Below are 72,089 nucleotides of genomic sequence, written 5' to 3'. Positions count from 1 at the left end.
CTTCCATACAGTACTCTCATTCAGAAGGTGCAAGACTCTAGTGGAACTAGCATCACCTGGCAAAACATCTAACATTTTTTATAGTACAGAAACCCCACTTTGAAAACAGCTGCAGTTGGGTTTGATTTTCTTTTGTCTAGGGAGGCTAATGATTTTTCATTGTAACTGACAAGTGCATATACAGATCTCTCCCATTGTTGTTGTAGCTATGTTGGTTCTAGGATATGAGAGAGAAGAAGGGTGAGGTGATATTTATTATTGGACCAACTTCTGTTGGTGGAGAGGATGAGCTTGTATGCTTCACAGAGCTCTTCCTCAGCCTATGCTCTGTGCAGCTCGAAAGCTTGTCCTCTCCACCCATAAAAGATCCAGTAAAATGTATTACTTCACCCACCTTGTCTCTCTCATATACAGATCTCAGCTAATTTAGATCAGAATTGTTGTTAATGAAGCAAAATACAACTAATTATTTTTGCTGCTCAAAGTGATTCCAATATGCTACAGCCTGTTGGTTAATTCAGACTTGGAAATTCCATCATGTTGTGACAGATGCAGGAATTTCCTGCAACATTCTTGAAAAAACGTAAGTTTAGGTAGCTTTGGAGGCCATTGTATTACAAATGCTAAGTTTATGTATTATTGTGGGATTGTATGTAACTTCTATGGGGGGAGATGGGACCAATGTAAACCTTGGGAAATGTTATACGTTTTAGAGGACTATTTGAAATAGTGTGCCAGACACAAATAAACTGATAGACCAACCATAGTTAGGGGGAGGAGTGTCAAATGTACCGCTGCTGGTTTTGCAAGAACTCAGCCTTTGAAGCTTTGCCGGGGGGGGGGACCTTTGTCTGCTGTGAGGTTTCTAATATAATCTGCATTTCTGAGGTTAATTTGGCTAACCAACTGCCAGCCACTGTACTACACTGTCTGGCTTCAAATTCGGTTAGATATTTTGGGATTAATTTACTCTTTCAGTGAATGATTTTGAGACTAACCCCAGACTTTTACTTTGCATGGGCCTGGTTCATACCTTCCTGTGTATTTGGAGTTTAGCACAACACATCCCCAATCCTGATTTGAACCCTCTGGGTGCTGCTATAATTAAATAATTATCATGTGTATATGTTCCATTTCTCTTTGGGTTGGATTGTACTTTGTGCACAGCCTGGTGTCAGGGAAGGTGCAGCACTGCACTGTTCCAACAACAGCTCCTGGAGGCATCACATTTCAACAATGAGGCACAAAGCCACTAGGGTTCTCTGGTGCACTGGGAGAGTTGCTTCCACCTTTCAGGAATTTCTTCACTAGAAAATTAGACCATGTTAGAAAAGGGCCTGGAGGAGTTGTGTTACACATGACTGAGCAGTCTGTGTAGACAAGAACCATCATGTCAACTGTTGTTCATGGACGAACCTTACTGGAACAATACGCTTAACCACAACCAGCTGACATGGTGTTAAACACATGTGTACACTGGCTGCTAAATCATGTTTGATGTTGTGTTAATTAACACAACTCTCCAAGGCTATGTTTTAACATGACTTAAATTTCTAGTGAAGACAGTACCTATGAGGATACAATGTGTATTTCTCCCTGTGGTCATGAGCCCACTCTCTTGCTGCCCATTTTGGTTAGGTGAGGTTAGTACGAGTCTCACACAGTTCTTGCACTCAGGTCAGCACACAGCCTGTGACTGTGGGAAGGTACAAGAGAGAGGCTACTGCATCTGTAATAGCTAAATGAATTAACCCATCTGTTGCACAAATATAGTCCAAACATCCTGAGATCCTTGGAAAGCCTCCTTTCTCCACAGAGTTATACAAATATTTGCTTGCTACTATAAACCTTGGTTATGCTTTAGCTGGTACTAAAGAACATCTGTCAGTCCCCACCCCATCTGGGCCTTGTGCTTGGCAAAGAAATTGGCCTGTACTACTCAGTTGAAGATCATAGCTGTTAGCAATAGAAAAGCTAAACTCTATTACTTAGATTGTAAGTTTTCTCTTTACTGTGTTTGTACAGCATCTGGCACAATGGGGCTATTGTCCATGACTGGGACTCCTAGGCACTATGCTAATACAAATAAATTAATAATACATTATAGCATTCAGACCCCTACTGGAGCAGGATCTAGTCTCCTTTGTGGAGGCTGTCTTTAATCCTTTCTTTTTATAAAGCTTCAGCACACTTGTTGGCATCTTTTCCATCCTCACGGCCCCTTTAGTGGCTGCTGCCACAGTTGAGGTAACTTGAGGAATTTCTTGTTTATTTTATGTAGTTTAACACATTCAAGTCTGAAGTTAAATCAGTTTCTCTTCTTACCACTTTGCATGCTTCTTTCCAACTTCTAAAGTGGGTATCAAGAAATAGTTTTGCATATTAAATATAGTACAAGAGACATAAATCAGTGGAGCAAAACTTCATCATCCATGATATTCCATAAAATTAAAAAGTATATAACCCATGCATCAAACAGGAAGTCAGGGGAGAAGACAAGTTTCTCTAATGTAATTTGAAAGAGATCTCCTTAAGATGGTGATATAAAATACATGACCATAAGTGAGATGTCAGTCATCCAGTGAGAATAATTTTGTATGTCAGGATTACCTGGTTTAAACAATGTTTCTTTCTAGTAAGCCAAAACCTGAAGGCCAGACCGTTCAAAGCCTACATCATAATTCTAGGGCCTGAGGAGGCTCTCTGGAGTCAGAAGGTCTGGAAAAGAATTGGCTCCTGTTTGGCTTGGTAGTGGGTTTTTGTCTTTCCAAAGAAGTATAATTGCATTAGAGCTGGTCAGACAATGTTCACTGAATAATTTATTACACAAATTTATTAGAAAAATTTGTCTACAATTGAGTGAATATTTCCCCATATTTACCTAACTTTACAGAACACTTTTTGCATCAGCAAAGTTGACAGTAAAACCTTTGTGTAAACCTATAGCATATGTCAAGGCAAAGTGGGATTATGTTGGGATCAAGGAGACGCGGAGTCAAGAGGTTTGTCAAGCAGGCGTCCCAAGCTCTCTTGAGCTGGGGTTTTTATTAGTAATTAGAGCAAAAGGCATGAGATCATAGTTACTTGTAACATATTGATTGGTTCACCCATAGCCATCTCCCCTTGTGCAATAAATCATGATTGGTGAAGGGGCTACGTGAACTATTCAAGGGGACTACGTGAGCTATTGCCTAGTCTATGCTTAATCAATAACCTGAGCATAGTTTTACCTTGCATTGCTTACCTTGAGAATAAGCCAGGAGTAAATGTAATAAACACGTGTGTGGTTTGCCAGCACAGCATGTTTCACTACACCTCCCCCTTTTTGTTTTTAAGCAATTTGCAGGCATAATGAATGCTCTGTTTAGTATTAAGTCGTTGCCAAGGGCAGCCTTGGACAAATAGGCTAATAAGGGAAGGAATACACTGTAATATACAACAACAAACTATTAATCCTATAACTATAACAATAACATATGCAAACATTTGCTTTAGCCAGTATAGGTCTGGCAGCCACCCAGTAAGCCAGTCCCAGAATCCTGAAAAACCAACATCCATTGTAACTTCTTTTGTTAAAGTATGTAGTTTTACAATTTGGTTGTCCACTGCTTTTTCATTATTGCTTAGGTTAAAGCAACACATACCATCCACTTGTTCACACCCATAATGATGTTGCATTAAAAGATAATCTATGGCCGCTCTGTTTTGCAAAAGTCCATGTCTTAATTCGCTCTGTTCCTTATTTAACAAGGCTAGAGCTCTAGACGTTGTATTTAAGGCTTTTACTGCTGAGCAGGTTTGTCCAACAGTTGTTCAGCCTGATTAGCTAGGTTCTTCACTTGGCCCCATGTGGCAGGTGCATTTCGTTGGCCCCCTCGTTTTCGGCCCGTTGTCACTTTTCCTTGTTCATCATATAAGTGTATGTTGAAGTCAGGGATGGGGTTGCTCAGTCCCTGATGCCACGCCATCCTTGTATGGTCGAACGTATCGTGCAGGTACCCAGAGCGGGCCGCTTGGTGTTGATACAGCTGCGTAACCGCGCCCCCAGGTGATTAGTGGCACAGGTTCGCTCCACTCCGGGCCAGGTAGCTGACGATAGGTTACCTTTGGAGCAGGAAGAACTTCGGTCGTCCGATAATGCCGTTGTGCCCTGGTGAAAAATTGAGAATTGAAAGGTAATAGATTTAAATGATTGAGTGTAAACAGTACTTGAGCCAGCCATTCTTCCTTTTCTGTCAGGCTGCCGGGGACAATTCCCCCTTTCTGTTTTTGCCGCAGGAGAGCATTTTTTAATGTGCGATTAGCTCGTTCTACAATGGCTTGTCCTTGGGAATTGTATGGGATGCCAAAGGTATGCTTGATTTCCCATCGCGTGCAGAACGCTGCCATTGCTGAAGAGCAATAGGCTGGGCCGTTGTCAGTTTTTAAAGCTGATGGCTTTCCCATCACTGCAAAGGAACGAATGAGGTGATTACAGACGTGTTTTGCCTTTTCCCCTTTTTGTGGCGTTGCCCATATATATCCAGAATAAGTGTCTATGACTACATGCAAATAGGACCAGGGAGCTAATGGTGGGAACCGAGTGACATCCATTTGCCACAATTGGTTTGCACCTAGCCCCCGAGGATTTACCCCGATAGCGGGTCCTGCGAGGTTTCCAGTACACTCAGGGCACTGCTGAATAACAGCTTTTGCATCAGATAGTGGTATGGAAAATTGCTTGGCCAACGCCCTAGCATTTTGGTGATGTAAGGAGTGACTTTCCATAGGAGAGCAGGGGAAAGCCTTTAAGGCGTTATCAGCATAGGCATTGCCTTGCGAGATTTCTCCGGGGAAAGGCTGATGACTTCTAACATGTGCGATAAAAAATAGATGTCGTCGGTGACGTAATATCAGTTGTAGGGAAAGAAATAAACCAAGCAAATTATTATCCAAAGATGCAGTAACACAACTAGAAGCAATATTACTAACAACATTTGCAGCATACAAACTGTCTGTTATGAGGTTAACTGGTTGATCAGAAAATGTGTTAAAGGCAAGAATTAACGCAGCTAGCTCCGCACGCTGAGGAGAGCGTTGCGGTAAGGTAAACTGGGATTGCCACTGGTCATTTTTTTTCCAAGCGACCACCCCTCTGGAGGGGCCACCATCGGTGAAAATGGTAAGAGCTTCTTTTATGGGAACGGGAGATACCAAGTAGAATACTTTCAGTGGAATATGTTGAGCAACTTGGAGACGAGGATCCTTTGGAGTATGGTAAGTTATGCACCCAACATAATTGGCTAGTGCTATTTGCACCTCCTCCGAGTGCATGCATGCAACTTCCCAGGTGGCGATGGGGATGGGTATAATAATGTTTACTAAATCCATGGCAAACAAGTTTAATGCTCGATTGCGTCCTTTAGTGATTAATTGAGCAATCATTCCAGACAATGGGACGAGTGTGTTTTTGTGTGTGTGTGGTAAATACATCCACTCGAGGATAAATTCTTTCATTTGTATGTTGAAGTAATGCCCCCACGAATTGCTTAATGTCCCCAAGAATGATTAAGGACGGGGGCACATTAGGTACTGCTCTATCTACCCACCTTTCTGCCATGGCTTCGTTGACCTTATGCACTACCTCCTGTTGTTCGTTTGTCAGTGATATTATGTCTCCCGGTTGCTTTCCTAATTTTAGGGCATTAAACAGTGGAGTCAGCATAGATGTGGGAATCTTGTAATACGGTCTTATCCAATTTATGGATCCCAGAATTTGCTGTAGCACTACATATGTTAATTTTTTTGGCAAGGTAAGTTTTGGAAGTATGGGCATGGAGTATGCTGCAAGCATTTTATGACCTAAATATTGAAAAGGTTCGGCTTCCTGTATTTTTTCCGGGGCTACTACCAGACCCGATTGACTTAAGATATCCGTTAACTCACTTTTCCATGTGGTGGGTAGGGGCCTACCGGCTATTAAGATATCATCCATATAATGGTATACAAGTAGCTTTTTGAACTTATTTCTGAAAGGTTGAAGAGCAGTGTTTACAAAATACTGACACATGGTAGGGCTATTTAACATGCCCTGGGGTAACACTTTCCAATGATAACGTGTTGTGGGTTGGGCATTGTTTAGGACTGGCACTGTGAATGCAAAATATTTTTTATCCTTTTCCTGTAATGGTATCGTAAAGAAACAATCCTTTAAATCAATTATTGCTACCTGGTAGTCATATGGGATTAAATTTGGATTGGGGAGGCCACACTGCAGGGGGCCCATTGGTTCTAGTATTTTATTAATTTCACGCAAATCATGAAGGAGCCTCCATTTTCCTGATTTTTTCTTAATTACAAAAACAGGAGTATTGTACGGGCTTGTAGTATGCTCAATGTGTTCATCTTTTAATTGTTGCTCAACTAATTGCTGCAAAGCTTCTAATTTTTCTTTAGGTAATGGCCATTGTTCTACCCAGACTGGCTTATCAGTTTTCCACTGTAACGGAAGAGCCTGAGGCTTACTCATCTTCCAAAACCAGTTTTGCCCCTATCTGTTCTAACAAATCTCTTCCCCAAATGTTAAACTGTAAAGGCAATATGCAGGGTTGAATATATGCTATTATGGGGCCTTGTTCCTGGGATTTTACTGGTAACCATTGAGAGCTCTTTTGAGATGCTTGGCTTCCTCCTACCCCGAATACCGCAGGGGCTAGCTCAGAAGGCCATGTAGGCTCCCAATCCTTTTCAGCTATGACAGAAACATCCGCCCCTGTGTCCAACAAACCGGTCAGCCACTTACCTTGGAGTATATACTTACGTTGAGGTTTTTGCAGGGATATTCGGTGTACCAATGCTGCCACCTGTGGGTGAAAGGAAGAATCGCTGTCGCCTTCAGTACGGGTGGATCCGAATCCTCCTGTGCGTGTTACCTGTGATTTTTCTCCAGGGAGCTCATATGGCAACAGTATCATCTGTGCCCAGGAGTCCCCTTGTCTTAAAGTAAAAGGCAGGTGACTCCAATACTGAACATATATTTTTCCCTGATAATCAGCATCAATCACTCCTGGAACTACCATAATTCCTTGTTTACTTGCTGATGACCGAGGGAGTATAATGCCCACCGTCCCTTCAGGAAGGGGCCCTTTCAGTTGAGTAGGCATTAAAAGAACTTCCCCCGGTAAGAATGAGGATTTTTCTTCTTGATTATACAAGTCTATTCCAGCACTGCCGGTCGTTGCCGGTTGTGCCCTAGTCAATTCTTCCGCCCCCGTTGTTTTTCCGGGGCCCGGGGAGGGCCCGATTACTGGTTTCCCTGCCCTAGTCCTGATCGACATTGATTTGCCCAATGATACCCCTTGTTGCATTTAGGACATTTTTTGGAGGGCCTACCCCCTTCCTGGGGTCTTCCTTTATGTGCTCCTCCCCCGGGTGCCCTACACTGGCTTTTAAAGTGTCCCGGTTTTTTGCAATTAAAACAATTTCCTGCTGGTTTATTACCTTGTCTTATAGCCCCCGCCAAAAGAGCCATAGCATGGGTTTGACTACCGACATCAGCGCAAGCCTGAATCATGTCCGCTAAAGTGTACGAGGGGCGATGTATTATAGATTGCAGTACCTTTTTGCAATCAGCATTAGCCTGCTCATAAGCCAGTCGCCGTAAAAGCTCTGTCTGTGCCTCCTCGTTATCGATCTGCCGCTGTACTGCTTCCTTGAGCCTATCTATGAACTGCGGATACGGCTCTGTAGGCTGCTGCCGGGTGGCTGTGAAAGACCTAGTCGGTTTCCCACTTACAGGAACCCTTCTGAAAGCTCTCATAACACTAAGTTTAGTACGAATATATGTGTCTGGGTCTAACTCCAACTGTCTCTCTATAGTGCTAAATTGGCCTGCTCCATAAATCTGGTCGGGTATGGCAGCTGGGGTTGAGTAACCTACAGCAGCTAACCTGAACTCACTATCCCACACCATATACTGGGCGGGGGTCAGCACCATACGAAATAAGTCTTTCCAATCTTGTGGAGCCATTGTGTAGCCATTTCCAATTCCTTCTAAGATGCCTGTCACGAAATTAGACCTGATGCCTGTCTCCGTGATAGCTTTTCTCACCTCCCTCAGTACTGTATACGGTAGCGCCGTCCACTGTCTGGCGGCATTGCCCTGTGCATCGACTTCTGCCGTTATAGGCATTAGCATGGGCAACTCCCCCTCCCACTGATGTTCTTCCTCCAAACTCAATTCCCCTGTCTCACGCGCCAACGCAACCGCCGCCCGGACGCAGCCCCCACGATTCCCCCGGAAACAAGGCTGATCAGTTCCTTTATCAATGGGGGGATCCGAGGGCCGCTGCCCCGTATCCGACACCGCAGGCGCTGGTGGTAGCACCCGCGGGTACGGAGGCGGTGTCGTCAGCGTGAGAAGCGGGGCGGCAGTGAGAGACGCCTGTAGCCCCAGTTTTCCCACTGCCTCAGTACAGCGCTGCCACATGAGCAGGTGCTGCACTGCTGCTCTCGGTTTCTCAAAGAGCTGTGTTCCTATTTTTTGCCAATCTTCTTGCTGCAGGGACCCCTCTTCGGGGTACCAGGGGCATTGACATTCTATTTCCTTAACAAAATCCTCTACATGCCGCAGCGTAACCGCTGGGCAACCGCTCCCCTCAATGAGCTTAAATAATTCCTTAGCATGAGCCTTTTGTGGCACTGATAAATCACCCCCCATACTCACGAGTGGCTGTTTCCAGCGGGTGCACCTAGACTATTCCAGTCGGATGAGCAGGGGTCCTCGGGATCCGGTGAATCACGTCGGGGTCACCAGATGTTGGGATCAAGGAGACGCGGAGTCAAGAGGTTTGTCAAGCAGGCGTCCCAAGCTCTCTTGAGCTGGGGTTTTTATTAGTAATTAGAGCAAAAGGCATGAGATCATAGTTACTTGTAACATATTGATTGGTTCACCCATAGCCATCTCCCCTTGTGCAATAAATCATGATTGGTGAAGGGGCTACGTGAACTATTCAAGGGGACTACGTGAGCTATTGCCTAGTCTATGCTTAATCAATAACCTGAGCATAGTTTTACCTTGCATTGCTTACCTTGAGAATAAGCCAGGAGTAAATGTAATAAACACGTGTGTGGTTTGCCAGCACAGCATGTTTCACTACAGGATTATGACTTTACTTGTGGATTTCTACACATCTTGCTAATTGCTGACTTTAGGATACTATTGAGTCCACTTGCTGCTTGTCCAATTAAAAATCCTCCCCCTTTATAGGGATTCTACTGTATGGATCTGAGTAATTAATACGATCTGATTGAGTTTCACTTTCCTATGCTCCAGCAGTTGTGGTTCTCTCTGCCTGGTGCCTTCTTTGTGTATGCAGTTACATAGATATTTACATGCCTCAGTCTGACTTGGTTGGTTTAGAACTCTATTAACTTTCCAAGTTTGGATCCCACTGCAGGTTGATTCTCTCGCTTTCCTTCATCATAAAGCTGGAAACCTGGTTCCAAAGTACTGTTATTGCCTATGTAAAGAAAGAAACTATCTTTCACTTTTGCACTGTGAGACCTGAATGCTTTAGGTCTAAAAGCAATCAGCTTGAACTCTTGGAAATGTTTTTGGAAACAACAATTTCAAAAGCTGTAAAACTCTGCCATTTGAGGCCCTGATCTGGAATCTGATCCATATTGGTGCACCGCTGTGCCCACATAGAGTTCCATTATCTTCAGTGAGACTCTGCATGTATGCAAAATTAAGACTGCAGAACCTAACATGATACATGCCCTAATTAGCAAACATTGTAGTTTTAGGCCCCAGTCCTGCAAAGAGAATCCTTGGGCCTATGTGGAAGTAAGTGGGGCTCTGGAAGTGAAGAGGTCAACCTGACAGTCTCTCTTCACAGTATCAGGAGGACCATAGGTTTCAAAGTGTCCCTCCCACACACTTTTGTAAGAAAACATCCTTATAATAAACTCTCCCCAAAATATTAAAATATATTGCAACACATTAAACTCTGATTCTAGTCCTTTATCCTATTCCCTTTGATTGTTAATGTACTGTCTAGATAAAATGAAGAAGGCAAAACAACTGACTCACCCTCCCCCCACCCCCACTATTCTACTGTTCTGTGTTGACACAGATAAATAAATACACACATTTAAATGGGGTTTAAGTAGCTACAGTAAAAAAAACAAACCCACCCTAATTTAAAGAGATCACATTCATACATTGTCTTGGCAAAGGGCAGAATGCCAACTTCTCCCTATGGTGTAATTTCCGCTTGTTCTTGCAGCCCAAAGCAAACAGATTTAGACTCCCATGTGATTGAGGAAACAGGATTTCAACTCCTGGTGGGGAAGACACTGCACAATATAGCATATAGTCTGTGTGAGTATCTTCCCTGAGTTCCCTCCTCTTTACCTGGCTTACTAGACGGTTCTTACTCTTGTTTAGGACATCCCAGACAGGAAAAAGTTGCATAGAAAAGCACTAATGTCCATAGATGTTCTGCTCCAACTCGTTGATAAATTGGTTGTTCAAGTTGGATGGTCTTAACCAATATTATGAAACAAAACAATGTCTTACAGTTACCCCATTCTTAATTTATGTGTGTGTCATCCCAAAGTATTTTACAAACATAGGCTCTAACTGTACAAGCTGTTCTGTGCTGACGGACCCATGTGCCAACACAGAGCCACACTGATTTGAACGAGGCTCTGTACACGCATGGGGGAATCTACCTGAATGGAACAGCTTGCTGGATCTCGGTGGAGGCATTAACTAAATTAGCTGGAGGAGATCTATGAGGAGGGAGGTGGCTTTAGCTCTTCCCATGCAAACAATGCTCTGGGTGTTCTTGCATGCGGGGGAAGAAAAATAGTAGGGAATTCTACATTGCTGCTAAGGTGTTCTCAGCTCAGGGGTACTTAAACTATAGTGAAACTAGGCAACCTCTTAATGACCCATTGTAACTTCAAAATGTTTACAATTCCATTGCACAGGCAGGTGAGACAATATATGGAGTAAAGAAAGTTAATCTCTGGCTAGGTCATACTAATAAAAGGGAAATTTTAAAAATCAGTGCAGGCTTGTTAGGTCTTGTTCACAATGATGATAGGGCCTCAGCTGAAATTAATGGGAGTTTTGCCATTGACTTCAGTGGGAGCAGTATTGGGGTTGAGGCCCTTATTTTGAAGGCAGAGCCTTCCGCAGCAATGCATTTGTTCTCTGTTTAAAGAACTGTTCATTTGCTGAAAAGCACCCCTAACTGCAACCTCCCGGAGCATGGGAAGGCTGTTGTTTAAAGGCAATCACCAGTGAGCCTCCTTGTGACATATAAAGAAGGCCCAAAATATATTGTTCATTTCTGTTGTTTTCCCCCCATTAGAAATATAAATAAGTGTGGGCTACCCAGTGTTTTCTGGCCAAGTATCAAGGCAGTAAGGCCTGTGCACAGGCCGGAGGGGAAAGGGTTTTTACGCAGCCTCTTTAAAACTTATTTCTGATTGGTTACCACCTATGTATTACCAACAAGAGACAAGGTGGGGGAGGAAAGATTGTTCTGTTAAAGGTTTGACCCCCATCTCCTTGTCATCAGTGGTTGAGAAACCCTGCCTCCATCCAGTGCTTGGCTTTTCCAAGAAGAGCATTCAGGAGCAAAACCCGTGAAGACTTGATAGTACTTAGTTGGGATTTTTTTTTTTTTTTTTTTTTTTAACCCCCAGGCTCCATCTCGCCCAACATGCTCCCAGCTGCTCAGGCCAGCCTGCCTATCTTGCCCCTGTGTGCCTCATCCTTTAGTTAAAGCAGACAGCTGTGTACGGTTGCTACTAGTTGTATACGGAGAAAAGCAACCCCAGTGTTATTCCCGAGGCCTCGCTCTCTGTCGGGGCTCAGCATGGCCGAGTGGGACGGGAGAGGACGCAGACAGAAGCCGGCCTGAGGCAAGCTCCCCGGCCCCGGGGGATTCCAGCGCTGGGCGCCTGGGGCGTGGCTGCCGGCTGCTCAGCCGAGCTCGGCCCAGCGGGGGCGGGGATGTGACCGGAGCACCGGGCGTGGCCGGCGTTGGATGGAGCAGAGCGGGGCTGGGGCTCTTCATTGCTCCGTTTAACTCGTAGCAGCCGCAGCGCTCCAGGCTCGTGTCTGCACCCGGGGACATCCGCGGTGAGTAACGGGGCGAACGGCCGAGGCAGGGGATCGGTGGTTACCGAGGGGCGAGGAGCAGCTGCAGGCTGTGTGGCAGCGGGCTGCCCTCTGTCTCCCTTCCGCGCGGGGAAGACGGGAGCGATGGGGGTGCCTAGGGATGGGTGTTGGCCCGGGGTTCCTGCTTCATTTCACCCGACACAAACTCCAGTTTCCCCAAGTCACGTGTTTTTGGCTTGCAAAATTGCTCCGGGTGTGGAACGGAGCCGGTCCCCAGCGGGCTGCTGCCCTCTTGGCCCCGGGCTCCACATAACTTGTCTTTCCACTAGGCTGAGCTGCCCAGGGGGAACACAGGACGCGCCCTGTCTCTCTTGCAAGGAGCACGCTCGCTTTCTGCCCACTGATCCTCAGGAGCCATGGCAAAGGTGAGTCACTTCGCAGCTCTCCTTATTTTGTGCTTTCTAAAGGCTAAAAAGCTTCTGTTTTGCCGTGGTAAGTGCTTGTGTGCGTGGCAAACCCACTCTGGAGGGGCATTTGACCAAATGTGATGATGATTCCCGTTGCTTTAAATCCATTCTGGCGTTTCTTTCCTGGCTGCTGCTTATTTAATTATTCCTCACTGCCAAGGTTTTCTGTTGCAGCTGCTGTTTTTAACCACAGCTCCATTTTAGTATAGTGGAAACACAGTAAAAGTGCAGGAGTGAATGACGTGGGCTTTCTTGGACTCCTCCAAAGCTAGGCAACTTTCTTTCTAAACTGTCCTTTTTTCCCTTTTTAAAAACTCTTGGCCTATCTCTAATAAACTCACCCCAAATTCCAAAGATGCTGAAACAGGAACTCTGACAACTCATCGGAATCATGTGAGCGAAACATCAGACCAACTTTTTCTCCCAGTTCCCTTTCATTTTTTGTAGTGCATATTTCTGCTGTGAGTGGGTGTAGCCTTTTTCTACTGGAGTAAGGAGAAGGAAAAACATTTTTTTCTTCTTCTTTACTTTCTTCCGCCATTTAATCTGTATTGCTTCTCAACACAGACTTTTTATGCTAAACTCCTCGGATAGATCCATAAGCTGCTAATCTATTCTAATGCTTTTTCAGCCATTTTTTCCCCCCAGAAAGTTTTATGCCTTTTCCAGTATCTTCTTATTTTTTACTTTGTTATTGGTCACTCTCATTTTCAATGATTAGTTGACTCTGTAACATTTTAGGCTAAATTGTTGTTTGAAAAACAAACATAACAATAATCTCCCTATATGTTTACACAATCCCATCAAACATAAATACTCCATAATGTCTGAGAAGCCAAAAAACAAACTTAAAACTGCTGGTCCATACCTTCCAACTATTTACACACATTATTAAATGTATGAGCATGTTCCAAGAGTGTAGTCTGTGGAAGTATTTAATTATGCATCAAGTTGAACTTATATTAATGAAACTTCTAGCAGTAGCTTTTAGCCTCAATATGCATTTTTAACAACCCTCAATATTTACATAAATTAAGGGAAATTGTGACTGTTTTAAACACTATTCTACTGAACTTTACCTGTTTGGTAAAGATTGGATGCTTAGGCTTTTATTGTTATAAACCCTGTTTTCCTAGGAGTTTGGAATGGTTCCAAGATGCTGATTCTGCTCATGATAGTCCAGTTAGGCACATGTAGGCTTGGTACCCTGATCGTGGAAACAGATCTCTTGTACCTTTACAGAACCCCGCTGACTTTGTGCAGACTGCCTTTAGCATTGGGACCATATTTTCTTTTTTCCCTTTTTAAAAAGCCATAAGAGGCCATTCAGTTTCCTCAGTCTACTTCAAATGGAAACTACACTTTATTTTGCTATGCTCTAATAAACAGTACCTCTGTGAAAATAATATTTCACGCTTCCCCAGTGTAGACTGATTGATTAACAGAGAGACTTAGGCACCTAATCCAGCATTTAGACACCACTGATATTCGCAAAACCACTGTTCAGGTGCTACTGACTGTATAGATGCTTACATTTCTGCGGGGAGGGGGTGAAGAGGGGGAAATGTGCACAAGCCACCAGAATCCTTCCACTAAGCTGCTCATTGCCCTAGCTCACTACTAACTGCCAGGGGTTTCTCAAACTAGGTGTTCCCCTGCCCACCTCGCTTGCAGGGCCTGATCCAGTAGGTGTGCTCAGAGCATGCCTAGCCACACAAAAGACAGCAGGGGTGAGCAGGTTGGGAATTTTGGGGTTGATTGGGGTACTTGTCCTATTTTACCCAATAGCCCAGTGGTTAGGGCCCTCACCTGGTATGTGAGAGACCCAGGTTTGAATCTCCACTCTTCCTGTTTTGGGGCAGGGACTTGAATGCACCTCCTATGAGGGTGCCATAATCACCAGGCTATATAGACTATTCTGGAAGGAGTGTGTCTCTGCTTCCTTTTGAAGCTGTTTCATTTTGTAGAAATGTTTCTTGGAGCAGAGACTTGAACCACTGGTTTAATATGTTTATGTTGCTGTTTTTTCTCTCTGTGTGTTTATGCAGCCATAGAGGGCTGTATTTGGAAGTGTCTCAACATTTTTAGCCATAATTGATCCCAGAGAAAGGCAGAACCTTTTAGAAAGTCTGTAGAATAAGCTCTGTTTCATTGTGCACGCATTCATATGTATATATACAAATGCACACAGTTTTCTTAGTGTCTGGCCCAGATAACTTCATAGCATTTTTGAAACAGTGCTATGAAATTAAAATGCAAATCAAAGTAAAAATGAAATGTAAATAAAACTATTGCCATCTAATTGTGTATGTGTGTGTTGAACTGAAGGGTCACAGAGTTTGAAATAGTTATACAGTGCAACATAGTCACCTTTTATTAAAAGTGTATATATGTTTAATCACAAATTGTTGAAAAGGTTCAGTAATATGTTTTCTTTAGTGTCTCACCTAATCCTTTAAATATTTGGTTATGCCTAGTAATGGCAGAAAAAATATTGTAGTTACTAGCATTTTTGCATGCTACGCTTCCAGCAGAGGAAGGTTTATTTATCTGGTGGAATAGCTGTAATAACATAGCTACACTATAGTGTAGTACAATTTCTAGACTGAACTCTGTGCATCCCTGTTCACTAGTCTCCTTTGTAATTGGAGGAATGCTGTTGACCTAAAGGGTTGGCTTTTCTCACACTGCTGCACTCGCTAAAGCTGGGAATGGGCGATGGGATGGATCACTTGATGATTACCTGTTCTGTTCATTCCCTCTGAAGCACCTGGCATTGGCCACTGTTGGAAGACAGGATACTGGGCTGTATGGTCTGACCCAGTATGGCATTGTACACCAGAAATATTTTCCTAATTTTCAGTTGACCTAGATGCATTGGAAACTGTGCCTACTGATGTGGGTTAATTTTAAAATAATTTAAAAAAAGGGAGCAGTAAGAGAAACTTTTCTGTTTATAAAATAATGGTTGGATCTGACAATCCCAATATACTTGGGTCCCAGTCCTGCAAACTCTCATATGCTTGCTTTCAAGCACATGGGTAATCTCATTGAGCTCAATATCATTCAATGAGATTATTTTTCATGTGCTTAGCTACATGTGTGTTTGCAGAATTGAGCCTTGAATAGTCTCATTGACTTCACTGATGCTACTTGTGTAAGGACTCTGCATGAACAAATGTTTCAGGGTTAGCCCCTAAATGATTGCATGCTTAGGTTTTTCTCCTCTTCTGTTTCTCTGGGCAACTGGTGTCAGGATCAGCCTGCACATGTTCTGTGCTAAAGTCCAGGAACTGACTCATTGACTCCCACTTGGATGCTGTGTAATTCTTTCCTTTGTCAGAAGTTTAAGTTTAGTAGAACAGCCATGTTGGAGTCTATTAACCGGAGCTTAGCTTTTCTCCTTTAAACCTACGTGTCTAGATGGCCAACACAAAACACTGCTCTAGTCATTTTTCATATGTGTCTTTAAAAAAATTATGCATACGCACCCACACTTTTGTCAGTGGGGGGTATGTGTGATCCTGTGGTGCCTGGGGCAGCATTCACTGGAAATGCCAAGGTCAAGACAGGCTGCAAAAGGGAGAGCAGATACTCCCAAGACTGGTATAAGTAAGCTATGTGGAAGGGTAACCCTGCTCTTGTCTAAAAGGCTGTGATATGAGCTATGTGGCAGGGCCATTTTATAAGTCCAATAAATACATACAGTAGCAGTATAGGCTATAGCAACTTTGCTTCAGAGTGGAATGTGTAGCATACAAATGAACCCTAATACCCAGAATGATTTTCTAGCTTATATCTATGCCAAAAAAATTCAGGAATCTTTTGGCAACCTCAGTAAACGCAAAGCATACCATAGAAAGTCTCTGGAAGTGAGAATTCTGAAAGATTTGATTTAGTTAACAAAACTAAAAAAAGGTCCTGGAGAGAGAGACTCTTGATCAAAGATACTTAATATCTTTATGTGTAACTTGGCTAAAAGATGACTAAGTAACTTAGGATCATTGAAAGGAAGTTTAGGAATTGTTCAGGGTGTTTCCAGTTAAGTGGATAAGCAAAGGAAAACCTGAGGCTGGAAACCACTTTCTAAATGTGAGGCCTAAGAGACTGTGGAATAGTCTCCCAGGGGAAATGGTGATAGTTCCATGGCTTGAATTATCTAAAACTAGACTATGTAAAGCCCTAGAGAATATTCTGTTGAATAACCTTGCATTGGCAAGGGTTATGGACAAGGTAACCTGATGGAGGCCTTTTTTTAATCTCTGTCTGATTTGCTAAATCAAGTTCTGTTTGTTAATGTGATCAGTAGAGACTTATTTCCAAGGGCTATTGAGAAAAGACAATGAATATATGCTGTAAGGCTTATAGTAGAAACACTGCCCATTGTTTGAAATGGAAAAAGAAAATGCTACAAGGGGAGTATCTCATCCCTCACGTACGTTGTGAACTGAAGAAATCTATTAGAAATGTTGTATTGCTATGTGTATGTTTAAATGCTGATATGATACTGGTTAATTTGTTTGTTTACCTTTAGTGCTTCTCAGAGTGTGAGGTGAGATTAATTTGAGACACATGGCAACGCTCCCACTAGGGCATGATGCAAACTTGGCTCGAGAAACTATTACTTCCAGTGTGCATTGATGCTGGTTAGTGCTCCCATGCCAGTTCTACGCTTTCTCCTTTCCATTCTGGCCGATTTCCTCTCTCCACTCTTCTCCCCCCCCCCCCTCCTCCCCATGCAAAATCACTTCCACCAATTTGTAACAATAGCACTGAGTAATTGAAATTGCCAAGTTGAGGTCAGGACTTCCTCTCAGAAGCCAGGTGGCTTGTAAAATATGGCTGAAGAGAAATAAACAAATTATTTTCAGGATTTCTACTGTATTTGCATGTGTCCTTGTTGGTATTTTTGAACTGTACCTGAATGTTGACTGGAATTTTTTTTTTTGGGGGGGAGGGAGAGGGAATATTCAACTGATGTACAGAAAGCTTATTGACAACAGACTGGGCTAGAATAGGAGGAACAGGATTTGGTATAAGAAACCATATCTTTGAAAAGGCCCTGGGATTATTCAGTACATTGCTGCAGTTATGTGAAATGAACATCTAGAGCAAGGACAACATAAATACTTGCCCTGAGAGTAAAAGTGTTAAAAAATTTAATTGAAAATGTACAGCGTTTTTATCGGTGTTTTAAACATCTGATGGGGCTTAATAGAGGATTATATTCCTACTGTGGAATCCTGGAAGATAGTCATGTACAGGCAGATTTAAAAAACCGAACAGACATAGTCTCTCTCTCTTTTTAATCAAATTGGTTTTCAGAGAAAATTCTAGACTCTCCTTTTGGTTTCCTCCACGTTCAGGGCCCTTTATAGCTCGACCCATCTCTACCTACTCATTCCTGTTTCTTAATACATCCACCCGCTACCTCTGCTCTGCCAGCAGTACCAGTCTCAACTGTCCACTTCTTCAACAAATGCCTTATACGTGCGACATTGTCGTCGTGCTGATCACTGCCTTTCTGCTGTGGTGCCTACAAGAAATCTCAGTGAATGATGGCTAGGCTTGGGGTAGAGGGGAAAAGGGGAAATAATAATAATTTTATATATAAGTTGCATTTGCTCTGGTGTTTCCTTTCTCCTATCCCTAGTATATCACTTGTCTTACAATTGTAAGATTTTTGGGGCAGGGATTTTGCCTACCTAGCACAATACAGTGGGGCCCTGCTCTGCAGTGTTTAGAGGATCCAATAAGAGATATAACTGCTACATAGTAACTCCTATTAAATTCTATGGGACTTTTCCATAAGGGTGGCTAATTTTAATGTATTTGATTCTAAAAGAGAACTTCTGAAGGTGATGTACAATGGAAACAGTGTAATCGTGTGTGTGTGTACATGCCCATGTGCTGACCCTTTCATTCTTATGTTGTGACCTATATTGCCTATTGTGACTTACTTCTTACCAAATTTAGCTGGGCCATTCAATAATAAAAAGGTGCTCATGTCAAAGGAAACAGGAAGTAAAGTTGAATGCCAGTGTGGATTTTAAAGTGTCATGTTGTTTTTCAGAAGAGTATAATGAAACTTCTTAAAATGTGGTGCTGTGTGACAGATCATTAATACCTTGTTCTCCAGATAAGTGATATACCTCTTGCATTCTATGTCTGGGGTCAATTCTTTTAAAACTGCACGAGTGTCCCTAGGATTCTGTGTACAACTCTTCCTAGGACATGTCCTGTATGTAAATGTAAAGCCACAAATGGTATGGTTCGTTATCGGAGCCATGTCACTATATTGCTTTTAGGTGCTAATGTTTAAGGCCTTGGTCTTGCAAGCCACTTCATGCAAATGTACCCATGCCCCTGGTAGCTCCTGTGTACACTGAACTGAAACCAAGTTAGTGCCTATCTGGTAAGAATTGTGTTTAGATATTGTAGCAAGAACTGGTTTAAACAGCATTTTTCTAGCAAAAAAATTTAACATTCAGATCTCGGTCCCAAGTCAGAGCTGGGATCCTAATATGAGCAGATGTGCAGTGGACTCGTTAAATAAGCCGATATCTGCTGCTTCATGGCATTTTTCTCCTTTAGCTCTCAAGAGGGACCGTGAAGGACTTCCCTGGTTTTGATGCCAGAACTGATGCTGAGACTCTCCGTAAGGCAATGAAAGGATTGGGTAAGAATTCTGGATATGTCCGCTCAGAGGTAGTTATTTCTATCATCTAGATGGGAAGCTTTTCGTTTTCCTTTTCTGACACAATAGAATGGCTGTGTACTGAAGTTTTACATTAGCTAAAGCAAACAAAGATAAGAGATTTTTAATTTTTATGTGTGATGGAATTATAACCCTGTGAGCACAAGAGTCAGGGTTTCTTCCAATTCTGGTTCTGCCATTCTCAAGGAAGTTCACCCCTAGCCCAGCACAGGGAGATACAAGCCACTTCCCGTATTCAAAAGCAGGGGTGTGTGCAGGAATTCAAGTTTGGCCCCTTTTGCAGGGGCACATTCTGTTCCCCCTCTTCCTCCCCCTCTCCCCAACCCAGCTTGCTCTTCCCTCCACATCCCCTCCCTCTGGCCCTGGTAGGAGCTCGCTCTTCCCCCACCCTGGCAGGATCTCTTCCCCAGCCCAGGAGGAACTAACTGTTCCCTTGGTTGGAAGGAGCTTGCTCTTCCCTCTTGCCTGCCCCAGCAGGAGCTCACTTCCCCCATTTTCATCCTCGCTGCTGGGGCTGGAGGAATCCTGTGCCCCCGACGATTACTGGGGTGTGTGTCCGTGCCCATGCTTGCCCCCCCCCTTGTGCACGGCCCTGTTCAAAAGCTGCTGCCCTAGCTTGCATTCCCTACTGCCTTGGTCTCTGTGAGGCTAGCAGCAGGCGGGAATCAGTGGAGGTTTAGGGAGTCCCTTGCTACACTTCTTCTACTGCAATCCACCCTTTACCTCCTCTAGCCAGACCTCCACATCAGGAGTTTTTGTGGGGGTAATGCAGAGCTGGAATAACCAGCTCTGTGTCTTACAGAGAAGCCCCCTTTCCTGGTGCTGTTTTTCGGGGGCACTTAGCTCTGCCCTATGGCCCCTTTGCGTCAGTATAACCAGAGCAAAGGGCCGGTAGGACTATGTGAATCTAGCCCTCTCTGAGCTTGGGTAAGGCATAGGTATACTCTTTGTATCTCAGTTTATCCATGTAGGACCACACTGTGATACCCCTACTCATGCTGCATCATTAATGGAAATAGTAATTGCTCTGTGTGAATAAGGGTTTTGCCATCTGGTGCACATAAAGTAAGAATAGGATATAGCTATCCTATCAGGGTTAGTGGCTAGATGCATCCCTGGTGTTAACTCCAGGGGTGCATTTAGCCTGAAGTAAATCACTGAGAGTCACACATGAGAAGTTTTATAGAAGTACAAAGTATGATTAATTTCTGTAGCTGCTGTCTGTCATGTTGGGAGCTGAGCCTGCAGTGGTATCCTGCCTGAGAGCAGCATGTTAGAACTCCATCCATTTTATTCTCATACCAGTGTGTCAGAATCTAATGGCATGGCTTGAGGTGTACTGAAATTTTCATCAGTGTGGCTATTTAACTAAACTGCTGTCTGCTTTTTATCTTTGATTTAGTGACACTTCATAACGTTCAGTCCTCTCAAAGTTTACACCATTAGATTTCTAAAAAAGTTTTTATAACTGTTAATGTTCTTTTTCCCCCCCCTCTTCAAATAACTTCAGGTACCGATGAAGAGGCTGTCCTGAAGATCCTTACTAGCAGAAGCAATGCTCAACGCCAACAAATTGCAGCTGCTTTTAAAACCTTATTTGGCAGGGTAAGAGGAGGAAGAAAGTACTCTAAAAATCAGCTGAATGGAACACTCTCACAGTCCATCCACTCTTCTGTAGAATGTTCATTTAATGAGAATATGTGGTTCTATTGTTTGTCTGACTTTTCCTTTAAAAATATATCATAATCACCAATGAAATAAGAATATTCAGTTTAGATTATCACATAGACATTACATTCTCTTTTCCATGTGCTCCTCCTGTGGAGTCTTCTGACCCACTATAGTCCAAACGGCATCTTCGCTTTCCTATTACTCTTTTTGTGTGCTTCAAGGATTGATCCTCATTCCTGATATACAGATACATACAAGTATTTTGATGCCAGAGGTGATTCTTGATCTAGTGGGACAGGAAAACCAGTATACAAGTAATGAAACAAACAACTGGTGGTGACTAAAGAGAAGGGGTTGTGGGCTTAAATTTCAAAGTGCCCGTGCTTGTGGTGAGTGCCTGTGACTCTTTTGACTTCAGTTGGCATTATGGGGGCTTGAAACTTTGGAAAATCTGGCCCTGGCATATGGAGTGTTCTCCAAATCTAGATAGAGATTTCCAAATCTGTCTAGGGGATTTAGACTCAGCATTGAAAATCTCAACCATTTTTCTTGTGTTCAGTATGGGTATGTCTACACTGGAAACTTCAAAGCGCTGCCGTGGGAATGCTCCCGCGGCAGCGCTTTGAATTGCGAGTGTGGTCGCCCACGAGAGAGCTCTCCCCGTGCACCTGGTAATCCACCTCTACGAGGGGATTAGCTCCGAGTGCTGGGAGTGCAGGTCGGAGCCTGTCTACACTAGCGCTTTAAAGCGCTCAGACTTGTTGCGCTCAGGGGGGTGATTTTTCACATCTCTGAGTCAGCAAGTTAGAGTGCTATAAAATGTAAGTGTAGACAGTCCCTATGAATAAGATAGTTCAGTTGAAGGGTGTAGTAAGATGAGGCCCTGAGACATAAACCCTTGGTATCAGAGCCTGGTATGAGGCCTGAACTGAAGTAATGAAGACATTGCTAACATAGGCTGTGAGCCAGAGGCAGGCCCTGCTCACAGAAGTTGGCAAGAGGAAGGCTGCTAAAAGCACGTATGAAAGCACTAATAAAATAAAATGAACGTATGCCAGAACGGCACCAGAACAGCCTGATATGAACACATCCCACGCAGTTAACAAGGAACAGGCAGACCCAGCGTAAAGACAGTATGAAAGGACAATACGATGAATAGACAGTATGATGGATACTTATTTGTCCTGCACCATGAGAGAGGCAACACCGTAATGCATAGAGGGGCTGTACCTCAGTGCATTCAATGATGCATAACCTGCCTGTGCCTGTGTATAAGACTGCATCCCTGAGTGGATGTCTTTGTCTGGCCTAGGGGGCAGTGGAAAGTCCCGCCACTGACTGAGCCGGTCCATTGTCAGGGAGCACATATGTACTAGCAGACACATCGATATCTAATCCAGCGAGCTAGAGGCAGTGTCTCTCTTCGACAATAAACCTGGCTGGGTGCCTTCGTACCTTACTAGAGTCTGTGGTCATTGGGGGTTCTCTTGGGGTCTGCTGTGCCAGCTATCTGCGCAGAGCCGGGGCAGCACACAGAGGGAACACACACGCAGCCGACTGATATCAACATTGAGCAGACCACCACACCTGTGGCCATCTGACGACAAAGGGGAGGGTGGACATTTAACTGTTAAAAACAGTATTTTTTAATGTGCAAAAATCTCCTTCATTTGCTGAAGTTGTATTAGTTCATTACTTTTATCCTGTTAATATCCTGCTTTTGCTTTCATCTAATAATTTTAGTCCTCAAATGAGGTTCATCAAAGTATTTTCTATAACCCACAGACCAAAATGTATTCCTGTATTACAAATACCTATGCATTCTCTACCTTAGACTTTCAGCTACACTTCCCCCGTCTCAAAAAACTTAGCAACGGCTCAGCTATGTGCATGCCTTTTGAAATGGCTTCCTTCCTAATTGTAGCACTGTTTATTCTGTGAGTTAGGATCTTGTAGATGACCTGAAATCAGAACTGACTGGCAAATTTGAAACCCTGATGGTGGCTTTGATGAGACCAGCACAACTTTTTGATGCCCATGAACTGAAGCATGCCCTTAAGGTAAAAGGAGTGGGAGAAAATGAAACAATTGAATGAAATATTTCTTGCTCCGATCTTGTCGCTTTAAGAATGATTTGCTTCCTTTGAGTTAGAGATTTCATTTGAATGCTAATAACATACTATACTGATTACATTCATGTTTCTAACATTGATTTTCATGACTTGACTTGTTGTTATTAACAGCTCATCAGAGGTAGGTTGGTTAGAAATCAAGAATTACAAAAATGTCTGTTTTCAAAGAAACACTAGATGTTAAAAGATCAGTGTCTGTGGAGTTGGGCATTAAAAGGTGTGCACCTTGAGACTTGTCTTACTTAGCAGTTAATTTCAGTGTAGTGGGTTTTTTGTGTGTTTTTTGTTTAACAAAACTACTCCTTGCCGCATTGTTCAATATAATATTTATTGTGCAGCACACAGAAAAGACAGTTTACTCACATCATACTAGGAATCACAAGGTCCATAGATTGTTCAGGGCAGTTGATAAGTTAGTGCAGTGGTTTCCAAACTTCTGTTATTAACTGCTGTTTAAGAGAGAGATCCTCTTGTGCACCGATGTGGTATCAGGAGTGGTTGATGATTGGTTTTATCCCTTCATTGGGTATCTGTATTGCTTTCCTTGTATAGATCTGCACTAATCTCTCCAGGTCCCTCTGTAGTTTGGTCGTGTTCACCTCCATGCGTCCCTCCCCACCCCCCTTTCCATTTTTAGTATGGTCAAAAGTTTGACGGGTGAATTTACATCACAGAGTGATGAAGTGGTACCTTGAATAGAGATGGGTTAGTCAATGACATACTCTTGTAAATTGGTGCTCTAAGTAAAAATTTATGGGCAGGTGTTTATCCCTTTTGAATCCGGTCTAAAAATGTACTATTAATACTTAGGAAGAATTAAACTCCTGTAAATTTGTAACAATTCTCTTTTTGGCTAAATACATTGCTCCCTTTTTGGGGAAAAAGAAGCAGATAGCACCAGTTTCTTATTTTATTTATCTAGTCCTACAGTTTGAGCATGTTGTTCAGTGTGCCTTGACTTCTTTTCTGAAGCACTGTTGCTATTTGTCCCTGACGACATCAACTTTGAAGGCCAGGGGTTAGAATATGAATGTCTCTGAATTGTTTGTAGAATTTACTAATTAAACCAGAGAACGCTGAACTTGACATGGTACTATCTAGTGCTCAGCCAAGTGACCTGGAGAGGTAAATTCCCAAGACCTTTGTTAACACACTGGTTAATAGGTTAGCTACGTAAACTGCTTTTCCAAGGACCTTCCTGATGAGAATAGTATCCTAACCAAATATTGACTTTGAAGTCTGGGATTTTTTTGTAACGTCTCAAATAATATTTGGAGAGGGAAGGAGAAGGGACATTGAACATAGAAACAAGTAGAAGCCTGGCTGAGAAGAGGCAAAAAAACTGTACTGTCCCTCCCCTCCCCGATTAATTTTTTTTAAAAAAAGGCAAAGAAAAATGGGCAGAATGGAGGGTTGTAGGAGAGCAGGGATGAATAGTGAAGCAAGATTTTTTTTCTTTTCTTTTCCCTCTAACACTCAACGTTAAAATAGAATAAATGATATTAAACAAAGATGGTTAGGTTGTTAACATTTTTTCTTTTTAAAAATAAGTGGGCTAGATTCACAAAAGGACTTAGATACCCAACTGCCACTTTAGGTGCCTAAATCCCAGAATCAGGCATCGCTGGGATTTGCCAAATCCCCACTCAGATGCTACCGAGACCTGTGGGCACCTAAACTTGTTCATCACCTAAATTTTTGCAGTAAAAGTTCACGTGACACCTATATTTCTGCCTCTCTGCATATGCTCTGCTGCCTCACCCTAGGCATCTGGATGCCTAAGCTCCAGGGTTATGCATGAACTGGGGGAAGACAGGTGCTCCTTTGCCTAACTTGCTTGCAGGGCCTGATCTGGTAAGCATGCTCAGAGCTCACCTGCTGGATTAGGCCCTCATAGGTGAGCTCATAAAATGAGGGGGGAGGACTTTCCTTTTGTAACCTTTAGCCCAGTAGTTAGAACACTTATTTGGGATGTGGGAGACACCCCCTGCCTCCCCCATTCAAGTCCCCCATCTGCCTAATGAGGAGAAAAGGTTTTGAACTCTCAGGTGCATCTGCTGAAGTGGGTTATAGCCCATGAAAGCTTATGCCCAAATAAATTTGTTAGTCTCTAAGGTGCCACAAGGACTCATCATTGTTTTTGCCGATACAGACTAACACGGCTACCCCTCTAAAACCTGAACTCTCAGGTGAGCATCGTAACCACTGTCCTGTAGAATATTCTGATCGGTGGTGGGACGGCATCCCTCAGTCTCTCCTGTTTAAGCTATGGATAAATAATGAGAGTGATGGGGTTGGCGGGGAAGAGAGTGTGTCATTTTCAGGACCGTGCATTCTCTATAGTCTAGTAGTTAGGACACCCATGTGGGAGATCCAGGATCCAGTCCCCTTGCTCCAGTGACTGTTTTTATTTATCCACAGCTGAACAGCTTCAACAGGAGAGATTGAGGGAGCCCAATGTCAGAATATCCCACAGCTCACTGGCTAGGGCACTCACTGGAGAGGTGGCAGATCCTTTCTCCCCCTCAGGTGGCAGGGGGACTTAAATCGGAGGTTTCCTACAACCCGGGTAAGCCCTCACCTCTGGGCTAAAGGTTATAAGGGAACTCCTTGCAAAAATGGGTGTAGGTGTCTAATGCCAAGAGAGGGTTTGCAGGTCAGACTCGCAAGCAGAGAGAGGCACTTCCTTGTAGCCCAGACTTAGGTGCTGAGCACTTTGGGCGAGGGGGGTGTCTTAAGACCTACCCCTCACCTTGGCATCTCCTTGCCTTGTACTTAGGTGCCTTGGCTGCTTAGGCAGGGAGCTGCTGGCTTTTGTGCATCCCAATCTGAGGCGCCTCTTTCCACTTTCATTGTATAGAGAGCCTATGTGCTTAAGTCAGGTTTTGTGAATCTCAGTGATTTTTCTAGGTGGCTAAAAGTTAGGCACTGAGTGTCACCACTAGGGTGACCAGACGTCCTGATATTTAACTCTGTCTCATGTCCCGACCGATGCATGATCGGGATGCCATTTGTCCTGATATTCAGTAGGGTTGTCAGGCTCCCTACCCGGCTCCGTGCAGCTCCCCGGAAGTGGCGACCTCTCCCTCTGGATCCTAGGCAGAGGAGAGCCATGGGGGCTCTGTGTGCTGCTGCCTCCATGAGTGCTGGCTCCGCAGCTCCCATTGGCAAGGAACCGCAGCCAATGGGAGCTGCGGGGGCGAAGCCTGTGAGCGGAGGCAGTGCACAGAGCTGCCTGGCTGCGCCTCCGCCTAGGACCCAGAGGGAGATGTTGCCACTTCCAGCGAGCCACCTGAGGTAAGCGCCGCCAGGAACCTGCACCTGAAGCCCCTCCCACACCCTAACTCCCTGCCCTAGGCCTGAGCCCCCTCCCGCACCCAAACTCAGCACCCTGCTCCTGTGCCCCTACTTTAGCCCTGAGACACCCCCCCACTTGCAGCCCCCGACCTGCGACATGCGCTGGGGGCTGTAGCCGGGGCCGTGTGCCTCTCACCCACAGCATGTGGCAGGGCCTGGAGCTGGGGCATGCGCCCCTGGCTTGCGGCGGGGGCCTGGAGCCAGGGCCTTGTGCCCCCCTCGCAGCTTCCTAGGGCTGTGAGCCTGTGGCTGACTCCCATGTGTCCCTCTATTTTACTCTTGCGATCTGGTCACCCTAGTCCCCACACTTTTGTCAATCTAGCTGTATGTGTTCAGATGATGGTGTATAACCTGAATGACTTCATTATTTATAAGTAATTTATGAATAGAATTTTCTCATTTCAGAAGAGTTGTAAATACCTGCTGGGGCCAGGTGGCTGACTGTTTCTTGTTTGAAGAAAACCATTTTGAGCTAGGGCTGATTAGCATTCATTTTGTATCCCCCTAGAGGCACAGCCAATCCAGGCTTGCATAAATAAGGTGTTGCCTTGGCTTTTATAAATATTATACTCAAAGGAGTGGAAAGTGACTGTTGTGCACATTGTAATTAGAGCACGTTGACTTAAAATACTTGGGTGCCCGAGAAGGCAATTTTATTTAAAAAATGTGTGTTCATGGTGACTAAAAGGTTGGTTGTAAATGTAGTGCAATTCAAGTGATGTAGCCATAGTTCCTGGGTTGACTCAGTTATGCGAGTGATCCTAGTGAGACGTTGTAAGTCAAGGTGAGCACCAGAGAGTTGCCTAGGAAGTACGGTTACATCATTTCAACTGCACTAATGTTACAGATCATGTTACCGAAATGAAATAGAGCTTGGTGTGCTTGAGCACTGAGGGTCTCATCCAAAGCTCATTGAAGTCATAGAAGTCTTTCCATTGTTTTTGTTGAGCTTTCAATTAGGCCCCATTTAAAGTCAAACCAAACCTTAAAAACTGACTTTATTTCAAGTAGAAAAGTACGCAGCTGGTAGAAAGAAAACTGTGCTCTCCCCACCCCAAAGTTTGTTAGGTAGAATACTGCGGTTGGGTTTGTAAGAAATAATTATCTTTCTCTCAGTTACTGTATCAATTGCTCTGTATTTGTGCTCTTAATGTAGGGAGCAGGAACCAACGAGAAAGTGCTGACTGAAATTCTTGCCTCCAGAACAACTGCAGAGCTGCGGAATATAAAACAAGTTTATCTGGAAGGTAAAGTTCAGTCAGTGTTTAAAATGTCTCCTCTCTTTATCCCTCTTAACATTTTTAATGTCTGTGTTAACACTGCGTACTTGAGAGCTGAGGGAAGAAATGGGGATGGGAGTGCAAAATGAAGACTTGTCTTACAATTAGAATTTTATTCTGGTGGGTTGGGGACCCCCGCACTCCCAAAGGCTAGTGCTCAGACACAGCTGTACAGTCTAACTTTTTTTTGGGACCAAATTGTAGTTGGGATGTAACGTTTAATATTTTTTCCTTTTATAGTGGGATTTCACTTAAATTTGGCCCTTTTCTGTTGATTTTATTCACTCTAAAGTGTGTGGGGGAGTCCAATAATGGGGAAGGAGGAAATTGGCACCACATAACGAACTGAAACTCTTATCTAAAATCAGCTGTTTGTTAAGATTTTTGCTTGCTATCTGAGCACCACCTAGGGCTATCTTCCTTTTGAGCAATCTAAGGCTATTCATGCTAAAGCCAATGCATCTCTTCCTCTGTTTCTTGGGATGGGATGAGCCACAGAGAGTACAGCGTCCCCAATAAGAGTGATGGGTCTTCTCCCATCTCCAGGTGGCTCTTCCTTTGATTCATAGGGACTAAATCTTTTTCTTCCAGGGTTAGGGGGACTTCCTAAAAACAAAGGCAACTACTAAATTAACTATGTATGCATCCAGGCTCCTGTATTGGAGGGAACGTTTCACATCTGAATACAACCAGACACTCCCTGCTTAGTGCAGAATTCTCCAGTACTGTTTGCTTGCAGAGCCTGCCCTGACATTGGAAATGAGAACCGAACCTGGGTCTGACTTTGAGTAATAGTTGGTTTAATGATTTTATGCTGATAAAGGCCAGATTGTACCTTCTGCCTCATCTTTGCAGTGCCATTGAGTTATGCAGATATAAATGAAGACTGCATACAGCCCTTTGCCTATAAGGCTCCTTGAGGCTGATTAGACAGATGATGGTAATCAGATTAGGTGAGCCTTCAACTTCCTCTGTCTCTTGGGAACTAGTGAGGGCATCACTTTTTTCCCTTAGAAAGAGCTGAGAAATTCTGTAAGGTGATGTTCTCTTGCAGAATATGAATCCAACTTAGAAGATCATATCACAGGAGACACAACAGGTTACTATCAGAGGATGCTAGTAGTCCTTGTTCAGGTAAGTCTTCATTTTGTATGTGCGTGAGCATCTGTGAGATTGGAGTATTAGACTGCAGAATTCAGGGCAGTGTTTGCTTATTTCACTACTGGTTAAGGATAACTCAGAATCTAAATCTGTTTTACATAGGGGCCACTCTGAATTATTTTCATACACCTATAGACATAGATCTTGGAAACTGGTATAGTTGCTTGCTTATTCCACCCAGAGAGCTGGTCTACACCAGAGTTGCATGGAGGGGCTGTAGCAGGGTGCAGGATTGATCCCAGTGAGTGGATTGGAAGTTATGGTGGTTTTAGGATCCAGTTCTGATCTGGTACCCCCAGTGACAGGTGTAACTCCCAATTTGCAATGGTGTTCTTGAGAAGCTGTTGGATAACAGAGAGCTTGATGCATACATTTTTGTTTATAATTGGGAGGGCAGAATACTTAATTCACTCTGCTGTGTGCTAGCATTTTTTTGCTGAAGGAAGGGGAAATAAGACTGTGGAAAAACATAAATTACTGATTATTTGGCATTGAATCTTATGCTCATTATATTGGACCACATTGTTTTGGACTAAACATTGGATATTATTTTTAGGCTAATAGAGACCCTGATGGAAGAATTGATGAGGGTCTCGTTGAGCAAGATGCTCAGGTAAGTGAAAATAATTTCCTTAGTGTGTTTCAGCTGGTTAATATACAAATAAAATGGGTGCACAAGTGGGGCCCAGATGTGAGAGATACTTGGTTTTGGAAACAACTGTTGCTTCCTTTCTGTTGCAAGTGATGTGAAAACAGAGGTGGTGCAAGCTGCAATATTCAGATCCAGATTTCAAACACAAGTTTCAGGACTCTCTTCCCCTCTGTTCTACCTCTTTCTCACCCCAGTTTTGCCAGTTATAAAATGAGAAGCCTAAATAGTATGACAGTGGGAGCATTACAAATATTTGAGAGAAATGGATGTTTCCAACATTGGATGTTCAGGTGTTTGTCACCTGCAAAGTTTGGGGGCATTCAGATTCATTCATTCATTCATTCAGATCTGATGTTCTGAAACAGGCCAACCTCTACATAAAGGACTTGTTTAGGACCTGCAATTTACTAGATAATGCAACATTAGCATTGCTCATGTATATCTGGCCCAAATATGTTGCTTTACTGTAACCACATGGGAGCTCCAGAGCTGCCACTGCTGATATGGTGACTGTCTGAATAATTTTCCAGGGAGTGAAATACTGCAGTTGAATTATATTTTCCATAGCTCTGCCTCCAACTCTTAGAACTGCACTCCAAACAGGAAAAGCAGGAGTAGGAGCAATATAATAATTGAAATGGCACCTCTTAGCAGATCAGACTGGCTTCGTTGTTAATTATAGTAGGGGTCAGATCCTCAGCAGTTTGATTGCAGAGTTTGTTTAATGCATGTTGCATCTTGGCTGTTTCAGATAGATTTGGGCTGAAAACTTTCTCCTACAGGTTGTGGGCCTAGATGAACAAAAATAAAGATTATTCAGAAAAGTAAACAAGAAGGGAAAGTAAAGTACAAGATCAATAAAATACACTCTCTTGCTAGAGGTTTGGTACAAAATTAATAGAGGAATTGGCAATATATATTTGTAATATATGCTCTTCCACTTCTGTTCCTACCTCTGATGTGGAGCTGTAGAAATCCATAAACGTCCATCTCCATCTATTGAGCTTCAAAATCAGCCCTCAAGAAATCAGAGATTGGCAGTTAGTCTAGTTCAGGGGTGGGCAAACTACGGCCCACAGGCTGGATCCGGCCCGTGGGATTGCCACCCCCATGGCGCCGTGGGGCTAAGTCAGGCTCCTTGGCCCCACGCTGTTCCCGGAAGCAGCCGGCACCACTGGGGGGAGGGGTTGGGGTGGAAGGCTCTGTGCGCTGCCCTTGCCTGCAGGCTCTGGCCCCTTCCCCCCGCAGTTCCCATTGGCTGGGAGCAGGGAACCGTGGACAATGGGAGCTTTGGGGGAGGTACCCGCAGGCGAGGACAGCGCACGGAGCCCTCTGCCTCCCCCAGGGGCTGCAGGGACGTGGTGACGGCTGCTTCCGGGAGTGGTGCGGGGCCAGGGCAGGCAGGGGGCCTGCCTTAGCTCTGCTGCACGCTGCTGCCACCCCGGAGCCGCTCAAGGTAAGTGCGGTGCAGGCTACAGCCTGGCGCCGAACTCCTGCAACCCTCAACCCAACCCCCTGCCCTGAGCCCCCTGCCGCACCTCTCCTGCACCCCTCACCCCAACCCCCTGCTCTGAGCCCCCTCGTACACCCTGCACCCCAACCCCCTGCCCCAGCCCTACATTCATGGCCCTGCATGCAATTTCCCCACCCAGATGTGGCTCTCTGGCCAAAAAGTTTGCCCACCCCGGTCTAGTTAGTCAAGTAACAGTCTCCCTATCTACTGAAACTTGTTGTGTCAGGGTTTGTCTCTAAATTGATTGTTAGACTAGGCAAGTAGCAAGCTTTTGGCCTCAGTAAATAGACTTCTTTTGGCTTCTCTAACTGAGGCTAGGCCAGCAGCTACTCTCTGTGCGGACTTCTCTACACTCCAAAAAGTACTGTTTTAAGTCAATGTAACTGTTAATCTAAAACTAAACTAAATTTAATGTTCTCCGTGTGTACAGCGCTGAGCACAACGGGGTCCTGGGGCTCTGAGGCGCTACCACGAGACACACAATAAAAATCATCAGTTTAGAAACTGATGGAGTGAAATCAGTGTAACCTCCTTGTGTGGTCACTCTTCAGTCAGTTTGAGTGCCTTCTGTTGATTTAGCTGTGGTCAGTGTTATGCTCACAGTTTACGCACAAAGAAGTTGGATTAAAAAACACAAATATTCTTGCTGGAAGGCTTCAACCTGACGCTACTTTATTTCTTAGAATTCCTACGATACCACACAAGAACCAAAAAACACAGAGAGAAAACAAGCTGCTCTCAAAGGCAGCAAGCCACAACTCACCCAACCTTGCTTTAAACGGTCTCATTCCAGATCTCTCACTTCACCACAGAGCCCCCTAGCCTGCAGGCAGTAACAGGACTTCTCTTCTCGCCCCCCCTGCCCCCCCCCCCAATTCTCTCTCTCAAAATACCACCTTGCATTTCCAACACAGTCCTCAGTATGGCACAATCAGTAAGGAATCAGGGAGAGGGGGTTTGGAACAATATGCACATACATGTAACTATACTGTCTCAGAATAGTAAAGGAGGAGTAAAAGGCTTAATTCTTGAATTCTCTTGGATTGAAAAAAAATCAGTAGCTACTAATTGTATTGCAAATTGTGCATGTGAAGCATTCTGTGAGTGTAACGCTGTGAATAAGTTCCCTATGACACAGCAGGCTAAACCTTAAACAAAAGTAATGCAGTTAGTCTCCAACTTCAGGACTGTCTAGATTTTAATGCAAGTATCACAGCTAAAGCAGCATCCCTTAAGGGTAATTGTAGCTGAATTATCCATTGCTGCTGGCTATGACTGGGTTGTAAAGAGACATATGGCAAGCCATTTTTACACTTATGAATGAACCTTTCATACTTCACTAAAGGTATATAATGGATGCCACTTGTATCTCCCCATAATTCTAGCTTCATTCATGAATAACTACGTGTCACTGATTGCAAACCTCTTTACTCAAGAAAATTTGTTGGGTTTTAAACTGTGGTTTTACTAAAAAGCAGATGACTTCATTGTATGAAGTGTATTGCACCAAAGTGGCCTGCAGTCTTGGCTGAAGAAGTAATTTTTATAATGTTCACAATGAAGGAACAAATTGGGATCTATTATCTCCGTAGACCATAGTTTCAAGATCCTCTGTGAAATTCAGGGTTGGTGAGCACACTTCAGTTTGAAAACCTCATTCCTAAAGGTTGTCAATGTTTATAGTAGTGCCTTTTACACCAGAGGGATTTCAAGTAGGCAGAATGTAACTATCCATGTGAAAGTTGGCTAAGACATTGGGGTTAATAACCTTACGTTTGCATAAAATGCCGTGGGACCTTTATTGATCACCAGTAGTCAGGACCTCTGTGTGCAGAGAACTGCAGTTCCAACAGCACAGTGCCTCTAACACCATGCTGGAGCATTAGATTTGGTAATGACTCAGATGGAAGAGTGCTAGTACTGACTTGGAATAGGGTATTGCTGACAGGACTTCCTGTAACACTTCTAGTTATTCCTTGAAGGTGAGAGCTGTTCTTAAGTTTTCTCAGGTCTGCCCTTGCTTAGCTTGTGGGATCTGACAAGATCCAGTCTGAGGAGGTGCAAGGATGCTTGGTCAAATCTGTACAATTGTGGTTGTCACCCACTTGAGAGTCTTGCATATTTCAGTTTTAAATGAACAGCCATGAAACGATTTATTGCTGTGTTCCAAAGAACTGTCGTGGCCGCATTTCCTCTAACATACTGGATTTTCTATATAAAAAAAATAGAGCCTGGATGGTCATTAACAATGTATTTATTGTAGCAGTTTGGGACTCAGAATAAAGAGAAAATTCAAAACTTGTTGATCATACTGTGAAAACAAGACCATTATTCCTCTGTTCAGGCAGCTGGTCAAAGCAAGTTCTGTGCAGCAGATAAGGGCAAACAGGCAGATATTTGGATTCATGGGTTTTCTTCAGGAAATACTTGAACCCCTAAATACAGAGCCTGTTTGCCTAACCTCTACTTGGTGAGGAGTGTGAAACTGACCTAGATCTCTGTATTCAGAGATCTTTCACTGCATGAGGTGGCTGGCAGACAACTTTGGAGTATGCATTTAAGCTTCATCATCACTTGTTGTGTACCTCATCCAGAGCACCAAATGCCCCAGTGACAACTATGTGGGTGAAATGAGACGATCACTATGCTCTCGAATGAACTCGTGCAGAAACATAATAAACTTATCTATATTAAAATATATAAAAATAAAATTTTAATCAAATGAGGACATGGACTCCAGGGGCTAGGAGCTGTGGTTTTGATGCACAGGACTGGAGATCTGGGCCTAGGTCATAAATCAGGTCAAGAATATAACACAGGCAGAGGAAGAATATGAGAGCTTGTTAAATTTACTTCAAGAAATCTGTGTGTGTGTGCTTTAGATTGCATGTTTTTCTCGACTTTCCAATGCAAAATACTTGTGGGTGTGGCATGTGTATATTTTGATGGTGCCTGGTGAAGTGCTGCATTTTAAGTTCTTTTAAGTGCTGGCTTCCTAGCCAGAGCAGCAGTCTAGCCTTCTGCTACTATATACATCTTGCCCTTGTTAACACCTTCAATAAATTGCTATTTTGTAAAACTTACTAAGTATGGGGCTATGTGGAAACTGGATCAGTCAAAGGGAGACCTTGATTGCACTGGGGTTGAAGGCTGACGATGGGTCTTTGAAATATAATCTTTTTTTGGGGGGGAGGGGTCCGGGGGGGGGGGGGAGTATGTTTCTAAAACATTTGCTGGAAGGGTACCTCATGTTTATATGAAGCAGGACTATTACTGTACATGTGCCATGTATCTCAGGACATGAACGGGTTAATGAGGATAGAGCATCACTCAGTCCCAGTTTTAGTTTTGCCATCTAAGGGAAAGAGGTGGGGGTGATGGAGGATGATGGCAAGAAATATCTGTAGTGATGATGGAGCATTCGTGTGCATTTTGATATGGTGTATCCAGTTTTTCCTTATGTATATTTTTGGGACATGTCACTCAAGCTTCCTCCCCTCCAACTGCAGTTGTTATGAAGCGTAGAGTCCTTCAAGTGAATGTGTGAAGAAATTACTAACCTCGTTTTGGTTTCTTGAAATTATAACAGGTCTTGTTTAAGGCTGGAGAGCTGAAATGGGGAACAGATGAAGAAAAGTTCATCACCATCTTGGGAACTCGAAGTGTCTGTCACCTAAGGAAGGGTAGGTAAAGTGGTGCAAGTAGAACTGAAAACCAGAATCTCAGCTGTGCCCAGTATAGAGTCCTAGACTTTAAGGTCAGAAGGGACCATTATGATCGTCTAGTCTGACCTTCTGCGCAACGCAGGCCACAGAATCTCACTCACCCACTCCTGTAATAAACCCCTAACCTATGTCTGAGCTATTGAAGTCCTCAAATCATGGTTTAAAGACTTCAAGGTGCAGAGAATCCTCAAGCAAGTGACCCGTGTCCCATGCTGAAGAGGAAGGCGAAAAGCCCCCAGGGCCTCTGCCAATCTGCCCTAGAGGAAAATTCCTTCCCAACCCCAAATATGGTGATCAGCTAAACCCTGAGCATGTGGGCAAGACTCATCAGCCAGACACCCAGGAAAGAATTCTCTGTAGTAACTCAGATCCCACCCCATCTAACATCCCATCACAGGCCATTGGGTATATTTACTGCTATTAGTCAAAGATCAATTAATTGCCAAAATTAGACTATCCCATCATACCATCCCCTCCATAAACTCCATGCAGCTCATAGGAGAGGAGCCATGAAGGAACTGTTTTTGGATCCCTGAACTTGGGGAGGGTTCTGTGCATTTGTGCTAGATGTTGGATGGGGGAAGCGGGGGGGAGGCTGTCTCACATCTGTGGAAAGTTGTCAGATTTGATGGTGCAGGCAGCTTGATTGAGTTTAAATGCAGAATCTTCCACATAATCCAATATAGATGAGAGCTTTGTTAGGGATATGAGGTAGCTTGTTTCTTTAAGATGGTGTCAATGTTGTTCTTGTTTAAATATGCTACTCATGCCAGCTAGACTGTAGACTGCTGTCAGGGGACTCGGAGACTACATCCTCCTCCCTGAGGAATTGTATTGTACAATTACAGTCTGCTAGGAAAAAGATATTTTAAAATAAGGTGGCGGAAGAGTGTCTGGAGGATGGGGTTTGCGCAGTGGATAATATATGGTGCTTGGATGAAATTAGCATGCACTGTGGGGGATAGTGGGAGAGGTAATGTTTACATACATGGCATTAGTATGTATTTGTCCTTGGCTTTTCAGTGTTTGACAAATACATGACTATCTCTGGTTTTCAAATTGAAGAAACCATTGACCGTGAAACCTCTGGGGATATGGAGAAGCTGCTTCTGGCAATTGGTAATTAACAGTCTTACTACTGCTACACTATTTTGTAGGTGCTATAACGTGAGCTCTGAAAAGATGACATGGCATTTCCTTTAAAGGGATTCAAACAGTGCTGAGTAACCTGATCAACAGCCTGAGTGAAGCCGACACCTGTTTTCTCAAATCAATGACCTAAATTCTAAAATCTCCAGTAGCACAGGGGATTATGTTACTATTTATTGTTGCTATCCTGACTCAGTGTAAATCCAGCTGAACTCTAATTTAATAAAGCTATTTAAATTGTCTAGGATGCAGGAATTCCAGAAATGGTTTCATTTAGTCTGTCCCAGATTAAAAAACGTTATTTTGGTTGTTGATGTTAGTGACTTTGGTCAAAAGGTGACTGTAAAAATGCACGCCCTCTTATGAAGTAAGTAGCTCATTTGGAATCTTATTATTTATTTAGTAAATAAGCGTTTCCTCTTGTTATCAGCTATGGGAGAATGAACTGGATTCTGTTCAGCCACATGCATCATCAAAAGCACTGTTAACTTGTATCTAATTGTGGGACCAAATTCTGCCTTCATTTGCCCAGGCCAGCCTACTGAAGATAATGTGTTGGCACATTTGTAATTTGAGGGTAGAGTTGGGCTTGCAGGATCTGTATTGCTGATGAGATATGAATTCTACCTTTCAGATCCCAAGTAGGACTATTAGAAAAATATTTGGGTGTAAACTAATCATTCTTGTTTGGGAGTCAGTGAGCCACAGACATAAACCCATGCAAATGAAGCAGTGAGATGTTGGAAAGAGAGTGATAGCCTTGAGAAAGTTTCTACTCCAGAGCTTAAACTTGTATTTATTGTGTAATTTGAAAGTCAAAATATTTACCTCCCCTCATATTGTCATACATGTTCAATAGAAACTGATTATTAATGATTCATTTTCTCAGTGAAATGTGTCCGAAGTGTACCTGCTTATTTTGCCGAATCTCTCTTTTATGCCATGAAGGTAAGAACTTATTCTCCACATGACCCTTTTTCCCCCTCCAAGTAACCCCTTTCTCTCTCTCTCCCTCCCTTCTCCTCCCCTTTCATTCGTTGTCCTTTTTGAGAGAGAGACAAGCTTAAATTCACCCAAATTTTGCCAGGCTGTGACTAGTTTGGATAAAATTGACAATATGGCAGGTACTATAATCTTCAATATGGAAACACTATCTTTAGAGACTATATATATATCCCAGTATGCAATGTTCCATCTTGCTCTCAGGGGCCTTCTGCTGGCCTGAAAATGGAGCACATTCTGCTGAAAGCTGTAATTTCTGCAGGTGACCTATATTTTGAAAACGAGGATGACTAAAAGCTATGTTGTAAAATCTGCAGACCGCAAAGTGTCTTTTTTTTTTTTTTTTTTTTTTAGATGACCATTTATAGACCCATATCCCAACTTTATAAAGTAAAATTCTAGTTCCTCATTCAAATGTGTTTTGAAGTCCATCCCATTTTTGAGGAGTAGAGAGAAGCTGCCAAAAAGAGAGACTTAAACACCAATCTGGCGTTACTGATTCCTTCATTCCTGTGCTCCCCTCTCCCCCCACTTCTCCCGCCCTCCCTCCTTAGCTACACATGCATGCTCCCTTTTAGGCCTTGTCATCTTGGGGGGGAAAAAAGATGTATTCATATATTGAGTTAGTCAACATGAGTTAAAATCCTAGTGAAGACAGCCGGCAGTTGGTAGTTTAACCTGCTATTTCACATGAAATGACTAGGCTCCCTGTAGTTTTTTTCCTTCATGAAGATAAGGCCTTCATCTAAAATGGGTTTATCAAGAAGTAAAATATATTAATAAAATGTCTGCATGAATAATTACTTGGAGGAAATCATGAATTGATATCTGGATTTTTAAAGAACAGTTGTTCTACTACCCTTATAGAAAAGCCCTATAAAATGTAAATGAGATGTAAACATAGGGTTCCATACAAATATAATGAAATTTTGAAGAAAATACACTACAGATCTGTGGCATTTAATAGAAAAACTTTCTATAGGTATATTGAACCATATTTTAGATTTCTGTTGCAGGCATATATTTCTTATTAAATTCTACAGGCTGGTTTAAAAAAAAAAAAAAAGAAGAAAAACCTATAGAAAGTTTATAATTTTGTATTAAAATCTGTAGAACCTGTCTGTCGGGAGACCACTTTCTCGTAACTTCAGCAGAAAAATTTACTAATATAATGTGTCTTGACACAGTCACCCATTCAGGGACTGCACACAAGGCTCAATTCTACACTGCACTTGAGCCGCTTGCACATCTGGAAGAGGCAAAGGTGGTTTCCACTCCTTGATCCTGGTCAAAAAGGGGGCTTTTTGGTTCCTGGCATAATTTGAGTGTCCTTAGGTCAGCCATCTAAAACATTCAAATGTGTACCATGAAAACCACCACCAGTCACAACCAAAAGTTTAAGGATTGACTGGACATTGAGAATAGGGGCTAGAAATAAGGGTAGGGGGCTCACCTGGGACCTCGTTGAGGCATATTGGGGTAGAAACTTGCATTGCTATTGCCTGTGTTGAACCTGACTGGTTGATCATTAAGGGATTGGGACTTCAGGGCTGTCAATCTGGCACCATTCATCAGTGCTAAAACTCTCACTAAGGGTATGTCTGCACAGCAAAAGCTGTGCACATGCCAGCCTGAATCCAGCTAGCTTGGGTAACAATAGCAGGGAAGACAGTGCAGTTCAGGCCTCTTTGCTGGGGTAGTACAAATCTGGTATGGATGCTGGGTATGTGCTCAGCTCACTAGCCTGCTCGGAAGCCTGTGCTGTGTTCATTGCTATTGTTATGCATGCTAGCTGGAATCAAACTAGCTTGGATAGGCTTGCCTGTGCACAGATTTTGCTGTGTAGACATCCCTCAAAACTTTTTTTTTTTAAAGCAACAAATGCCTGTCTGAACAGAGTACACGCACAGTTATACTACATTCACCACAGTCTCCATTCATATGAGCAGTCAGATCATTTTGAAAATAGTTATTTCTACTGGTGACTCAGACTTATACAGCAAGTCACATGCCTTGATTAGTCATCACTGGGCTTTGTGCTCCAACTTTCAGTGAAACAAAGTCAATTCTTAGGGTGGAATTGGGGATCGTTTAGTAAGATGCTGATCTTGATCATAGTATGCAAATACCATATTGTTTGATTTTTGGGAACTGGATCATTTCCATTTGTTTGGGCACTTATGGCCTGAAGCTACAAGCTGGTGGGCATGAACTGGGAGGTTCTGAGCATCCTCAACTTCATAGAAGTTCAAGGCACAGAGCACTTCACAACATTAGTTCTTTACTTTAAGTTGAAATTTGAATGCCCTATGATACAGACCAAAACATTTTGTACTAATAAGATAGAAATACAATGCAGTGGTTCTTTGAAGACCCATATACATTCTCGCTGTATGTGAAATGTATTTATCAATTATAACCATACTACAGAGGGCTCTCAAACTTTTTCTAGATCAAAATACCTGCGCAGCATAAATAGATGCTTTAAAATAATATTTAAATATCTTTTAACATAGGGAGCTGGCACTGATGATGATACTTTGATCAGAATCATGGTTTCGAGGAGCGAAATTGATCTGCTGGACATTAGACGTGAATTCAGAAAGAATTTTGCGAAATCGTTGCATCAGATGATTCAGGTAAAATCTCTCAAATCCAGTTCACTGATAAAGAAATACTTGGGTGAGAATAGTATTTATAGGTGGTGTAAGACTTCTTCTTTAGGTAGTGTAGGTAACATTTGAAGAACAATATTGAATGAATGAATTTTTGTAAAGGGCTTAAATGCCGGAGTAGTTTGGAAGGGAGATATTTCCTAAAAAGGAGAACTTCAGATTTCCTTGCAAATGTGTAGTAGTGGGGTAGATCTGATAAGAAAATCAGAGACACTTTTTCCCCTTTCTTGCCTTTTTTACACTTCTTCTTTCCTGGTCTGAGCTCCTTTCCTTTCCTTTTTCCGTGTCTCCGAGAAGCTGTTAGTGGCAGAAGGAAATGGACTGGGATTGTAATCCTGCATGTGATTCTGTTCCATCATTTCCCCCCCCTTTCTCTCTTTTCTTCTCTCCCCCCCCCCCCCCCCCCAACGGTGAAAGCAATTTTGTGCAATGGAGCTGGACTGCAATTACAATCTAGTCTCCTTTTTCATCATTACCCAAGAGAAAGTTTAATTGCAGAGACAAAGGCAGAATCATAATCATTTCAGTGGGAGGGAAGGGAGTTGGTAAGAAAAGCAGATATTGCAGGATTTCCATGCATTTGTTTTAAAGTAAAAAGCTGTTTAATATAAGCCATAACTCTTTTCCATAGCACAGTATTTGTAGAAGAATTCATCATATAGTATTGTCTCCATTTTCATCTCTTAATCAATTCTATTTATACACTGCAATCCTTCAGTTCTGCTGTGTCAAATTGCTTTTGAAGTTATCAAGAGGGACCAGACTCCTTCTTCTGAAGTCAGTAGCAAAACTTCCCATTTGACTGCCAGTGGAGTAGGGTTGGACCCCTGCTAACTTATGGAAGGTCACCTCCAATATGTTAAAAAGTTTTAATTTGTAATGCTTTGGGTTAGGGTGGTTTTCCCTTGGTTAGTTGGTTTGCAAATGGAAGAAATGACTTTGTAACTTGCAGTAAATGGCCCAGCTCCAGTATTGCCATTTGAAATCTTTCAGAAATTTTTATTTAAATGAGGAGTCTGGATGTTTAAAAGTAACACATTAGTCAGAGAATCTCCTTGTGTCATTCCTGAGCAGATAGTCATACAAATGGATTTCCTGTCGGTGAAAACTCTGTAATTTGTTGGACTATTTCCTGGGTTTGACCCTTTTTTAAAATGTCTTTATGGTTGTGACTCACTGTGACTAATGCTATGTTTCGTACACAGAAAGATACATCTGGGGACTTCAGGAAAGCACTCTTGCTCCTCTGCGGTGGAGATGATGAGTAACACTGTCAGGGAGATGAAGGATTCAGTCCTGCTCCTGCCTTGCAGCCCCTCAGTTAGCATGTCTAGCTATGTTTTGCATGTTAGTGCTTTTATAGCTGCTTACAGCCACACTAGCATCCTAATCGTTAAAAAGACCCAATGAAAATCTTGTTGTTGAAGTGATATGCAGTCTCTCTTCCTACCGGCATCCAAGCAGAAGTCTGTCCATCCCAGCCCCCAGGAGTTTATGAAGTGCCTCTTATGACTATGCGAATGTTCTCCTCTTCATGGAGATTCATGCACAATTTTTTATAGATGTTTTGCTGAAGTAGAGAAAATCCACACATTCCAAGAAGAATTGAAAGAAAATGTAGTCTCTAACCCCTTTTTTTTTAAACTTCATTTATGGTAACTCATTTTAATGGAAAAATTAAGGTAGCTTTAAAATTGTGAACTAAGGAAAATTATCCTTCATATGTATTTGGTGCTATTAGAATGAATCTGCTAAACAACAATGTGAGCTATCAATGGAAACATAACATACCAATAAACTGTTCCCTCCCCAACACAGTTGTATCTATTTTGAAAAGCAAAAAATCCATTCTTTCTTCAGATTGGTTAAATGATCCTACTACCCTGCACCTAATGTTTTCTGTTTTCATAGTGCTTTGGAAATGGGTAGGTAATAATGTGATAGGTGGCTTCCAGATGGATGGATTGGTGTCAGGGGAGAGCTTTAGGCACCCTTTTTGCTTTTCTAGGTTGTGTATTTGGTCCTGTAAACCAGGCACAAGATAGCAACATTGTTGGAAGAACTTATACTCAATAAGGTATAGGGTACTGCATGTGAAATCCCAGGGATGTACAGTTTCTTCAGTCCTTTGTCATTCTTTTCTTTGCAATGGAGGTGTCTCAGTGCTGCCCGTCCATGCCCCAAGTAGGACAGATGCCAAGAGCACATAAATCTCCATGACTGTGATTGCGCCAAGAGTCTTCAGTCTTGAATTTTCACTTTTCTCCTGTCCATCACCCTCAAATCTTTCCCCATTTTCAGTCACCACTTACATGTTGGAACTGGCATGGACAGAATAGATAGAGTAACACAGTTCTCATTTACAGCAAATTGCACAGTGATATTTTTTTCCTTCTGGAACTTGGGGTACATATCAAAATTCCACACCCAGATCTTTCCTAATCCTTTTATTCCCTTATTTTTTGAGGGGAGGAAGTCCTTACAATTCTTATTTAACGTTCTACCTTTAAATTCAGTGCCATTAGCTTAGCATTCATGAGCAACCCTGTAAATCAAATCAATGTGTGCGTATGATGGAGAATAAAGTTACAACCAGAGAAACAGATTTCTGTTTCTAGCTTTCAAAAGATGTTTATAAACAGCTGCTCAAAACTTAGCTCATAAGTCACTCAGTCACAACTGCAGAAACTCCACATTTTTTTAAAAAGTGCTATTGAAATTGACTCACAGCAGAGTACTTCAGTTCTTTAAAACCAAAATCTATTCAGTATTGAAATGTAACTTTCTAATGAAGGATTGAAATCATAACCATAAAACTCAAACATTATTTTAAAGTAAATGTAAACTGAAGTCTAATCCATTGAAATAGCTTTTTTCCTCAGGATGCTTTATTTTTTCCACTATCTTTCTCTATTTATCTTTCTTCCCTGCCTCTACTCAATTTTAAGAAAATATTGCGTTAATCTTGACTGATAACCAACAGAAATAGTTGCACTATGTAGTAACTATGAGAGTAGTTTGATTTACTATCCCTAGTTAGGCACTTGTTTGGTCCATACATGAGGATATGGAAGGACTATCATCTACATTTTACAGGCAGGGAACTGACACACAAATTAAGTGACTTGCCAAAAGTTACACAGGAAGTCAGTGGCAGAGCTTGGTTATTGAAATCATATATCATGGGTTGTAATAAAGTGCCTTAACCACAACTCCTCCCCTTCACCAGATGGTGATGCAGACTGGTATCAACTGGGCCAGAATCTGGGCAATGGAGAAACTACCTAAATATTCCATCAAATCTAGATGTAAAACATTATGGTTGCATCGTTTAAACACTTTCAGTCAGGATATACGTAAATTATGCTTGCATGTTTGTATGCATTACAATGGTTTGAGAACATGAGCAAATGTTTCTCAAGTAATACATGCATCTGATGAAGTGGGTATTCACCCATGAAAGCTTATGCTCCAACACATCTGTTAGTCTTAAAGGTGCCACAGGACTCTCTGTTGCTTTTCACAGATCCAGACTAACACGGCTACCCCTCTGATACTCAAGTAATACAGTAGTATCATACCTAGCACTTACGTAGTGCTTATAAACTAGCTGTGTTTCACAAAGGAAAGGAAGAGAAATTATATACTTCTGCACCCTTGGATATATGGGTGTAGTTTTGTGTACTATGCATACGCTAGAAACACCCTTGTAATTAATTTATACACAGCTGTGCAGTGTATGAAGCGGGGCTCATAGAAGGTGGAGGAAGGTATGATTTGAAAATGTTTAGTATGTAGCTAAGTTAGCCACCCATGAGTAGCCCAGTCTTCCTTAGCTGAAAGTCACAAGCTTAGCATGATTATTGTTTAAAAAAGTACTGTACTTGTGCAAAGTTTGGCTTTTCTAAAAAAACCCATAAATTTTTACTGGAACGCTCAAAGGCACTTCTTAGTGAGGACTATTCTCTGCCAAACTTCAGCCATTTACTCCAGCTGCTTGAGGGCTAAAGCTGGCTTTTGTTTTCTATAAAAAGTCACAATGAGAAGTGGAGGGAATATGGGTGTTTTTCACTTTCTCAAACGGCTCAATCATTTTGCCTGACAGCAAAAGAAAACAAAAAAACTCTTGTGAACAAAGATTAGAGTCTAGACATTTTTGGGAGGTTATGAATGGCTTAGAATGGAAATGCTTAGGCAACCTTAATTGTAAAGTAGGAATACTAGCAACAGGTACAATATTTCCCTCTTTGAGATATCAGTTAGACTGGAGTTCTGTAATGGAGAACTTCTTGACATGCAGTGTTCAATGCAAGGATTGTGTAGTTTAACTTCTCCTGGAGACAAACCTGTTGCTTTTCTCAATCTGTCACGAGGGATGAAGACACTGTTTGCCTTTCCTGAGGGTGGCATCTGTTGATACTGGTGAATAGGTACAGTTTGTTCCTGTAGCTGGTCCTTGGAGCAGCACTCATTGTGAGTAAAATTACAAGACAGAGAAGGTGTGATAAGATGAAATTGCAAAGCTGAGTAACAGCTTTTCAAATCTAAATTTACTTTCCCCACCAGTGCCCTGCCACTGACCCTTTCATGCTCTGTTACACTGTTGTGTATTCTTGTTCTGTGCCTGTGCCACTGCTTTTTAAAAGACCATTTATTATGTAAAGCTCTAGAGAGTGCCTTGTTGCTGATGGCCTGTTTGTGCTGCCAGGCCTTCCTGGTTATCCGTGTTCCATCATAGGGAGGTAAAGGCAACATGTGGCAGCAGTAATGTGAGCCAGTAACTTTCAAAGCACACTTCTGTGCCCCAGTTCACTTCCAAAGTCTTAGCCTATAGCCCCACTGCAGTGGCAACCAACATGTATAGCTGTGGAGAGGAGAAGTTTTGGCTGGGACACTAGAGACAAACTCCAAGTGATATGGCATTAGCAGCACTAATTGAGACAATGCAGAACCTTTGTGGTGTTTTTTTTTTTGTTTGTTTGTTTTTTTTTTTTTTAAACATCTCAATTTGAAAGACTCATCTTAGCAGCAGCCTGCATTGTACTGTCCATTTATCATTGAGGGTAGAAGGGTGTGGGGTGAGCAGTTGGCACTTGAAGCTGTGCTAGCAAGGTGTGAAGGTCATAACAAACCTAATGCTTGCAGATTTAAACCAGGTAGTCTTACTGCTAGGATTTATGAAGAAGGAAATCACTTAAAAGATGCAGCAGATAATGGTGCTGGTGTAACAGGTTCTGGTTGGGCCTCATTTGCAATGTTTGTCACCTAAGAATCTTTATATTTAAAAAAAAAAAAAAAAGCATTTGCAGAAGATGCAGAGCCAGGAAGGTATTTTAAATTCCATGTTTTTTTTTTGTTTTTTTTTTTTTTTTTAAATTGTTCTCTGTCTGTTAAAGTCTGACCACTGCACCTTTCTTTGTGAATAGGAAATAAAACTGGAGGGAGGAGAGTTATTTAATTGAGGTGTTCTGGTATTTGGCTTAATAGATGAGTACTAAGGTGTGTTTGGGGTTTTTTTTTTTTAAAAGTACTAAAGATGGAACTACTGGGAATGCCTAATAACTATACACAGCTAAGAAATTTTAAACGACATAGTGAATAAAATATAAAAATTTCTCGGTAACAACAAATGATTTTCTGAGGGACTGGAATCTTATTCTCCCTCCCCATTTTTCTTATTTGTTTCCTGAAATCGTATCATTTTGTAGTGTTATGAATTTTACAATTCTGTCTTACACTGAGAGAGTATCTTACAGCTTGAGTAGTCCGAATGGAATCTGTTGCTCTGTACTCACAGTAAGGGGCTACTTGCTGTAAGGGTGGTAGAATCAGGCCCCTCATTTGTCAAGGGCACTTTTATTTTTAAAGCAAACTTAAAATTCCAAGTTTTCCAGTCTGTGCCTCAGGGCTTCTCTTTCAAATTTACCTGTGAACCAAAATAAGACACTGCAGCATAGCCTATTTTCATAATGAGATGTTACTCTTATGTGCTGTAAGCAAATCAGTACTGTGAAATAATCCTTGGGATTTACCTAGTTTATTCAGACAGCTTCTCCATTGGTTTGTAATGAGGCATTAAGTATGAATTCACTCTATTTGGATTTCCGATAAATTCTTGTTAAAACTAAAGCTAGGGATCTATTATTTACTTGTGAGTTACGTGTTGTAATTCCTCCATGACATAATTCAGCCTTTTAGATTAAATATTCCTACTGATTTTTTTAACTACGAACACCAAGTGGAAATAGAATGAAATACTTGCTGTGCAGCTCAGAGTTCATGATAAGAACTAAGCAGGATCATGTGGGGCATGTGGTTTGTGGATAACAAACCAGCACTGTTTGATATCAATGTTCCTTTTATCCCTTTGATTACAGGACAGCTGGAACTTTTGCTGGCTCTTATTTACCGATTAAACCATTGCTCTCAAAGGGGATTCCTGAAAAAGCAATAAGGAACGAATCTGATTTAACCCATACTTCATTTCACTTCTCTTAAATCTAGCTACAAGTGCATAGTAGATGGGCAACAAATGCCTGGGATATTACTGAATAACTCATTAGGTTAAGAGACAAAGTGGATGAGGTAATAGCTTTTATTGGGCCAACTTCTGTTGGGGTGAGAGACAAGCTTTCCATCTTACCCAGAGCTCTTCTGATCTGGGAAAGGTAATCAGGGTGTTACAGCTAAATACAAGGTTATGCTAAATCTGTTTAGCATAAGGAGTTAACATGTTGTAAGAGACACTTCTAGGTGAAGTGGGCAGTTAACACTGCTGCAATCATAGGACAAAGGAGGGTGAGTGGGTTATAGAATGTTGGATTTATGGCTCACTACAGTATCTTTGATTTTTTTAATGTCTAACAAAGTTATGAATTTAAGCTCCCGGGCTTGTCTTTTGAAGGTGTTGTGCAGGTTTCCTCTGATGACAAGGACTGAGAGATGAGATATGGAATGATCATTTTGAGAAAAAGTGCTTGCTCACAGGTGATATGGTGCATTGTATTTTATTACTTTCTAATTGGGAGTTGAGTGGCCATGCAAATGTAAACAAACTGTCTGGTACCCGCCAGCAGATTACCGTGATGGGCCGCAGATTGCCCACCACTGCTGTATAGACTTGATTTAGCAAAACACTTGACAATGTGCTTAAGTCTAATTGAATCAATGGGATGTTAGCATGTGCTTAAAGCCTATGAGTTGGGGACTACAGTAACTCCTTGCTTAAGTAGTTAAGTTCCTGAAAAATGCTACTTTAAGTGAATCCAATTTCCCCATAAGACTTAATGTAAATGGGGGGGGGGGGGGAGGGTTAGGTTCCAGGGAAACTTTTTTTTCACCAGACAAAAGACATTTTACACACACACACACACACACACACACACACACACACACACACACACACACACACACACATATTGTGTGTGTGTGTGTATACACACTAAGTTTTTTAAAACAATTTTAAACAATTTAATACTGTACATAGCAATGATGATTGTGAAGCTTGGTTGAGGTGGTGGAGTCAGAGGGTGGGATATTTCCCGGGGAATGCCTTGCTGCTAAATGATGAACTAGCACTCAGTTGAGCCCTCAAGAGTTAACACATTGTTAATGTAGCCTCAGACTCTACAAGGCAACACTGGACTGAGGCAGGAGGGAGGAGACACAATAGATGCACGGCGGTGGCTGCAAACACTTCCCTGCGGAAACTGAACGTGATGATGAACCCAAGCTAACCTGCTGGAGCGCATCACTCCCTCTTCCGGATGGCGCATGCATGGTTGCACAGGCACCGAAGAGCCAGGGGGGTGCATGTGTGTGAGAGAAAGAGACACACCGTGTGTGTTTGAGAGAGAGAAAGACATGCACATTGCCCCTTTAAGTACACTGCCCGTTCAAGTAGATCAGCAGGTTCAGACAGGAGCTGCTGCCAGCAAGCTCCCTCCATCCTAAGCCCTGTCGTTGCCCCGTCCCACCCCGCTTTGCAGAGATGGGGTACAGGTACAAGAGCAGGGGAGGGGGATACCCTCACATCAGCACCCCTCTTCTTCCCCCCCACACAGCAAGCAGGAGGCAGAGCGCAGGAGCAGCACATGGCAGTTGGGGGAGGGACACCTGAACTGCCTGGCAATTGATAGCCTGGCACAGGGAACTTAAGGGAGCTGATAGGAGGCTGCTGGCTCATCCTGGTTCCAAGCCCCCACCCACTAGCTCCAACGGGCTGCTCTTCCTGCAATCAGTGGACAAAGCAGGCGGCTGCTAAACAACGTTATGAGGGAGCATTTCACGACTTTAAACGAGCATGTTCTTTAATAGATCAGCAATGAAACAACATTAATTGGGACGACGTTAAGTGAAGAGTTACTGTATATGCTGTTTACCAATGCTCTGAACCTTCCAGTCCAACCCTTTAAATAACATTGTGTGTATTGAAATGAAAGTGAGAGATGTATATAAAGATCAGGATTATGACTCTGAAGTTTATTCATCTTGTCATAGTCTTTGTCGTAGTCTCTGCTTTTAGGGAATTTATAATAATGCCACATCTTCAGAGCTGGCATGTGAACCTGATTCTCTTCTCTCTGGAACATTTTAACTGTTAATGATTCTGTAAATATTTTTTCTCAAATATCCTTCACTCTATACCCTTTAAAAAGTAATATTTGCTAAGTATGGAACAGCGATGCGCTATTATATCACTTTTGAGAAACCTGGGTTCAAATCCTGATTAGGTCACAAGTGTTAGTAAGTGTGATGTTTGCACCTTTGTCTCTGCTAGGTATTTGACTGTAAAGAAATCACTTCACAGCTGGGCATAATTCACAGCCTTTGCCTTTGGGAGCACTATGAATGGCAGCTCAGTGGGGAAGCCTCCAGTCTTCTGCTGCTAGCCACTGAGAAGTCTCTCTCTTCTGTGAGACCCAAACTTACATCCCTTTCAAACAATGCTTTACATATTTTGGTCATTCTTTCCTTCTGCAGAATTGGGGGGGGCAAAGTATTATTTTAAAGACTTGCTGATAGTCTTTTTAATATCTGCAATATTAAAGCAGAGCTTCTTCTGTCTAAGGGAGATTAAATTTAAATTTTCTAGATCGGAATTTAAAATATTTTACACAAATCCAGCACTTGCATAGTTTGCATTGTGGCCGGTGGGTGGTGCTATTGTTTTACATATTCTTTGTCAGCCCATAACTATACAGAATTGTTTCTTTCTCGAGTCACTGGTTTAATGTTTTTAGTATTCTCGCTCTTCAGACTATTTCCTGTTCACTATAATGACTTTGGTCATCACATTAATGTGCTTCTTTTTTTTTTTTTTTTTTTCCCTATTATAGCACATCCTCAACCTGGAATCTGGGCCAGATGGGCCATTCAGGTTTTTTCCTGTGGATCTAAAATCCAATTCTTTTTCACTGTAAAATGAGAGATTAATGTGTGGGTATTGAGATGCTCAATACACATTGACATGAATGGGAGCTATGCCCCTAAAATCCTGCATGCCTACTGAACATTTATCCCTGAATTTCTTAACATATGTACACAGCTGTGCCTACCTCTCCCCTGCTCAACCATATGCTCAAATAAGTTTTTGTTAATCTTGTGATTAAATACTTTGGATTCAATGGAATACGTTTTGATGCCTGCATTAGTGTGTATGGCTGTCTGTTCCAGCTTCCTTTTGCCAAGCTACTAACACACTTTAATAAATCTGTGGTGTAATAAATGCTGTTTTATAGCTCTCAAGCTTCAGGGCAAGCTTAAATTGCAGTGCACGGGAAACTAAAAGGCTTTTGGCATTAGATTATTTGAGAAATGCTACTAGGTGGGAGGAATGAATGAACAGATGGATTTCTGACTTTCAAATGGTTGTGAGGAGATATAAGATGTTAATCACACTAAGAGATTAAGACATTTTTGTGGGGTGCCCTGGACTGTGAGGCACCTTGTTACTCCCCTGCCACCAGCAAGAAGATTTGCATAATTGGATGTCCGCTCTCTGACCACTCCAGTCTGTAAGTTACCCAAACAATCTCCTCAAGGCTCTGCCAGCCCTTACTTTGCCTTGCAGGGGTAACAATAGGTACACTGCAGTCCCGAGTGCCCTTGAAGCGTTCCCCTGCAGTGTTCAGCCCTTAACTCCTGAACTCTCCCAGAAGTCACCAGGTAGGCTGTCCCCAAAGGAACAGGGGACACACCAACTTGTTTGATTGGGAGGAGGACCAGCTCCAATATAACATAACAGCACTGACATATATTTATGGTGAAAACAGTCATAAGATTATTATCAAAGACTAAGGCCTTATCTATGCTACACAGTTTTGTCGACAAAAGTCAGTTTTCATCAACAAAACAGTGGAGGTGTACACACAACAGTGCTCCTCCTTCTGATTTAACTTTCCTGCTATGCTGACATCATAAAACCACCTGGACGAGCAGCATAGAGCTTTTTGCAATGAGGTTAGAGCAACGCAGTGATCTAATTGGCTTCCAGGAGGTGTCCCACAATGCCCATCATGACCGCTCTGGTAAGCAGTTTCTATTCCACTGCTCTGTAGCTAAGTACCCAGGGCACGCACCCATCCCCCTTAAAAGCCCTGGGAATTTTTGAAATTACACTTCCTGTTTGCTTGGCGTGGACAGCTCACATTGCATCTTCCCAGCTGACCCTGCCAGCTTTCTGCAGCAAACACACTCCTGCCTGGAGTACACTGGAGTTGCTGGATCTATTGGGTCCATGGGGAGAGAAGGCTGTGCAGTCGCAGCTCCAATCTAGCTGTAGGAACTTTGACACCTACGAGCAGATTGCTCGTGGCATGGATGAGAAGGGGCAGAAAAGGTGCCATGCTAAGAGCCAGGAGCTGAGGCAGGCGTACCAGAAGGCAAGGAAGGCTACCCATCGCTCCGGTGCAGCAGCGAAAACATGTCACTTCTACAAGGAGCTGCAGGCCAGCCTCAGCAGCGACCCCAGCTCAACCGCCAAGAGCCCCATGGATACTTTGGGGGGACTGGAGGCAGCAGCCAGCAGAGTCAACCCTGAGGACAAAGTGGTGGAAGAGGAGGTTGTTGGAAGAGGATATGGGACAGACAAAGGCTCATCAGGTGGCGTGGCAACCCAGAACCTCTTTTTGACTCTGGAGGGATCTAGCCCGTCCCAGCAGTCCGGCTCTGGAGTGCCTGAAGCAGGAGAGGGGAGCGCCAGTAAGTACTCATTTTTCTTCGATAGTGCACGGTTACATGAGGTAGAGGGGCCTTTATTTTGTTATATGGTGCATGTGGGAGAAGGGCTTGAAACTAACAATGCTAGGCACTATTTGCATCTGTTTCTCATTCCCCTGTGCACGTGGGCAGTGGGTCACATAGGCTGGGGGGAGGCTTTCCCTCCCCAAACAGCCAGGTGAGACCCCACCCCCTGCTGTGACTGCTTCCTGCGTGCAGCTCCAGTCCTGCTCCAGCCCCCAAGTGCTCCACTGGGGCCATGTGCTGCCTGCTTTCCTGTGCTCCAGACAGGGCCGGCTTTAGGCCGATTCAGCCGATTCGGCTGAATTGGGCCCCGCGCTAAGAGGGCCCCACGCTGCAGCTCTCCACCCCGCCCTCAGCTCACTTCCCCCTCCTCCCCTCCCCTGAACGCTCCGCCCAAGCAGGGGTGGGTAGGCAGCACCAGGTAAGCTGGGGTGGTGGGGGCGCGAGAAGGGCTCCGGGGAGGCACAGCCCAGTCCGGCCCTGGTTCCGGCCGAGCACGCAGGCCCCAGCGGCTCTGGCCTGGCTTGGCTCCAGCCCGGCCTCCGCGGCGCGGCGTGGCTCGGGTCCGGCCCAGCCCCCGTGGCTCGGGTCCGGCCCGGCTCACTTGCAGCAAGCCCCGCCCCCAGGAATCGGGCCCCGCTCTTGCTAAAGCCGGCCCTGGCTCCAGAGCTGGGGGGGGAAGGGGGTTGGGGCTGCCACTGCCTGCCTTCCTGTGCTCTGGAGCTGGGGCTGTGTGCCACCTGCCTTCCCGCGCTCTGGAAGTAAACAGTGAGGTGGCAAAATTTGCAGATGATACAAAATTGCTCAAGATAGTTAAGTCCCAGGCAGACTGCGAAGAGCTACAAAAGGATCTCACAAAACTGGGTGACTGGGCAACAAAATAGCAGATGAAATTTAATGTTGATAAATGCAAAGTAATGCACATTGGAAAGCATAATCCCAACTATACATATAAAATGATGGGGTCTAAATTAGCTGTTACCACTCAAGAAAGATCTTGGGGTCATTATGGATAGTTCTCTGAAAACATCCACTCAATGTGCAGCGGCAGTCAAAAAACCGAACAGAATGTTGGGAGTCATTAAGAAAGGGATAGAAAATAAGACAGAAAATATCATATTGCCTCCATATTACACCCACATCTTGAATACTGCGTGCAGATGTGGTCGCCCCATCTCAAAAAAGATGTACTGGAATTGGAAAAGGTTCAGAAAAGGGTAACTAAAATGATTAGGGGTATGGAACAGCTTCCGTATGAGGAGAGATTATTAAGACTGGGACTTTTCAGTTTGGAAAGGAGACGACTAACGGTGGATATGATAGAGGTCTATAAAATCATGACTGGTATGGAGAAAGTAAATAAGGAAGTGTTATTTACTCCTCTTATAACACAAGTACTAGGGGTTACCAAATGAAATTAATAGGCAGTAGGTTTAAAACAAACAAAAGAGAGTATTTTTTCACACAATGCACAGTCAACCTGTGGAACTCCTTGCCAGAGGATGTTGTGAAGGGTTCAAAAAAGAACTAGATAAGTTCATGGAGGATAGGTCCATCAATGGCTATTAGCCAAGATAGACAGGGCTGGTGTCCCTACCCTTTGTTTGCCAGCAGCTGGGAATGGGCAACAGGGGATGGATCACTTGGTGCTTACCTGTTCTGTTCATTCCCTCTGGGGCCACTGGCATTGGCCACTGTCAGAAGACAAGATACTGGGCTAGATGGGCCTTTGGTCTGACCCAGTATGGCTGCCCTTATGTTCTTATGAGAATGTCATGTGGGACTGTATCAAAATCCTGGAATTGGGGAGGCTGCACGCCGCCCGCCCTGTGGGGCTGGGGAGGCTGGGGCCGTGTGCCCGCCCTCCCAGTGCTCCTTTGGGGCTGGGGGGCTAGCTGTGGGACTGGGCCGGTGGCAGCGGTGGAGGGGCGGCTCTGGCGGTGGGATGGAAAGGGGGACTTGGCTCCAGAGGGGGTGGTGGAAGGGGTGGGGCCTTGGACGGAAGGGGTGGGAAGGGGGCTAGCCTCCCTCAGCCTGCAGTTTGCATGCCACCCATGCCTGTGCAGCTATGCAGTGGGGGTCTTGTGGCAAAGTTTGTTAATGCACACTGGGGCGTCCCGGGAATTCCCCATAGAGATCTCACCACACACATGCAGGAGATGCACTCTTGCATCTTTGGTTACCCTCAGTAAGTGATTTCAGCTTCGATTGTCCCCGGCTGTGGAAAAAGGTGCCAGTGTTCAGAGTAGTGTCCCCAGGCACTTGTAGTGATCAGGGCCGGCTCTAGGCACCAGCACTCTAAGCATGTGCTTGGGGCGGCACTTAACAAGGGGCGGCAGTCCGGCTCCTTTTTTTTTTTTTTTTTTTTTCCTTGGGGTGCAAAAAGCCGGGAGCCGGCCCTGAGCGGAGGTGAGCTGCGGCGGTGGGGGGCGTGGGGAGGGCCGCTGGAAGTAACTCTGGGGGAGGGCAGAGGAACCGCTCCCTCCCAGCTCACCGCCGCTCCGCTTCTCCCCCCTCCCTCCCAGGCTTGCCGTGCGAATCAGCTGTTTTGCAGCAAGCCTGGGAGGGAGGGGAGAGAAGCGGAGCAGTGGCGGCACGCTCAGGGGAGCAGGCAGAGCGGAGGTGAGCTGCGGCAGTGGGGGGTGCGGGAAGGGCCGCAGGAAGTAACCCTGGGAGCGGTTCCTCTGCCCACCCCCCCCCCAGCTCACCTCCACTCCACTGCCACCTGCTCCCCCAAGCGCACTGCCGCCGCTCCGCTTCTCCCCGCTCCCTCCCAGGCTTGCCTGGGACAGGAGGGAAGGTATGAGGGGAAATGCGGCGTGCCCAGGGGAGGAGGCAGGGCCGGGGATTTGGGGAAGGGGTTGGAATGGGCCAGGGAAGGGGCGGAGTTGGGGCGGGGCCGGGAGGGGGCACGAGACTTTTTTTTTTTGCTTGGGGCAGCAAAAAACTTGGAGCTGGCCCTGCTAGTGATCCCCTTCTGAAACCACCCAGGCCCTTTGTCCCATCTTGCACCTCCGCCCTCTCCCGGCCAAACTCACCATGTTTAGTGTTCTGGCTGTGCTGTGTGTTTGCCAAGGGAAAGTGAGAAAACTTTTATGATTCAAGACTGTGAATGCATTCCATTCCTAGGGACATTTTCCATAACGACAGCTACATCTTCACACAGCTGAGAGATTCTAATTTCAGCATGCTGCTCACTGTCCATGTCCCTTGTAAGAAATGTTAATTGTGTATTGCTGTTTAATAAAAAATGAGTCTTATAAAGACAGTAATTCTTTATTTGTGACCTACTCACGGTGTTTTCAGCAGAAATTCATACACAGTGGCAGTCAGCACATTTGCAGACTACAGTTAACACTCAGGCAGGAATCATTACAAGGGTCATTCAAGGTGGCAAGTAAACAATGCCTGGCTGAATGCACTACAGAAATGCACATTACTGGGGCTCATTATCAAAATCTGCCTCAAAGCCTCCCTGATTCAAATAGTCCCCCCTTGAGCCCCTCAAGCAGCTAGACACCAGGGCTATTAAAAACCAGCTGCCAGGCGATCCATCCTGGGGAAGCGTTTCCCCCTTGGCTTTACAAATGTTATGCAGAGCACAGCAGGCTGATATGACCATGGGAATATTTTCCTCACTGAGGTTTAACTTGCCAAAAAGGCAGTGCCAGTGACTCTTTGATCTGCCAAACACACATTCTATGGTCATCCTGCACCTGCTGAGCCTGTTGTTCGAGTGCTCCTTGCTGCTGTCAAGGTTTCTGGTGTAAGGCTTCGGGAGCAATGGGTAGGCTGAGCCTCCCAGGATCACTATGGGCATTTCCACATCCCTTATTGGAATCTTCTGGTCTAGAAAGAAAGTCCCTCCATGCAGCTTTCTATACAAGCCAGTGTTCATGCACCTTCCCTGACCACCCAGTGTTGATGTCAGGAAATGACCCCACTGATCCACCAGCACCTGCAATATCATAGAGAAGTAGCCCTTTCTGTTGATGTACTCAGTTGCAAGATGGTTGGGATATGCGTGCCATTTATCACCCCGCCACAGTTAGGGAATCCCATTGCCACAAAGCCATCCACTATTTCCCACACATTGCCCAGAGTCACAGTCCTTCATAGCAAGAGGAGATTAATGGCCCTGCACACTTGCATCACTGCAGCCCCCATGGTGGACTTCCCAGCTCCAAACTAATTTGCAACTGACAGAGAGCAGTCTCGAGTTGCCAGCTTCCACACACTTTTCCGCCATTAGGGCAGCTCTCATTTTGGTGTCCTTGCACCTCAGGGCAGGGGTGAGCTCCACACACAATTTAAGGAAGGTGGCTTTGTGCATACAACAGTTCTACAGTCATTGCTCATCATCCCATACCTGAATCACAATCCATTTCCACTGCTCAGTGCTTGTTTCCCGAGCCCAATAGTGATGGTCCACCGGGTGTATCTGCTCCGTGACTGCCAACATCAATCTTGAATTATTTCTTTCCATGGCACCCAGCAGGACAGGAACCTCCAATTCCTGTTCAGATTTGCAGCTCATGAAATACTGCAGGATCAGCCACGTTGTGTTCATAACGCTTATCACAACACTGGCCAGCAGTGCAGGATCCATGCTTTCAGCCAGAGACGGCAGGCGCAAAGTTTACAGGGGCAGTTGAAAAACAGCACAAAATGTCATCAGAATCCCTTGGATTTATGGGATGGAGAAAACTGCATCATGGGGTGGTGATCACGCTCCCATGATGCACTGCGATCCATTCCCAGAACTCCTAGTGGCAGAAGGTGGCAATTTGCACAGTGAGATAGCTATCCACAATGCACTGCTCTCTCTGTCAGTGCTAGAGCACCAACTGTGGATGTGCTCTGCTGGCACAAGGAGCATTGTGTGAACATGCACAAGCGATGTAACGACCATGGTTTATGATTGTCTGTGTAACTTAAATCGACTTAACTCTGTAGACTAGACGTAGCCAAGGGTTTAAGAGAGAGTGAGTGGGGATAACAAAAACAGACAATAGAAACAGAAATGGTTACACAAAACTAAAAGTATGTTTCCTAGAGTCTAAACTTAACTTCAACAGGCTAAACCCTTGTCTAAAGTAGTTTCTCAGCTAAAGCAATCTCCCAATGGCTCCAGCCAACATGTCTGGGATCCCTCTTTCATGAATGCAAAAAGTGCCATCCTTTTTGCTTCCTCAGTAAAGAACAAAGGTATCCTTTTACCTTCTGCTTCTATCCCCAAAGTTAATTGTTTTGTCCCCAGAGCCAGGATGTCTGCCTTGGCATGCTGGCTCCATGTTGCCTTCACATCCTTATGTTGACATCATATGTGTGGCTTACAATGATTATTGTACATGTGAACCAACGCAGACAGGTGAATATACCTCCTTTGCCTGGTCAAAACTTGGTTGTCAACCCTGCTTCAATACAGACTTTAAAACATATTTTCCAGTATATACACACAACTCCTTAAATATCATCTGTACATACATTTCACAGTGATTTTGAGGCTAGTATAGCATAAGCTTTTATTAGAGGCCTCAGCTGACACTCTTTGGATAAATACTATGACAGCAATGTGTGGGGTGTAATGAGTTTGTCAGGAGCTACTGTTTCAGAATAGTAAACCCTTTGCCAGTTGTCATTGAGGGGTTCTTAGGGACACAGAGATAAGTGATGATGGAAGAGTGGAAGGATGTGACAGATGCAAAGAATAATCTTGTTCACTATGATGACAGGGCTTCTGCCATTTCTCACTTTGTTTTTTATTGTCAGAGGAATTACACACCTGATTCTTCCTATCAGCACCATCCCCTGCTTAAAACCTATGACCCATCATAACATTTTAGTTTATGGAGAGGGTGAACAAGTACAACACATAGAAGAACTGCATCTCTGTGGGCATATAGCTGGTACAGTAAGCTAAATGGCCTCATGTTTTGCTGTACTTTTCAAGTTGGTACCATTTTCTCAAGGGATTAAATGTTGTGCTGTTGTTTCCCACTGCATACAAAGGCTCTTAGGTTTTGCTACTGATCTATTGTCCTAATATACTGACATCAGTGTAATGGTTCAGTGATTTAACTTTTCAGATGCTTCTATGTTTGTGTTTCAATGGGCAGCAATACAATAACACAGAAGGTATGATCCATCTGAATGTGCTTTTGGACTTACTCTTATGATGCTTGTTAGGCTTCATTACATCTACATTAGACATAGGTGTTTTCACTGCAGATCTTACCTTTTGACATTCTATATATACTTTTAGAGGAGAAATCCTTTGCTGATGAAGACAGGTGGGGGATTAGTTGGATCTTTCCGATCTTGATTAGTCCCGGGCCTGCAAAGTGAACATTAATGTGAAAAAAAGTGGTGTTCATTTTCCGAGTGACTGGAAGACTTGGGAGTGGCTGCTTCAGGTTAGTGGTGGTTTCACAATTTGAAAATGGCACTGTTGCTATTCAACTTGTTCAGTAAACAAATGTGAGGATTTAATCTGTTTTAGATGTTTATTTAAGCCCCTTCCCCGAAACAACATTGCCTAGTTTATATTGTAGATGTATTTTTTTTTTTTTTAAATATGAACTAAGACCAGGGCTTTTTAATTATCTCTTTCAGCCACTTCTTCCACTGTTAAATTTCCCCCACCACTTGCTAAGTTTCCTTTTGGCATTACACAAAAGTATCAAAGGTGACTTGCAAAGAGGAAAAAATAGTGCTTCTGCCCTTTTTTTTTGTTTTGTTTTGTTTTATACAGTGGTTTGATTTTTAAACATTTTTTTTCTGCTTGCTTTTTATGTTAGAAATTCAGGTCTCTTTCTCCTCCTCTCCCCCTGCCCTGGGACAGCTGGATAACTAGTAAATATATGATACCACAAGTAAGATGGAAATGTAACCTGATTAACTGAGACCCGGAGTGATATCTTTATTCAGATGGTTTAAATTCCTTTGTATTTGTCTTTAACACCTCTTAAATTGTGGGGAGAAGACTTCTTTAAGGATTCAGTTTGCCTGCCTGAGAGACATGTCCTTGGGCTGATTTTTTTCAGAAGGGCTGAGCAGCGAGCTCCCAGTAGAATAATGGGATCTGTGAGTGTTCAGCACTTCTGAATATCAGGCCATTGAGGTGTCTAAACATGGATTTAGATGTCTAATTTTAGGCACTACTTTTAGAAAATGATGCCAAAGGTCTTGAGTGTGGAGTGATCAGCTCAACAGGGTTTCAAACCTCTCTTGCCTTCACCAACCAACCCATCTTATTGCTGAATTAGGTATATCTAGGCTTGGCAGAATGCAATTTTTATTTGTTTTATCATTTTGATGGACAATATCTGTTTATTTTTAGTCACTTTTTATTTTAATCATTTTTAAATTTTATGTTTTCACAGTTGTGCAAGTTTATGCATTTTAAATAGTTTTTTATTTTTATCGATGTAAACTGTCACAGTTGTGGGAAGCTATAGGGGTGTCAGAAAATTATTTAACGACAGTAAATGCTGAGATTCAAAACCATTAAAACACAAATTGTCAACATCAAATCTCAAAATAGACAACGTAAAAATCCCTAAAGCAAACTCTTAAAAGTTCCCAAGCAGCATTTTTCTTTGCCTATCTGGAAATTTCAGTTATTATTGATGGAAATATTATTTGTGTGTGTGTGTGTGTGGGGGGGGGGGTGTGAAATCAATATTTACTGACACTTACCAATAAAAATCTAATATTTCCAAGCCTAGGTATATCTGCAGTGACTCTTCTGTTGATTCTCCTTTTCCATCTCAAATACAGCTTGCATATGAAATGTCTAATAGCCTTACCACTTTGCTAGGCCTTCTCACATTAATTGTCATTCACAATGAAGTTTAGATTAAAATTACTGAGGATGTATGCCTAGAGCAAACGAAAAGCAAACCAACAAAAAGAATGCTAAATTATTTAACTTATTTACATGATGTTTTGCTTGTACTCACAACTTTCAATATCATCTTTTTGCTTGAGTCTATTCCATTACCAGTTATATACATTTGTGGTATGTTTCTCTCTGGCTGGTTTCTCTTTAGCAGGCTAGGAGGGACTATAGATGCTGTGTGTTAATCGTTCCTAGGGAGTCTTTTATGAGTACCCCTAAGTGGTTCCGTTTATCTTCATTAATGGAAAATTTTACTCCTGTCACAACTGCTTTGTCCTCAGCTCACAGTAGCCTGTTGAACTGGGTGCTGAATCCCAATAGAATCCTATATATCATTGGTTTCCCCACTGTGTGCCTGTGTGCTGAGTAGCCTGGAGAGCTGAGTAACCACACAGTGTTGGTTTCTCTTCTCTTCCTTGTTTCCAGCTGCTCAATCACACTTAGAAAACTAACAGTACATTAAATGCTTCCCCAATACTATTTCTCCATGCACGCAAGTACTATAGTTATCACCTGGTGTATTCCATCCCTGGTGGGAGAGGGGTGGGGGTCTGTGTAATCTCTGGTCTACACTAGCGGGGCAGATCAATCTAAGATACGCAATGAGAATAGTGTAGCTGAAGTCGTCGTATCTTAGGTCGATGTATCTTAGGTTGACTTACCTCGGGTTCTCACGACTGCCGCCACTCCCTCGTCGACTCCGCTTCTGCCTCTCACCACGGTGGAGTACAGGAGTTGACGGCAGAGTGATTGGGGATCGATTTATCACGTAGATGCGATAAATCAATCCCTGATAGATTGATCACTACCCGCCGATCCGGCGGGTAGTGTAGATGTACCCTTAGAGAAGAGGGAGGAAGTTCATCATCTCTCTATTAAATTAAATTCCTCTTTACACTGGAGCAACCACTGGGGCTTCAATTCAGGTCTGGAAGAAAGGGAGAAGAAGAGAGAAATGAGGATTCTTAGTAAGGAAGAGGAGTCCCCAAGTACAGGACCCCATTTCCCCCTCATTATTCAGGACCTCTCCCTTTCTATTTTACTTTTGTAGGGAGTCCCTGTGTCTTTCTCCTCCCACTGGGGATAACTCTCCACTCTCCCTGCTCTGAGGGTCTCAAACTGTCTCACCACCATTCGGATCCCTGTGTCCCTCTCCCTCTGATGACATAGTCTGTTTCTTCCTTTTCCTAACCCAATTTGAGGCTGTCCATAAATTATGTATTTGGTGATTTTCAAGACCACTCACCTGTTGCAACATTGAAATAAAACAACCAAATTAAGGACCCAACCACCCCCCTAATGCATTATGCAATTTAGGGGCAGCTCCTTTCTACCCCTCTCCCTGTCAAACTAGGCTGCTCTGCTCTTAATTCTGTGTGATCTTTGGCCATGTTGTCTTGAGGGCGGGGCAGCTGTTCTGCAGCACAAAGGGAACTCCAAAAAATAAATGTCCCAGCTTCTTAAACTGGGCTCAGTTGTCGGCTATAGTATCACTTAAGCACCTTTAAACCTGACTTCATTATTGAGATAGCTGTATCTGCAGTGGCTATTAACCCCTTCTGTGGGTTCCCTCCCCCAGTCAAATGCCACTCATAGCAATGAATGTAAATGTCACATTTTCACTATTCTTGATAAAACACGCCACCCTAATTCTTAGGGTTACCGTACATCCGGATTATCCCGGACATGTCCGGATTTTTGGGTTTTAAATAGCCGTCCGGGAGGACTTTGTAAAAATCTAAAAAGGTCCGGGATTTCCCTTCCAATGCAGAGCGCGACGCGGCTGACAGAGCGGCCGGGCCGGATTGAGCCGCTCGCATCGGGGCCTCCAGCAACCAGAGCCTCTCCCCCCTCCCCCGCAGCCTCAGCGCGCTGTGCTGGCAGCGCTCTGGGGGGGTGGGGCTGTGCGCTCCGTGGGGGAGCGCAGCAGCATGTCTGGCTCTGCGTGGAGCCAGACACGCTGCTCTGAGCAGCATGGTAAGGGGGCTGGGGGGTTGGAGAAGGGGCAGGGGGTCCCGGGGGCCAGTCAGGGGACAGGGAGCAGGGGGGGTTGGATGGTTCGAGAGTTCCTGGGGGGGGTCTGTCGGGGGCAGGGGTGTGGAGAGGGGTTGGGGCAGTCAGGGAGCAGGGGGGGTTGGATGGGCTGGAGGTTCTGGGGGACCTGTCAGGGGGCGGGGGTGTGGATAGGAGTCAGGGCAGTCAGGGGACAGGTAAGGGGTGGAGTCCTAGGGGGGCAGTTAGGGTGGTTGGGGTCTCGGGAGGGGGCAGTCAGGGACAAGGAGAAGGGAGGCTTAGATAGGGGGCAGGGTCCTGGGGGGTGGTTAGGGGCAGAGGTCCCGGAGGGGGCGATCCAGAGACAAGGAGCGGGGGGGGGGGTTTGGATGGGTTGGGGGTTTTGTGGGGGGCAGTCAGGGGGCGGGAAGTGGGAGGGAGTGGATAGGGGATGGGGCTACCCCCCATGGAGTGTCCTCTTTTTTGAAAGTTCAAATGTGGTAACCCTACTAATTCTGTAACTGTCTCACTATAAGAAAATTCAGAGCTGTGTTTGAACTGAGGAGGGGATACAGCCAGGGGTTCTTCTCTACCTTGCATCCCCCTTTCTGGACATGACTAACCCATCCCTGCCCTGATGTCTTTTATTCTTTGGCTCATAGAGATATCCTTGATCAGATCTATTTTACCTCTAGAGTTTTCAAAGATCATTTAATGGGGAAGGATACACCCTCCCCTGCACTTTAGTACAAGGGCTTCATCCACGCCTCTGCAAATATGTCAAACACTGACAGAAAACAAGTACCTGAAATCAGCAGCCTCTCTGCTTTCTGTCAAAACCCCCACAACTCTCACAGAAAACAAAGGCACCTGTCAGGGACTGGCTCTCAATAAACAACGACAGGAATGTTTCATGGATCAATTTTATTTGAAATTCTAAGACAAGGCTCAGGATTTTATTTCAGCCATGCACAGGCCAGAAAACTCAATGTTCTTCTCTAGTCACCTGCCCCTGTTCCCACGCAGGTGGCTCATTCAATTTACTTACTTTCTAAAACATCACTGTTGAAGAGTGAGTTTTTTGAACTCCCGTTCCAAGAGTTAGTCAGCTAAGTCCAGATCCCGCAGCGACATCAAGGCAAAGGCCAAGAAAGCAGCAGCACAAAGCTTTTAAACCCTCCTGAGGTGAGAGAAATGTTTTCTTCTTCTTTTCTTTTATTTAAACTAGTGGCTGTTAAGGCTTTTGACTCATTGTGCTATAAGAAGAAGAACATTTATGGCACTGGCATCTACAAAGTATCATTTTTGATTTCTTTAGTGTTTAGCCAGCTGTAAAAGCAGTTTGCTCCTCTGTCACGAAGATCATTATTGCTAGCACCTAAAATGTTACTATTGGTAAAATGTCTGTACATGCCAGTATCAAATTGTGGCCTTCAATTGACATTATAACTGACATTTTGAAGAATGTGTGCTACATTTTGACTGTCACTAACAGCCTAGAGATAAGGGCAGACCAAGTGATAAGTGGTCAATAATAATACCTACTTCTCATATAGCACTTTTCATTAGTAGATCTCAAAGCTAACACAAGTGTAATCAACTGTGATTATCTTCCAGCCAAAGGGGTCCATTCCCTAAGACAATGGTCTTGCTACAGGGAGTGGCACAGACTCAAGGAAACAGTTTTTTTGCAATTGGGACTTGAGGGGGGCTGGGACCTCCCAGCTAACCACCCGACAGGGGTTCTGCAGCTGATCAGGTGGTCACATGACAGACGAGACAATGCTTTTTAAGGGCAGGATCTCCCTCTCTCAATGGCCGACCATCACTTGACAAGAAAAGGTATACAGGAGCCATGCCCACCTGAGGTATGGACTGGGACTAAAAACTCACAAAAAAAGGGCTGAGCACAGGCTCAGGGGCTTTTATTGTTTTTCCTATAGATGTATAGCTCTGGTATGCTCTGCGAGAAAGAGTTATCATGGGTTTAGAAACTCCTGGGCACAGCCTGTGTTCCTTACTCTACCTGGCATGTTGTCTCTGAGGAATTAAACTTTAAAGCGGAGCAGCCGAAGAGGTGAACACTGCATACATAAGCAACTGGGGAGATGTAGAGGGAGTCACCACTGGTCTTGGGGCACAGGACAGTTGTAGTGTGGAGTCCCATTCCCCAAGGTGCCAGACTGGGGGTCTGCACCTAGGTGTACATCTTAGAGGCCCAGAGCTAGAACCAGTGGCTGCATTCTGCCCAGACCATGCTGGTGCGGAAATATGTGGGATCCAAAGATTGGGTTCAGTTGCAACAGACTGGTGCCCGTTCATTTAAGCGGACCCAGCCAGGTCTATGACAGTTATGTTAACCTTTTAAAAAAGTGTTGGGCATCTTTTGTTTTTACAAAAGAGCAAAAGCAGCTATAGTTTATCAGAGTAAATCAGTAGCCACATTCGCTGAAGTACAATTATATTTGTCTTTCACATTACTGTATACAATGACAAGGGCAAACCTCATTACTTTACTATTTTCAAGTGCTTGTGGAGGCACTGGAAGTTCAATTTTTTGACGGTCTTGTTCTTTTCTGATTTTGCAAAATTCACTTAAGCTTCTCTACACTATGAAAATTACCCATTGCTGACAACAGGGCCAGTTGTACTTGTTTAAGTGTACACTGTGTGCATCCAAAATTCCCGAGGAGACAATGGGAGTTTTTTGGGGGGCAAAAGGAATGCAGGATTGGACTCAGAACTAATAATTAACATGAACTACTAATGCTAAATCTGCTAGGGTAAATATGCAGGAACAATCCAAAAAACACAAATTACAATCATATATATAGAATCATAAATCCTAGAAATGACTAGATTGTGACTTCAGGCACTGCTCTGAGCAAAGACTGATGTATAAACAACACCACTCCAGGAGCACCCCTGGGAAACACTGTGATTCAGTGATACCTCTAAGGGTATGTCTACACCCAGCCGCTAGTTCGGCGGCTGGGAATCGAAGTTCTGGGTTCGACTTATCGCGTCTTGTCTGGACGCGATAAGTCGAACCAGGAAGTGATCGCCGTCGACTGCGGTACTCCAGCTAGACGAGAGGAGTACCGCGGCGTCGACGGGGGAACCGCGGCGTCGACGGGGGAGCCTGCCTGCCGCGTGTGGACCGAGGTAAGTTCGAACTAAGGTACTTCGAACTTCAGCTACGTTATTCACGTAGCTGAAGTTGCGTACCTTAGTTCGAATTGGGGGGTAAGTGTAGACCAAGCCTAAGTCTCAATTCCTCTCCTCCTTCCTTTTTGCTCTGAGGAGAGTTGTAATAATTTGATCCTAGCAGCAAATTATGACAGCCCTCGGCACAGATTGTGCTGGGCAGCAGGTGGGGGTGAGGCCAAGGCTCTGCCCAACCCAGACTACCTTCTTCAGGTGTGGGGGGAGCAAGTGGGCATGCAGCACTTGTTTATGCTCATGCATGCAGACCCACAGTCTGGGTAGCCTATATATGAGTGTAAAGTGTGTGTATTTGGGGGGGGTGTGACCTTTATTCCCCCTTATTTTCTTGCATGGGCATTCAGCCCAAATTGCAATCTGGCCCTGAAAAAAATAAAATCTTTGATTGTACATCTGAGTGAAATCTTTTAAGGATTCATTGCACATTTTACTAGTTGCAGATATTTTTCCTGGTTAATCAGCACATTGAGAATATTTGCAAATGCTGGTTGATAAATAAACTAGAAGCTACAGGAACACAGAGATAACCTGCTTTATTTATACAGTATACAAGAATTTCAGACAATGTAAGGAGTTTAGGAACCTCATAATATAATCTGTGCTTTAAAACCTTAGGACACTATTAGTAAGTTGTCTTCCTACTAAGAACCTATTAATTCATGAACAAATTTTGCCCTCAGACATGCACACAGCTCCCTCAGAAGTCAATTGCTTCATACTTGTCTGCTCTTAGTTCCTTAAAACTTGGGTCCTGCTGTTTCCCCCTAAAGAAGATCTGAGTTTTGGAGACAAATATTTAATATGGAGACTGGCAGCTTTACTATTTCCACATGGGTTTGTGTACTGGCATCTGCCTGCCACAGCTGCTTCAATGTTTTTGTATTTTCAGGGAGAATCTGGGCAGATATCCCATACTGCTTCAGCAGACGATGAGAGTATACTGGGCAGTGTGTTTGGGGATGTCCGGATGCTGGGAGGAAGGAGAACACCGGTTCCATGAACTTGACTTGTCAGCACTGGAAAAAGCACTGTGAACTAGCTACAGGAAGATAGGTGTGTTTAGAGTTAATCATACCAGTAAATAGTTACAAACTCTGCTAAACGTTGTGTTGGGGGCACGTCCCATAGGACTGAGGTGATGCCTAGCTTGGGATTTTCTGGCACTGTAAAATCAGAGTGTGGTATATAAGTATTGCTCTCTCTGGTCCTCAAAATAAAATCCTGGGAGAAATAAAATGTTGACCTGCAAGATTGTGGATTGTGACACTGACTGATCCCACCGCTTACACTGCTTTTCCAGCAAGCATGTTGAATTCATTCAGAATATGTGGTATAGGAACTGGGGGGAGGGGGGGGTAGGGCTCTCTCAATTGTCACTTATTCAGAAGGACAACAATTTACTGAAGTCATTTCACACTTACAAAATGGAACCTAACCTTCTCCCATGATTCAGAAACAAATTGCATGCCCTAATCGCATAAGAAAGTGCTAAAGTGCTACCTTGTCAATCCCTGACCTTCAGATTGTACTAACCAGAAGTCTGTTAGTACTGGGTAACCATGCTCCGGCTGCTGCACAACCAAGGACAGTTGGAGAAGCATGGCCAGTGTGAGGGGTCTTTGGATGGGCCGGGAAAGGGCAGAACTGAAGGAAGAAAAGAGAATGATCACTGTGGAGGAGATGTAACCAGGCTCATTTTGAGTTTGTAAAACAAACTGGGTACTGTTTCTTCATGTTCTTAAGTGAAAGAGTGAACTGGGTTTGGTGGAGAAAGTTGCCGTTTGCATGGCAGCTGCTTTTTGGATCAGGTTCTGCTCTTATTTACCCCACTGTAGTCAGCAGTGATTCCACTGTAGTCATTGGTGTTATCCTGGTGTCAATGAGAAAATCAGGCTGTGGTAAGGTGACCTCCGCCTGCAAGAAGCTGCAGCATCTCAGGTGAGCCTGCCTAAGTTTCCCTCCTTCTGCCCATTAAAGGAACATTGTTTCTAAGTGTCTGATATAAACCCCATCTACGGGCCTGACACTTACCTTATCAAAGTCTACACACTATAGCTAATGCAATACTTCTTAGGATTTCAGAAGCTGAGGACTCCTTTCTAGTTAAAAGTATCAGGCTGTGCCAGACTTGTAATTGATCTTAACTTCATATAAATGCACTATTTTTTTCATACACAAAGAGCAGCGATGGCCTTTCAGTCTGAATGACTTTTATTCTAGATTAGCGGGACAACAACACAAGAAAGAAGTTTGTGTCATAGCTTGAAGACTCATACTTGTGCCGGCTCTGTTAGAGCCAGCATGCTAAAAATAGAAATGTAGCTGCAGCAGTGCAAGCAATGGGAGGGACTAGCCACCCCACGTGTATGCCTAGTGACTTTGACTTGTACATACTCAGGCGGGCATGTCGCTCCTGCCGCCACAGCTACACTCTATTTTTATCATGTTTACTTGATGAGAGCTAGTGTCGGGTATGTTTTCTTGAGCTGGGAACCACACTCCCAGCTCAAAGTGTACACATAGCTTAGGAGAGAGTACAACGTGGATCTTCTCTTTAGCAAGCTGCATCAATTCTGACTCGCAAATGGCCAGACTACTTAGAAATTTAGAAGTGCAGTACAGAGATAATTAAGTCATAACAGTTGCAGAGATACATACATCAGATGTACAAATTTTACAGGAAAAATGTGGGCCCTTTGCAACCTGCCCCATGCTCCTTCCTTGGACAATTGTTATGGATCCCCTAGAGGTTACAAACTACAGTTTTGAGGACCACTGTTTTAGAAGCTTGTTATTGTATGTTAAGAATTTAGGATACTAATACTTTGCCCTTTGATAATTTACACAATACTTTTCATCCATATAGCCTATAACTGTGTACAAATGGGAACATTATTTTATCTGATTTACAGATGAGGAAATGGAGGCAAGAGGCAAAGTAGCTTGCCCCAGGTCACCCAATGAGTCAATGACAGAGCTGTCTCCAAGTCCAGTGCCACAATCATTGGACTATGGTGTCTCCTTTCTTCTGGGGATCTCAAAGCATTTTACAGATATTAATTGATGACCCAAGGGCTAATCGGTTTAAAGACTGGTACAGTTGCAGAGCTGTAATAATTTGGGGTTCCCTGAGGATTTGTAGAACAGTCTTTGTGTTGCTGCTTTGCTCGAAATGCTGTATTCTTCTGGGCTATAGACAATGTGAGAAATCAATACACATTTTCACATTCACCTGCTGGTCAATTTGTGTTAGTGTGACTCTGCAAGAAATAAAGTATCTGTTGTGCTGAAGAGTAATTCCTTTATTGCATTGTACTGTTGCTGCCTTAAATGGGAGGGCTAGATTGTTTTTTAGGGTGATTTAGCACTTTTTATTTTGCTGGGTTAAGCAAGCCACTCTCTGAAGTTTTATTATTTATATTATGATAGCACCTAAAATGTCCTACTCATTATACAAACACATAGAAAGAGCTTGATATGCAAATTGACCAGACAGAACTCATGCACAATGTTTTACGTGATGTTAAGTACATCTCCTCTTAGCTCATTACTTTTCTTGTACTCTTCGATCACCTCCCTTTATCCACCCTTCTCTCGGGCCAGGTGTCCTAGCCAACCTGCTCAGCATTTGCTTCTCCAATATGACCTCCTTGCAGCCTGCATGCTCACTATGAGGTTGGGGAGGGGTAGGGAAGACATCTATATGTGAATGGCAAGGCTCCAGCTCCTCTTCCTCACATAAAGTGCGGTGTGGTTGGGAGGCTCATAGTTCCAGACCTTCATGGCTGGAAGGGGCAGGCATGGCCTCTCCCACCACCGTTGTTCAGTCTGATTCAGCTGTGGCTACTCCCTATACAGTGAAGGGGGAGGTTGTGAGTTATGGTCTCCTTTTCAAATGGAATTACTTTGTCTCGCTTTTGCTCCCAGCTGCAATTCCCTTCACTGAGGTTGGCACATTCTTTTCTTCATCTGCTCTCCTCACCTTGGTCTCAGCAAAACTCCCTCCCGCTAGGGTCTAAGTTTCTAGCCCTTTTTCTGACAAGGATAGTTTTTCAAATGAACCAGAATAAACCAGTTAGAAATGAAAGGAACAAGCTGCTGGGATCCACATTTGCAGCATGAGCCAGGGAGGGGAACCCAAGTATCCCTCAGACAGAGCCACTTTTGATGTAAATTGAGTCAGTTAGGATAGGAGTGCATCCCAGAAAAGACACACACTAACCCTAACCAGAATCCTTAGGCTGGGCTTGCATGGGCAAGACTTGGTTTATGTTTGGGCAAAAGAAGAGGAAAAATAATTCCAGATGCCTGCCCAAAAATGCCAAGGCCAGCTCCTCCACTTTGTCTGCAGTTCCTTTTAGTCCCTTTACTTACCTTGTTTTCTGTCTTAGCTCTCACACATTTTTAAACCATTAAGACAAGGGAGTGTCATTCAGGGCCTGATCTAAAGCCCACTGAAGTCATCGGAAGATTGTCCAATGACGTTCGTAGGCGTTTGATTCAAATCAAGGAGACTAGGGTGTTTTTTCAAGAAACAAAAATGCCATGAGAATGTCACACTTAATATTGCAAGGGTAATTTAAAACAGATTAGAAATTCAAATGCAGCAAAGATTCATAGGATTAGGGCAGTATATAATAGACCATGATTCTAGCAAGAGGTTGGGACTCAGCTGTATAAAGAATTTGTGTGTTTATTTTCTAGTGTCTGATTTACTCTCCGATAGGTAATTGTCAACTGAAATTTTTACCATTTCATTGTAGCCCTTACTAACCACGTGAGCACTTATATGAATAATCTCATTGACTTCAGTGGAACTGCTTGTGTGAGCTAGTGCTCACTAGTGTGAGAAAGGGTTGCATAACCTAGCCCATAGAACCAGACAAGGAATACATTTGTTGTGTTTTTGCACATGTGATGTGTTATAGGTCTCATTTCAAACACTCCACCCTCTGCTCCAGGATGCATGTTGCAGCTTTCAGGAAGGCTGAAGAATTAATGTGACATCCTTCAGAACCAGTCAGGACCTCCCATTTACAGACAGGGAAATAGAAGCACAGTTGAATAACTTGTCTAGGGTCACCTAGGACATCTGTGGTAGAACAAACACTACAAATAATTTCTTCCTACTCCTAGGCCTATATATTACAAGACCATTTGTATAATCTTTCTTGCCCTTGCATAACTCAAAAGAAGATTCACTGTAAATACATTTTTAAAAGGGCAAAGATTGGTGCTTAGTTGTTATTGTGGAATATGGGTTAATCACTTTTCCCATCTATAACATACAATGTTTTAACAAGTATCAGAGGGGTAGCCAGGTTAGTCTGTTGTTTTAATGTTTTAACAGTAAATCACGTAATTGATTTGAGAAAATTATATAAAACTACAACTAATGTAAAATATAGATAAACAACAAAAAGCAAGCCAGCACAATGACAAAGTCACGAGCCTTTGGCCAATGTTTATCATCTGTGCAGTATAATATTTAGGAAATCCCTCAGTAGCAAAAGTCAGGCCATGGAGGTTGAACTGGTCTGTGGGATAGATAGTAACACTCTGGTTACCTTCTGCAGACCTGAAGAAGAGCTCTGTGAAGCTCAAAAGCTTGTCCTTTCCATCAATAGAAGTTGATCCAATAAAAGATATTTCGTCATCTACCTTGTCTCCCGCTGGGATAGAGACAGACATATGGAGGGGCTAACAATAAATGCAACTTGCCTAGTGATCTAAGCCACTAGGATGAAGTATTAGGCCTCTACCATCTATGGGCAGGGAGTGGGGGAGGAAGAGCTTACCCCTGGTGTGTAGGGAAGGATTGGGCAAAAGTTCCTGTCCAGTGCTGAGGCAGAGACCAGACAGAAACATGCTTCTTTCATATAAGGTCTGTGCTAATCCCTTTTTTCTCTCTGCATTCCACTCCATCTCCATCTATGAAAAGAGTGACAAAAATCTTCCAGGAAGAGGGGTGGGGAGATAAGAAGAGAGTAACAGAAAACAGGAGGGGAGAATAAGATCATGGAAACATGGGTAGGGCAAGAGAAAATATGACATGGAAAAGGGGAGAAGGAGAGAGTGATAGAGGAAAGTGAAGACAGACTGTGATAAGGAAAGAATAGAATGAGAATGGGAAAAGTAGAGAGAGAAAGTGTAAGGGGAGAAAAGAGATTAAAAACTAGAAGAAAGGCGGAAAGAAAAACAATAAGGGGAAGGGAAAGAGGTAATTACTAAGCATTATTATAAGAAAGTTATGGAGAAAAACAAATTAAAGCTATATTGGGAAATAGGAGAGAGAGGGCAAATTCAGTAAATTAATTTAAAAACTATTTGTAATAGCAAACTGCTAAAATACAGTACATAAAAGGAACTGTATCGTTTGGGTGCGAGAAAATGTTGCAAAAAGCAGTTTCTTTCTTGTAGAAAACAAAACAGTGAAATCCATAACAAAACAGGGAAGTGGATTTAATGTAAAAAACAAACAAAGCAAGTAGGAAACAATGACTGAAAAACACACTGGTTGGATGAAATACCACACCTCTGCTTCTTGTCCTGGGGCCTATGGGTACTCCTTCAGGCCCTGATCTCAGACTGAGGCACAAAGAGAAGTGCACTGACCCCAAAGAAGGCAATTAGAAATGCTGTCTGCAGGGAATCTTGAAGCTATTGTGATCCCAAGCTTCCTCAACTGGAACTGCTTGTGGTAATTTGCAAGGCTTTAAAAAATGCCCATTTAGGGACTTGTATGCAGTGTTGTTGTAGCTGTGTCAGTCCCAGGATATTAGAGAGACAAGGTGGGTGAGGTGGTATCTTTTATTGAACCAACTTCTGAGCTTACAAGGAGCTCTTCTGCAGGTCTTGGGAACATAGACCTTTGAATGAATTATGAAGTGCATTTTGATTCTACAGTGGTTCTACTCCTCTTGACTGTGAACACTAAATTCAGCCCAAGTTGCCCTCCTCCATCCCCCTTTTTTGGGTTTGTATTAGAATAAGGTGGGTGGGAGGGATGGTCTCTGCTAGGAACACTTACTTATTGCATGGTGTGGGAGTAGGCATAAGTCTACTAACTAGTGCTGTTTCTCCTGGCTGGAGTTCCCTGGGGTGCCATTTAGGAATACTCAGTGAAACTGAAGGAGGAGGAAAATTAGCAGGGGCTACTACCATCAGAACAGAAAATAATATAAAATAAAAATAATAAAGGAAAGCTCTGAAACACATACCAGGAACTAAGGGTACTTATCAGCTAGAAGACTGTGAGATGGAGTAAACAGGAGCCAGTTGCAAAATTGCTGTTCTTAGAATTGCAGCTGCTAGAATCTCTCAATTTCAAAGAATCAGCCTCAGAATTGCCTGGGAGGTGCAGTTTTTGGTAAGAGGGAACCTTGCAATAAGGAGTGTTACACTTGCCTAGCTTCTCTATTTGGGGAAGCAACTTCTCCTTGTTGCAAACCACATGTATATCTAGGCCAGTGTTTTTAATAATAAAATATTAATAATAGGAAGAAGAAAATATTTTTACCTGACTCTCTCATTAAATAAAAGTAAATATGTATAAAGGAATTTCTGAATTATGCTATTGCAACTGGGTTGCTAATCATCCCAAAATTTGTGCTTTAATTAAAAATTACAATGAAATACTTATTTTGTTAAATCTAAATGACCGAAACATTAATTTTAAAGAGTTACTGTGAACTAACCCACTATATTATTTATACTTTATTATGATAATCCAGATGTTGAGTAATGCCTTTTTCTTTCCAGAAAGCATATACTATATCAGCATGGGAGGGCCTCTGTATGTAATTAATTAATTGATTGGACTGATTGATTACATACAGGGTGGCAAAGAGAGATAAATTTTTCTCTATCATTTATATTCAGCTTTGGATGTGCCCTAAGCAGGGGCTGAGTTATCCCTGCTGAGTAATAACGCTTAGTGAAGATGAGCACCTGGTTATAACTAATCAGCCAGCTTAAGCTAACAGCAAAAACTTCGTAATATTTGCATCTCAAATCTTCGATATGCAGAAAGAGAAATGAAGACCCAGCCAGGTTTTTTCTAAGCTGTCAAGTGATGCAGTAACTATTTAAAATGGGGGGGAATT

General features: G+C 43.4%; 1 protein-coding gene across 1 annotated transcript; it reads left to right on the top strand.

Moving 5' to 3' along the window:
• The first annotated feature begins 12,020 nt into the window (after positions 1–12,020).
• ANXA5 (annexin A5) lies at positions 12,021–41,433 on the top strand. Its single transcript, XM_065404701.1, has 13 exons — positions 12,021–12,139; positions 12,448–12,543; positions 19,180–19,264; positions 20,814–20,908; positions 22,921–23,034; positions 27,620–27,710; positions 28,798–28,877; positions 29,461–29,517; positions 34,659–34,752; positions 35,818–35,913; positions 36,833–36,891; positions 39,462–39,584; positions 40,826–41,433. Exons 2-13 carry the CDS (start codon positions 12,535–12,537, stop codon positions 40,886–40,888), a joined length of 966 nt encoding a protein of 321 aa, XP_065260773.1. The 5' UTR covers positions 12,021–12,139; positions 12,448–12,534; the 3' UTR covers positions 40,889–41,433.
• Positions 41,434–72,089: the final 30,656 nt, after the last annotated feature.

The sequence above is a fragment of the Emys orbicularis genome, chromosome 5 (genome assembly GCF_028017835.1).
Source record: "Emys orbicularis isolate rEmyOrb1 chromosome 5, rEmyOrb1.hap1, whole genome shotgun sequence".
NCBI lineage: Eukaryota > Metazoa > Chordata > Testudines > Emydidae > Emys > Emys orbicularis.
Note: the sequence above shows the minus strand (reverse complement) of the source record. Positions and strands in the feature narration are given on the sequence as shown.

What these genes read in the sequence shown, in the direction of transcription:
- ANXA5 (XM_065404701.1), top strand. An exon ending in AACTGAAGCATGCCCTTAAG is followed by an intron (nt 23,035 to 27,619) that starts GTAAAAGGAGTG and finishes CTCTTAATGTAG; the next exon opens with GGAGCAGGAACCAACGAGAA. An exon ending in TGCTAGTAGTCCTTGTTCAG is followed by an intron (nt 28,878 to 29,460) that starts GTAAGTCTTCAT and finishes TATTATTTTTAG; the next exon opens with GCTAATAGAGACCCTGATGG.